Genomic DNA, 72089 nt, shown 5'->3' with positions numbered 1-72089 from the left:
GACTAAACTGATATAATTAGTGAAACTGCAAGTGAGCTGATGCTGCAGAAACCAGTACTTACTAGAACATCCTCTAAAAATAGCTCTGGTTTTAAGTCAGTTTGTGTCAAGCAAAGTAACAACAGAGGAACTCTCTGCAGTCTGTCCATCTATTACCAGGTGAGAAAAGAAAGGAAGACTACACAGACAAATAGCTAGCATATCTTTTTATAGCAAAGAAAAATTCATAGTACGTCTCCTTGTCTTTATATGTGAAGCATCTCTTTCAGTTTCACCAGCATAAGACAGATAACTGATTTCTGCCTAACTTACATCTGCCTAAGCATGAAACCAATTTAAAATACCTGTCAGCAAAGTGATGGTGTTGTATGAGTATCTCATACTGCCCCTGAATATACACATGCCACGCAGTGATTGGTCATGAAACACTGAGTTTGAGGTGTTGCATTATTGCTCAGTATTGCTTATTTCAAAGTAAAATGTAAGGGAAACAGGGCAGAAGGGTCTGTAAAATTCAAATCATAAATGGGAAGAGAAACTTGCAAAAGTCGTGCAAAAAAGATGTCAACAAAATCTAAGGTATAAGGAAAAGATATTTCAATTCTCACCTACTTAATACTGATGGTAGTCCTGTTGACAGTCCTTTTAGTGCCCAGTCCTTACCAGCTCTGCCTGGCAGGCAGGCAAATACTTAGCAGGAAAATGCTAGCCAAAACATAGCACAGGATCTAAAACCTTCCCACTGGGAGTACAAAGCTAATTTTACAGGTGGGATATGTTCCCTAGATCTGCGCTGGTTATGGACCTAGTCCATGTATATCTATATCTAATCTAAATATAAATCTCTACAAGTCAGTTAATTCTGGTCTTCACTAGCCTAAAATACTCTGAAGGATTTCTCATGCAGCCTCATGTTCTGTTCAGGTAGCTGGGATGTGGCACGGTGCTGATAAAATCTCTTGCAAGCATCCAGATTATGTGGATGGTTTGGAGATGCAAAAGAAGAGCAAATGATTCAGGTGAGTGTTTCAGCAATTGGGGAGCTGCTGCTGAGGAAAACAGGGGTTTTCTTCCTTCTTTCTCAACTCCTGAAAGAATATCCTGAGTAGATCAGATCCAGCTCTGAAAAGACAACACTGATTGTTAGTTGAGTAGTTAAGTGTAACTCAGCAGCAAAGGGTATTCCCCTTCGGTTTCCCTTGTTCGTTTTCCTTTAAACATCAACAGCACAACAAACTCTCCAGTCCCACAGAGTGTCTTCCCCTGAAAACTAGTAGGAAAAAAAAAAAAACCCTGGGGAAGAAGACTTTTGTCCAGTGCACAGCAGAGCAAGGCTTCGTTCTCATTAGGTGGTCCATGAACTGTCCCAGTGAGCAATAAGACGTGTGAATAGGACACTCTGAGGTGATGGACTGTGCTGAAGGTTGCTGGCTGAACTTTCTTTTCTAAGTGTTTATCCAAAGCAAAATGCGGGGGGTGGAGGGGGGTCAGGGGAAGAGACAAAACACAGCTCAACAACAAAATGACTGCTGCAGGGAAGGAAAAAGCTGCTTTTATTGAATGATGCTGGCACAAACAAAAACAATTTTCTTCCCCTTTTGACTTAATTTTTCTCTGCTTGCGTTTTGCATAATAAGGCTGTAGATCCATTGCTGTTTCAGGCCAAACTATGGGGCAGTTTCTGCTTTTCCTTCTCCTGTTCTTGTCTATCAAGAGGGTTATTCAAGCCAATTCAGATGGGCCTGGTTATGACATGGTGGACCCAGCCAGCACATCTTGGCTGCAGGAACTGATAGGCTTTGAATGTTGTTTGGCAGTGCTTGTTATAGATGGTGTCTAGGGTTGGTTCTTTGGCTCCGCAACACACGAATACAGATTTGTTCACTATCCCTGGCTTAGAAAAATCTCTTTAAGGCTGCTCTCCAAACAGAAGGTATCATTTTGAGAAATGTCTCTTTGCACTGTGCCTATGTCTGCCTTCCTTGCATGAATGGAGATGCATCCTGCTTTATTTCTCTTCAGATGGCATGGATGGGATGAGGGAAGGATTGCTGGGAGTACTTTGCATCTCCAAGCGCAATAGTGTTGAGATTCCTCCTGCTTTCCCCTTCAGTTCTGTGTGTCACAAAGTCTTGCTGAGCAGCAACGACCACCTGTCTGACTTCTGCCTCTCTCAGGCTGTGCTATTCAGAGAAGCAGGAGCATGTTCACCTGGCTTTCATGTCCTTTGTCTCACCATGAGGTTTTCTTCAACCAAATCTGAGGTTCTAGCTTGAGGAGTAGCTGTGATTCTTGGTGAAAAGGGCTATTGAAATGTGTCAGGAAGTCACAAATGGAGATGGGAGATCTCCTTTTCTACAGAGAAGATTCTTATATTTAGTAAACCCAAGTGGAAGTACCTGTTCCTATGCCAGAGTTGGGTGGGGCTGCTGAGAAACCAGAACCCAAATGGCTTGATTTCTTCCTCTTATGCTCTGCAGCAACAGAAATCTGGAAAAAAAGGGTAATCAGGTCAGGTGAAAACAGGCAGTGAGTCTACAGCTGTGCCCAGCCAGCTGCAAATCCTCAGATTCTGAAAATGAAACATGAGGAAGCTGACTTGTGGGTCTGTGATTGCAGTGTCCAGTGTGTCGTTCTTGGCAGCCATGCCAAAGGAGTCAGACCCTTGTCCACCTGGAGGAGCCCTATCTTTACAGCTTCAAAGTAAAGAAGTAAAGTATGTACAGTGACATATCCAAAAGCAGGGGAAAGCCTCGTTATCAGAGGCAATATGATTCAATCCTGTTCTCAGCATTGTGGTAATGTTGTCTGTCACTCACTGCACAAGGGTACCTCTCTCTTTATTCTCTAACCTTATTGCCTGGCATCTACAAAGCTATGGTTGTTTGCCAAATATAGGAGTTGGTGATAAACAAATTTGTTATGTAACTTTTCAATTGCCAGGAAATGTGATGGTTTTTGACTCCTGCTGTCTGACTCAAGTAATGGATTCAGGATATAGTGAAGGTGCCTACAGAAATGAGTGGCTTCCATTTATTTCGGGACACGGTTGACCTTGTAAATAAACTTACAAGGCCAAAATCTGCAGTTAGGGGTAAATAACTGTGACTCTCTGATCTGGCCTGTAACATGGCTAATGTTTATTTACCATTATAACTTAAATTGTTACAGCAAACTGCTTAATAATTGCTATGCATAATGCCCTCAGCTCTCTGGCTAGGACAGAGAGAAGCCACTATGCATTATTCACAAATGTCCTTTAGGACCTGAGAAACCTACCACCCTGACGCATTCATTAGCAACAGATAATGATTCTGGGCAGCATTACTAGTGGCCTTTTTTCTTCTGCATTCTGTGGCTCAATTTCTAGTTACAGACACCATGGACATAGAACTTCTGTTCAGCCCATGCTGAGACCAGCTTTACTGGAGAGCCTTGTCCAGCTTTTCAGATGTCCAGGTGTCTGTGTGTGACTGCCCTGTGGCAGGCGGGTGTCACTAAGTGAGAATGAAGAACTTTAAAGAATCTTTTTCTGACTGGCTGTGCTGTTCTTGTCAGACAGTCCCAGTGCTTCAATGTCTGGTGGTCGTTAAAGACTGTTCTTCATTTACTTTGCAATCCAAAGAAACATTATAGGAAGTTATTTGAGTTTGTGAAGCACAGGGAGAGCAAGAAGATGCTATCTAGATGCAAAATGATTTTATTTTTAAAAGCTCTTTTTGTTTAAATTATGCCTCATCTCAGGGGTAAAGTGCATAATAGTCCATAGACCAGTAGTGCAGACTTGATGCATTATGATATTTTTATGTACTGTTTGAAAAATTACAAATTGAAGGGTTTACTTGCTTTAAAAAACTTTCCACTTAAAAGGCATACAGCTGCATCTGATACCAGATGATTTTGTTATGAATAATAGAAAATGGTAAGTGAATAGTGTGATACGACTTCTCCATGATGTTTTGAAGTTACCCGATCCCAAAGCACTTATCAAAGCTATTATGAAGTATTTTGAATTAACAACTAAACTTACTGGTAATGCAGTGATTGTGTTAAGCACACACCCAGACGTTATGGGCCTGATCCTGGGCTGATTTGTCTATGTTGCTCTGAAGTAAGAGGGGGATCAGCTGAAGTGCAAGTGCATTAGAAGTACTCCAGTACTGGTATAAAATACACTGGCAAAACCCTGAGAAGGCACTTGTGGAGTGCAGCAGCATATGGTGTTGCAGGCCTGGGACAAAGTGAATTGGTCAAGCAGCAGAAGGGAAGTTACCATGCTGCCTGACCAAAGTCAACTGATGTTTTTGTGGGCTTATTCTGCAAGGTGCTGAATACTCTGGATTCCTGCCTGTTTTCCACAGGAGCCAAGGGCAGACAACATCCCTGCAGGGTCAGATAGTTCTTTATTGTGGGCCATTCAAATAATATTTGAAAGAATCTTTAGAAACAACTGCCTTAAAGTAAAGCTCTGGCTATTAATTGTAATTTATGTTAGGGAAGTTGAACAGAATCTTTGCTTTTCCAGAGTGTAATCAGTCATGTTTTGATAGATACAAACTAAATAGCTTGGGGAAAATCAGAGGGAAAAACAATGACTAATGATCCTGTGCTCAGGCTGTGGATGCTGGTATTCTAATTCATTCCCTGCCACTCCAAGGTTACTTTCTCTTTCCTTTAAAGACCACTAAATTGGGAAGCTTCTTTTCTGGGGTATAAGAAAATCTTACAACTTAGCAATGGCATGTTTCTCTTGTGATCTGAGTATGTCTTGGTGTGAGCTTGGGTAAAATGCAATCTAAACTAAACTGTCTTGAGTTCTGCAAAACTTGGATCTCTAGTACTGTGCTTGGCCAGGTCCCCAAGAATTTAAGGTTAGAGTCAGCCACAAGTTTAAGGCACATTAGCTCATGCCAGATGAGTATCTAGGCCTTTACCTGCAGTGTTACCAGCGCTTCCTTGGACTGATCATAGCAGAGCCAGGTTCAGCCATCTGTCCAACTCATTAATGCATATAGAAGCACAGAAAACCTATACCATGCTCAGAATACCTGTTTGAGCTATGAGAGATTAGGTAGGATTCAGTGGAACTGTATTGCTCTCTTGATGTAAACTTCACGTTGTGAAGATCAGCACCAGAGTCTTGCAAAGAGCTGGGTGCAAGGTCAAAAAACCTGGGGCTCATTTTGTAATGGGCTCGTGGGGCAGCCTGTGTAACAGCTCTCTGCTGTTGGGATGTTTCACCTTGGCCCACTGTGGGCTTTGGGCCAGACCCTGAATTTCACCTCCTCCGCTCACTGTGCTAGTGCAAACCTCCGACATAGAAGCTGTAGAAAATCCCATGCCAATGCAGTGCATGTTTTAACACCAGCGTAGCTTGCCTCAGCAGCTTTCTGGCCTGATCTCCTCTGAATCTCATTTTACACACGTGGCTGTGCATGATCAGTACTGACTTACGCCTCTGGCTGTGAAGGTCTGTCTCCTGTTCTTGGTGTTGATCACAATGACAGCTGTCATGTGCTAGCTGCTTATACCACTACACCTACGTGGTTACAAAAATCCTTAGATCTTGACAAGCTCTTAGAACATTCACTCTGCTCTGTGGGCAAATGTTTGTATGTGATGTGTACATGTATGTTTGCACATGCACGTTCTTTGCAAATCACCTATTGCAAGGAAGATGCGAGGCAACACAAACAACTTTGAGCGTCATCTGCTGAGGAGCCCTAAACAGCTTGCATTTGTTTTGGAGTGAAAATCCTCCAACTGCTCTCGTATCAATCCTGTAACATATCCCAAGATGCTGTGCTTCTGGAAACTAAGATTTGCAACTGAAACATATGAGCACAGGGCTAATGTGATTGCTGAGATAAAATGCCACATTCATAAAATCACCGAGTGCTGAATAACTGCTGAGTGGCCTGGGCCAGAGGCTGATGTCAGCTCCTCTGGCGTATTTCCACTCCTTCCAATGGATTATTCTGGCTTTGCTTTGGAGACTGGCTTCTGGCCAAAGAGTTTTGCCTTTGGTCAGATAAGACAGGTTGATTCTCTAGGACAGATGAGACCTTGCAGAATAGCTAGGGACTGCTGCAGCCTGCTGTTTTCTCCACCGAGTGGGAAGACAGTGTGGTGCTATGGCTATTGAGATCTAACCAGATACATCTATGGGGAGGAGGAGAGCACTGTCCCACTGAGGAACTGACACTTTATTTTCAGTTTAATGGAGACACCTGTTACTTCCCTGAGGTTTTTTTCTCAGGCAGTGTGTTGCATTAGTGTGACTTCCTAAGATGACAAGTATTTGTTTTTGCATAAAGGTCCGTGCATGCAACCATATGGGTAAGCAATATTTTTACAGCCTGTGCATCCTGAGAAGCTGAGCTTGCTCTGACTTTAGCTGAGGTCTTAGGACAGAATGTGATTTTCTTGCAAGATTTTGAGGTGTGCACACCATGACTGGTGGTGATGTTCCGGCCTATCAAGCTTAGGCTCTTTGGGAGGAGGAAAATGCTAGATCTTACAAGGCATAAAGTTCTTGCTGAGATCTTTTTGCTGCGTGGGTGTGACAGGAGACAAACTGAGGTGCAACGTTATAATTCTAAGCAAGTATGTGGTTGTTCCTTGTCATAGAGAGCTGGGTCACTCTGGCTGCACATCTAATGCCTCTCTGATTTCTCAGCATTAATGAGGACCAGAAGGGTTCCTCATCAATGATGCGGTTCCTGTTATCACATTGGAGAGGCAGGGTTGCTGTACAATACAGGAAAAAAGACTGGGGACACTTGAAAGAACAAATGCAATTTGGGGGAGCTGTGTGAAGCCTGATAATAAAGCTGCGATTGTCTCTCTTCTCCTTTTATTTAGAACTATCTTGTAGCTGGGCTCAAAGTTTAAATAATAGTATTAAAGAAAGAAAACAGAAATCAAATACCATACAAAGCAAAGTGCTTCAGTGCTTCCAATTTAACGGCTCGTGTGAGAACCTGAAAAGGATCATACTTGATAATGAGTCATTTCATCTCAGTGACTGTTGATGAAGAGCTGCTGTTTGTCATTTCTGCTCTTAAGGGAATCTTCAAAGCCAGAGCAGTCACCAGCAGGGGACAGCTCCCGGGAAGGATGGGCCAGATTCCTCCAAGGTCAGTGCAAGAGCTACCTGTTGACTCCCAGGGACTTCACATCAGACCTGGGGCATCTGATGTTCCACAGTCTACTGCTGTGATGTGTGTCCTGAAGAGTAAAGGGACCTGTGGCCAGCCAGCCCTATTTGGTCCCCTGGAATTGTCTGACCAGACCTGTCATAAGGCACTCTGGCACTGCCTCGTGGAGCTCTTGCCTTCCAGGCTTCTTTCACTGATTGCACTGGACCTGCAGAGTGTCACCTCTCAAGGTGACAAGTTCAGAAACAGCAGTGACAGTAGCAGATCTTTTCAATGCTAATGGGTTCCTGCCATTTTTCCTGTCCTTCTGCCGTTCTGGGTTGCTGGGAGAAGGCTGTGCCATGCAGCTGTCCTGAAATAGAGGAGAATGGAGAAGGTGAAAATAGGAAGGAGCTGGGAAAGAATTCCCAGATTGCTTTGGTCAGTGTAAATTCTTGTGTTGGCAGAATGAAACCACGCTTCAAATGAGACCTTATCAGTGAACTTTGTGTGGGGGTCAGATTTTGAGGATATCTACTTGAAGGGAGGTTTAAGAAGTATTTTCCTGTCCACAGTGTGAAAAAAACCATCATGTAATAGAATCACAAAGCTGGGCAGGAAGATGTTTGTACTTTCCAGCCAAATTTATGCAGAAAAGCCCAAATAAACGATGCCCTGTGATATTTGTGCAGCCAAAGATGGTATTTGTCCACCCAAAGCCACTTGTTATGTAGTCAGAGGACAGCAAATGTGTCTAAAACTGGCTCTTTAAAGGTAAGTTTTTAATTTTGGAGGCTCTTTGAAAATCTGGCCTCTATTTTCTGCCCAGACTGGCTTCTAAATCTCCAATGGGCAACCATACATTACAATTCATTCCTTCTGAGCTCTGTTTTGGAGAACTGAACAAGTTGAATCTCTACCTTTTAATGCATATTACTTACTGGGTAGGGTTTTCACAGCCAAGCTTCTTGAAAATAGTAAATCTGAAAGGAAAATCCATTTTTAAATCATTAAAAGCATTAAAAATGACCTTTACCTGCTTCAGATGTAATCCGTTAATAATGTGCCTTGTACTGGACAGATAATGGGGATCTTCTGCCCAGGGATTAAGGGATTGTGCAAACTCAGAGCTGCTGATTTACTGAGAAAATATGTACTTTTTTAAAAATCACAAGTGGAGCCATATAGGTACTAACATCTATACCAGGACACACTTTCATCTTGTGCCTATCCCAGACTTTAAAATTTGCACAAGTGTCTGTTAGAGTAAGTCTGCTGAGAGCTTGGCATCTCTGAGCAAGGGATGATGATACAACAGCTTTTTGGTGGTTATGGGTATTTGCATCAGAATAGTATCTGGGGCCCTGAAATGTGTAATAGTGTCTTTGTGTTCTTGGGACATATTTAAGGTGGCTTAAATTCAGGTTGCTGGTTTAACTTATCTTGCTCTCCTATCTTCTAAAGGAAGAAAATCCAACAAGAAATAAAGCATATAAGCGTTTCTAGTTGTAACTCATGGTGTTTGCAGTGTGCAAAGCTTGGACAGCCTTTATGTTCTGGTGTGATTCTCTTTAGAAATTCTTTGCTGTTTAACTTCACACGGGACATGAGTGGGTCACCTTGTAGCTCCTGTCCAAAGTAGGAACAAAGAAGCTGTGGTTAGTGGTCTGGATCTCTCAGGCGCCAGTCAGAGCAGTTTCCCTGCAGTCTTGCATTGACCTGCGTCAGCTGGGAACGTTGCCCAGAGTTCCCTGGGGACACCGGGATGGCTGTGCTCTGAGAATTTTAATTAGGATTTCAGAGTTAAAACATGCATCTCACATTGGGTATGCTTCTGGTGTGATCCTGGAAGTACTCTGAAGGGCTGTAATAGCACAGAAAGGATGCATTTCCCAGCTTTAAGTGAATGGGGAGAAGGCGGGGGATGTTAGCATTGTCACCTTCATCAATCTCAGCTTGCTCAAGTCACTATTGCAAATAGAAGTTAAATGTTGAGAACGTATCAAGCAGTACTGACAAAACCTTGCACAACACGTCTTACAGCTGAGGAGGCTTCATGGCGGCTAGGATGTGTCAGGTTGATTTATCACACAGCTTCTGGAGAAAATAAACAATTCTGGTGGTGGAACAGAGCTTTCCTCATTGAAGAGCCATCAGATTTGCCAGGACAGTAATGGGCCTGGGAGATAGCCCTAGGGGGGTGGGTAGAGCCAGGACCGAGAGCTGCCAGATGAAATTGCAGCAAACACTGCCTCTCATGGAGTGCTTGTTACTGCAGCAAACTCGGGAGAAAACTGATAGGCTTGTTTCCCTCTGTTATGGCTGCCTTCCCTCTCCTAGAAATCAAAAGAAAATAAAGACCAGCTACTCTGAATATAAGCCTCATCTGGAGGGCTTACATAGCATGTGAGGGTTGCCCAAGCCTTGGGACTGACCCCTCAGTGCAGTTTTCTGCTGAGACAGACCTTTCACAGGTGCAGGCTGGACCAGACCCATCTTATGGGAGCACCTGCATCTTGTGTCTGTGACTTTGCTTGGGACAACTGGGGCCATGAGTCCAAATGACATCTGCCCATCATGTATCTGCCCCATGAGAAACACATTTTGAATCCCTTGGAAATCCTCAGCCTTTCTGTTAAGCAGGTGACAGCATGGTTTTTTCCACCTCTGGTACAACTTGAGTCTAGCCTTGTGCTCTGAGCTATCGATCTAGCAACCTGTGACCTTCTGTGCTCCACCAGCTCTGCCTACATGCCCAGATCACTTATGAGGCTGATACAGTGCTACCTGCAGTCAGCGGTAAGGTAGGATTGTGGCTGCAGGCACTGTACAAGTGCATCACAAAAGGCAACTGTGGGCAGGGACTTGGTCCCAGGCTGCATAACCTCCAGCACTGCAGGTTCTGGGGTCTCCAAGCACTATTCCCTTTCTAATAGCGATAACAATAAAAGTGAGTCCAGCTCTTCCGTTGAGTCTTGCTAGGGAATCATTGTAATAATATTCATTAGACTCTTGAGATTAATTTCTCCCCATTTATTTCCTATTTTGTAACAAGACTTGTTCCACAGACAAGTCTTGTCATAATCCCTTCTCAAGGTGAAAAGAATTGCAAAGGCAGCTCTATAAAAGGTGGAGGCGGTAACAAACTCTGCAGCCATACTCTTCACAGAGGAAGCTTTGTGTAATCAATTAACACAGGGTTAACTCTCAAGCAAGGCTGTATAATTATGTCTGCCTTTTCTCTTGATACTCACCTGGATTAATTATGTCTGAGTGTGGCTGAATGGATTCCTCCTAATGCCAGGCACCTCATCACCGCCGGGAAAGACACCAAACTGAGACAAGGAGGACCTTCACCCAGAGTGTGACGAGTGGAGCATGGGACAGCGGGATGATTGGCTTCTAGAATTAGTGAATATGGAACAGGCTTCCTGGAGACTGGAGGAGAGTGTCCTGGAGGAGGATGCCAAATCCTTTTAGGCTGAGGGGAAGAATATAATCCTCTATACCAGCAGTTTCTACATGATATAAATACTGTATCATGTTGGTGTGTGTCACATTTTGAATGTGTTATTTTTACTGTGATCAAAGGAGTCTGGACTAACAGGGAAGATATCTGGTCTCTTGTATTTCTGTCTGACTCTTGTATGATGTTAGGTGAATTGTTTTGTCTTTTCTCCTTTTGCCTTTCATTTCTACATGGACTGAGATCTTCCAAGTGAGGGCTAGTTTTTGCTGTGCACTTAGGTAGTGCCTAATGTAGTATCTGTGGTGAACGTTTCCAGATGCAGTGCGCTCATCTTGATGCCTCTTTGGCCGCCTTAATTGTGTCCACCACTGACTGTCTTGTTTCTACTTGATGATGACTGTCTGTGGTGGTTTCTGGGACCTGGCTAAGACATAATTTCATCCAAGCTGTACTAATTCAGCTAAGGATTAGGCCTGTGTTTTCTTCCCTTGGAAACTAAGTATTTAGGTTATCAGCTACTTAGAGATTGACAATGATCTGTAGCCACCAATAATAGACAGTACTGTGCTATAGAGCTGTGCTTCCAGAGCCTACACTGTTATCCTCATGGGAAAACTGGGTTAGAGTGGTGAAAATAGTTCACCCAGATCTCTGGTGAGCTGGCAGCAGAGCAGAAGTTAAATCCAAGAGTTTTGGTGGGGGCTTAGGAACTTTCTGTTGCACTCAAGTCACCAGGATCTTTGGATGCATGCAGACTGTGGTGGGGTGGGAGAGAAAAGAGTATTTATTCACCCAGAGCAGCCTGCTGCTTTTTCTGGTTTCCAAACATCCATGCCACTGGGTACATATGAAACCCATGGTGCATTTATTGTCAGTAGGGATTTCCTGAGCAGCTTAAGTACTTAAGTCTCATTAAAATCTAGCAGGAATTGGGCCTTGCCAATCTCATTTGTGTCTTTGCAAAAACAAATCTTACATTCTTTCTATTTAAGGAGTTTTTACTCCTACGCTTCCTCTGGATGGCCTGTGCTGAGCAGGCTGCAGCACCTAGGACTCCATGTACTATTTGCCTCCGCAGTTTCAAAGCTGCTCACAAGGTACAGCTGGGCTAATAAGTGATGCTTTAGCCCATTATCTAGGAAGTATGGTGCATGGGCTGAGTCAGTTAAGTGATTATCCTGGGAATGTATGGGGCAATAAATGTCTCCCTTGCTCATAACCCAGCAGCTAATGCAAAGAGATACTGCTGGGCTGCTCTGTTTCTGCTGGGCTCTACTGCATTTAGATTGCAATTAGGTTGTATATTAAAAAAAAAAAAAAAAAGCACAGTTCAGCTGTGCTGTAATTCACTGAAGGTGAAATTCACCCCTGTTCAGCAGCACAGACCAAGACCTGTGTATTGTTAAATTTTCCCCCTATTTTTTTTTTTTCATGGTCTTTGCAGCACTGACACTCTTAGTCCACTTGGCCTCCAGTTGTCTCAAGGCAAGCACCTCAGAAACACCAGGTTTTGACTTGAGAGGCTGCATTTCAGCCAGACCTCTTGTGTTTGAAGGCAATGGAGTTTTCTGTTGTTATTTATACTACTGGAAGCATCTGGAAGAGCGGGATGCCTTGAGTAGTTGCTGCGCAGATAGAGGGTATGCCTGTACTGCATGGTTACCCTTTGTATCGAAATGTCCTGAACTGCAGTCTAGACTTGATATGAAGTTGACAAGTTCCTTGAACCCCAAGTGCTTGAGCTGAATTTAAATTCAGGTCTTATATGCAGTGTGACTGGACTAGTCCCTAGATTTAAAGTTTGTCCCAGCTAGACAGCACCCTTTAAAATGCAGGTCATCCTGCCTCCAACAGTGACCTCTCCTCTTTTAACTACTGAATTTTGAACATGTACACACTAGAGTCACATGTACAAGACTTTCTTCAAAGGCCTGAGGATGGGAAGCTGAATTTTTGTTCTGCTCTTTTGAAGGCTGACTTTCTCATAAAATAATGTTACGCCAGGAACTAGAAGCAAAAAAATGAATGTGTATCATCAGACTTGGGATAGTCTATTAGATGTAGGAAATACCTTATCTGATTTTTATCTATAGCAGTGATTGCACTGCTGTGTGCTGTGTCCTTAGAATCACACACATCTGAGAGCTTTGCTTTACTTGACTTTGTGTGAGCAATGTACACTTGCAGGTTATGGCAAAAGGAGAAAAAAACCCAACACCCCAACAAACAAAAACCCCCTCTTGCAGTCTTTAAACCTTTTTTTTTTTTTTTTTTTTTTTTTTTGAGTGCTGTCCTGGGTGGACAGTATGAGTATATACCAAACTCAAGTCTGATGCAAGCAGCTGTGTTAAGCATCCCTGGGTGTTGGCCTTTTGCATGGCCGCAGGTAGTCTGCCCTTGCTTTGGCACATCAGTTCCCTCGTCAGACCTGCCAAGCTCCCAGATGGATTCTTGCCCTGAAATCAAAAGGGAAATTTTAATTAATATCTGATCGTTTGGAATTCATAACTTTGAAATGATTGAACAATTATAAGTGAGTCTGTGAAACCCACGAGCCATTAATGAGGCTGCCATAAAGTCATAACTGATCAGCTCTGATGTCTTTTCTTGTAGCACACACAAGGGTCATCATCAGTAGCCCCAGTGCAGCCCAGTCAGGCACACTGCTTACGTGCTTGCAAACATAATTGGCTTAGGAAACCTAGCCCCTTCATCTGTGAGGTGGCTGTTCATTAAAGAAAGGGAGGAAAAGGCAATGAGAAAGCTTATTGTCATCTGTAAATAGCCAGTTCCTTCCAAAATTCGCGTTCCCGCCTGCTGATTGATAGAGAAGTTCATAAATGCTTTAAACGCATATAGCTAATGACAGCTGAATGCTTTGATCTTTTTCTTCTGGAAGAGGTTACTACCCTGTTTGGCAGTAACCATGGTTTTATTGGGGATGTGTTAGTGTGCACTTCTCTCTCCCTTCATCTTTCATCTAGGCAGGCTGATCCTATGGCTGGGAACTGGCCTAGGTATTTTTGCTTGATAACTGTTTGTTAGTACCTCCTCCAACACTGCTAGCTGTCTTCCTGGCATGCTTGGGAGAGCACCAGCGAGAGGAAAAAGGTCACAGAGAAAAGATGGGATGTAATAGAGAAGTAGAGTAAGTGAAGGAGAACGGAAGATTTTGCTCTCTTGCACAAGGAAGAACATGTGTGAGCTGAGAAAGTAAAGAAGAGAGCTTGAAACAGAAGAAAAGCATTGCATGAGAGTGAAAAGGAAGGAGAGAGGAAGACATGGAGCAAGAAAGATAAAGGGAGTAAGAGGGTGTATTAGTGAAAGATGGAAGAGAATGGAGGTTTTCCATGGTCAGTTCTGTGCTGCTTCTGACTTTCAGCTGGAAACAAAGGCTCTCCCTCCTAGGTGTCTTATCTCTCACTTCAGTTCATCCCCAGGGTGGCACTGCCTTTCCTGTAAGGGGGTGGGAGACTGGCCTTTCATATGGAGAATGGGTTGCCATGAGGAAATCTGGGTACATCAGATGGGCTTATTCTCAAGTTGGGTGTTGCTGAAGAGCCCTTGTAGCTCACCTAGTCCCTTCTGCAAGGGGTCTTCCTGAGACATTGCATCTTTCCTAGGGCCACTACATTCGTGGACTGTTCTGTGGCTACAAGCCATGGGAGGCTAGTAGCCTCCTCTTCCAGAGCCTCCAGTCAGCATCCTCTGTCTCTATAGTCTGCACTGCACCAAAATGGTTATTGCAGGGTCACTCTGCAGGACCCTGGCACTTCCTCAGCCTTTCACTCCCTCTGATAAAAACTGACGCTCTGGGAGTAGAGATCAAGCAGCTAAACCAGAGAACTTTAAACAGAAACATTAAATAAAGTGTAATAGGCTCGTCCTACCCCCCTCCAGAATAGCCATTTTGGAGCAGGCTGGGGGAGCAGAAGGGCAGTCAAGGGGCGTTGGGAATGAGCTGATAGGAATTAATAAAGATTGTGATTACTTTCTGTGCTCTTTCAACCTGCTCTGAGCGTACGGGCTCTCTAGCGCAAGTCAGAGGTTTTCCACCATTGAGGTCAGTGGGACTTACTCTCTTCTTTCTGGTGTAAAGCAACAATGATTGCTTTTCAAATGAGCAAGGCTAATTTTCCTCCTACTCGGTCATTGTAATTCCCTAGTATCACCGCTTGGGCTGAGTTTCTTCTCGCTGGGGAAGGAGTTAAGATGAACTAAAATGAATTAAGGCTTCTAATTCTGAAGAGGAGGGTTTGTGTCATGGTCTAACACAGTTGAATTAATCTACTTTAAAATTAATTTGGTTTAATTTTCCTTAGGGCCCCCATGTGGGTATACCCTTAAATACCTAGAATAAATAACAGGTAACTCGGTTGTAAATCACCAGAAGTAATTGTGTACCTACTTACCTATTGTAAATCAGCAGTAGCTCCAGTGGGGCTGATTCTCTTCGTGTATACCTGGAATAAATGAAGAGTAACTTGCTGTAAGTCAATAAAGCTAATTTTCTTTCTACTTTCCTGGGATGAAACAAGAGTAAGTCCAGGGGTAAGGAGCTCAGCTGAGAGAAATTCAAACCAAGAAGGTACATACTTTTGCTTGTGAGGATAATTAACTACTAGAACAACTGACCAAGGACTGTAATGGACTCTGTGTGAATGCAGACTTCTTGTATCTAGTTCAGCTAATTTTCTAAGAGACTGTTCTAGTTCAAGCAAGCATTAGTATGGAGGAAGGTCTCTGGTCTGTGATAGGCAGAGTATCATGCTAAATGAGTGTATTTACTCCTTGCATACAAACCTCTTGGTTTATTAACCCTGAAAGACCCTGGAAAGTCAGAAGGACTACTCTATTTTGAAAGTTCTAGACAAGGCTCACTGTGGTGGCTGAGAAGGAGATAGTAAGTGGGCCATGAAAGGCTGAGATAGGTAGGATTATTGCATCTCCCTTGGTTCCTGTGATTGCTGCAGCCATGGTCTTGCTCAGAGGGAGAAGTTAGTGTGGCAAATTAAGGAATTAATTCATGCCTACCACCCTTGCGTTTAACACTTCATGCAAGTAACTTCAATGTGTTGCAGCTGGATCTGAGCTACTTTCAAAATTGTCCTTTCCAGGTGCTGCTAAAACTGGCATGAAACCAACACTGCTTGGTGAAGCTTGCAAAGCCTACACAGGGAAAACAACTGGGCATTTGGGTTATTAGCTGGGGCTGTTGGGGCCACCAGTGTTTAGTAAGCAAGCTTACAGACACCTATGCAATCTGTAGTGACTGTGTTTTGCTAACTCCCAGATGAAGCAGCTGCAGTGGTGTGCTCATAAAGTAGGGCCAGCTAAAAAGTCAAGTTTACACAAAAAAAAATTAGCATGGGGGAAATACTGAAAGGTTTTGTTAGTAAAAGGTCAGTGTACTCCAGCCATTGAGCGTTACTTAGTTGCTGGTTGATACAGTAAACTTGTTCTTTGCTTTCTGCTGTTTGTCCATCTCTATGAGCCCCAAGTAGGATTTATGACTTATGACTATGAAAAATAACTAATTATAGTAATGGTGGTATATCATATGATATTTTTTCCCCCTTCTGACAATACAGCCTCTGGCAAATTTTCCACTCAAGTCTAAAAATTCTGCATTGCTTTCTGAAGCAGAACTCTGTCCTACTGATGCAGTTTGCACTGATGTGAAATATGACACAAAGAGCAAACCGGCAGAGAACATAATTAGCAAAGCAAGTAGAAACCCCATTTGATGTTGTGGCATTCCATGCCCTATTTACATAGGAATTAATACCTTCACTGTCATGCTTGGGACATCCCATTTCACTCTGGTAAGGATATGTCTTGACTAGAAAATTTATTTCAAATCACATGCTCATCCTTCCACTAGCTCCTTGATGTGTCTGTGGGGTTCTGTTGTCTCTCTCCCCTTGGGTCTTGCTGCTCCTGTGCAGGAATAGTCTCCAGCCCCCAAATTATTATTTTCATAATAATTCGGTTCAGCCTTGCGTTAGTTGCCTAGATTCATGGCTGTGACTCAGAATTGAACTCCAAACTCTCTAGGGATTTTTCTTATTTGTGTGGATAAACCCCGTGCTGCTCTCATTTGCAAGACTACAATGCCAGCTGCTATCCAGTCTGTACCTTTCAGGAGAGTGTTTTGAATCCTTTCTCTTTATAGCACAGTGATGGGAGGGCCCAAAGTTAAACTGAAGAGCAAGAAAGGGCTGGTTGCTTTATTATCAAATACTATTGATCAGAGCTTGGCTGGCCTCTGCTTGCACCATGTTCATCATCTGGCCTTAAAGCTGTTAAACTGGAACAAAGAAGTGGAATAAGGGGAAAGAGCTGGTTTCATAAGGGCGTGTTGAGTGTTTGGTTTTTTTTTTTAAGGATCTTTCACCTCCATGATGAGTCATGGTGGAAGACGGGTAGAGGCGGGGTAAGAATGGCTTTGTGTGTGTGAATATCTCCCTTAGATGTGTGCCTTATCTGTAAAGTGTATTTGTGGATAACGAAGATCTAGAGATGTAATGTATGTGTGTTTTGTGTGTACATTGCCATAATGCACAACTGTATGTGTGCATGCAAAGAAAACAACTTTGTGTGGAATGGAAGAAAAGCTGTATGAATGTATGTATGAGCAGAGGCTGTGTGCCTGCATAAGTACGGGAAAATTCTATTCATGCTTTTATGCAAAATGGAAGAATATAGACTGTGCTTTTTGTTGTTCACTTATACAAGCCCCAAGGAAAGCTCACCCAAGCCCAGCAAGCACAATCACAAAGGTGTGACTGGGGGTGGACTCAGGGGTCTAGATTAATCTCCTTTGGAGTGTCATTGACTGTGTCACAAGAGATGCTTTTAGTTCTTTAGTTAAATTTTCTTGCAATTTCTCTTCCTGTAAGGCTAGACTTTCCCTTCTCCCATATATATTTGTCTGAATCTCTATATTTTTTTCGTACCTTTCTCCCCACTCTATTTGTGTCTGTCCTCTTGCTCCCCCAGGGTGCATTTCTGTGCCTAAGAGGGATTTTGCAGCATGCTCTATGTTAGACACTGCAAATGAACAAGTTAAAAGCACAACTAAACCTCCCATGGAAGAAGTGGCTGGAGAACTAAGGAAATGATACTCACCATGCTTATGATTGGCTGCAGCAATTTTCCTAAAATTACCTGCCGAGCCTGCTTCCTTAGCTGGGAGCCCTCCCTCCACCCCAGCTACCTTCCCTTCCTGGGGAGCAGAGGAGATTGTTTGACAGGTCTGATCCTCGGAGTTAAAAGTTTATTCCTCCATCTGCACGTTAATGAAAAGAGAAATGTAGCTCGGGGAGGAAGGCTTATGAAAAGAAAATCAAACTAAATCTATCAATTCCCTGTCCTGAATAAATGAATCTATTAGCGCCTATGTGGGGTTAGATGCCTGGCAGATAAGGGGTGTTCCACACACCATCAGAAAAAAAAAAACCTATCCAGCCCTTTACAAACCCGGCGATGAGTGCTGGGCTTGTGTGTCTCCTGTGTGCTGTTAGCTTTTCCATCTGAGTCACAATTTTCTAGTTATTGCCTGTAAAGAGAATGCTTCTTGCCTGTGTATGGGTTAGCAGAAAGTTAATAGGAAGAAATGCCAATAGATGGCGCTTAGGAATATATGGAGGTGCGTATAGGTTTGGTAGGAGTGATGGAGTCCGTTGTCTTTGTGCGCTGCAAATAGGTTCCTTTACGAGCTCCTTACGTCCGCTCTTAACAGAAAGCACAGGGTGATGTAAATGCATCTCCCTGTATCCCCGGCGGGCTGGCCTGCCTGCTGCTGTGAGCAGATGCAGCCTTGCCTCTTGTTCCCCAATTGGTCTCATTTTGATTTTAAACAAGACAAAATCTTTGGAGATGAGATAAGCGAGGCTGGTAAAGCCAGGTCGCCGAGGAGCTGGCCTGGGTATATTGTGGGTAAATCGCTATGCTACCTGCTGTGACAGGAGTAATTTATCTCAGGCTGAAAAAAGCTGCTTCTTCCCATCCTGAGCAGTGAGGGTCATTCATCACTTTTTGTTATTTTTATAACAGAAGAGAGAGTGCTGGTTCCCTCCCGCCATCCCCTCCAGCCAGTCCCTGGGGACAAATTAGCTGGTCTGAAAATGGATGAGCTCAGGGGCTATTTTCATTTGTATTTTTAATAGTGTAACAGAAACCCTCAGTTCTGCAGCACTCCCTCTAGCAGGGGTAGATGGAGGAAGGCTTCAAAACCTCTGCCAGGGAAGAGACGTGACCTTCATCTTCTACTGCTGACTTGGCAGGTGGCTGCACTTGAAAGCCCCTTAGTGTCTCTGAACCCACCACAACATACAGTGTGAGCCTGGGGGCTCCTGCAAAGTGTGTACGGTCTGAGGTGAGAAAGCTCTGGGGGATTCTCAGCCTAGAGACTTCACTGTTAGAAACAAGGGCTGTCTCTTCTACCGAGAGTTGGGTCCTGCACTGGATTCAAAGCTATCCATTCATGTGTCATAGGAAAGCACAGCTCTGTTTCATCATGATGCTGAGCTCTGCATAATTGTGTGTTATGTGTATGTATACACACAAATGTGTACATGTTTCATCTCTGTTGGTTTAGTTAGATGTATAGATGCATGTGATTATTTTTGAGAGAGATCTACTGAACATATGTCTGTTTATATCACACTGCAGCTGTGCTGGGAGAGCTACTTGCATTCCTGCTGTGTGATGAGGCTTTAGGGTTTTGCTCTTCACTTGTCTTTGTATTTGGATTGTTTGGGCACTGAAGAGCTGTATCCAGAAGACAGAGAAGATTGGATAGCAGAGACCTTCAGGATAATACAGATGCTACATGATCCCTTCATCACCGAAGGGACATTGCTTCAATTACTCTGCCAATCACCTGTCTTTCAGCCTGCCCATCAATTATTGTACAATTGAGGGATTCACTTCACAGAGTAGCCAGAAGTGGCAGATATCTATATCTTGAAAGGCCATTTTGCATAAGTCTGTGCACAAGGGAACAGAGCTGGGCGGTTGGATTGAGAGCCCCATTTCTATGGAAAATTTCAAGCAAGCAGGTGAGGCCTTTGATGTATTAAGTTACTGGGGCATTGCAGAATGGGAAGATTTTATTTGTGATGGTAGAAATTACTTTTGTGTCTCGCGCATCAGTCTAGTGAGTTTGTTCAGAGAAAGGGCAATGAGGAGAAAGGGATGGTGACTTCTCTTGCTCTCTCCTTTCCTCTGCCTTCCCCCCACTTCAGAGGAAGCTTTTAGAGCTGCATACCATGATGGAGATGTGGCAGCAGCCAGATGTTGTGTTGCTGGAATAAAAGGTGTTGCTGTCTGATGGTCCTGGTCCCTGCCTGGTGAGGACTGGAGGGTGTATGTTAGAGCAACCAGCCCTAGCACTGCCTTGCAAGGTAGATTTGGTTTCTGGTTTGTGCGGGTTTTTTTATCTCCTGTTGATTGTACAACATGAAGCAAATCATATAACCTTGCCTTGTCTGCGATAGAGTGGTGATTGTTTATTGTCATTTATAATGACTTGGGGACAAGCAAACACTATGTACAGCCAGTGAAGGCTTTTTTGAAAAACTCAAAAGGGGCTAGGTCTTCTGGGGAAGCAAACTGGCACTGTTGCCTTAGCTTCAGGGAGCACCATTGCTTTGTACTCACTGTGGCTATGGTTCAGGGCTTCTCCGATAGCCTCAGTAATAGTCATTTGTCTCCCAAAATACTCATTGGTTTCACTGAAGATTTGTGGGTTCTCTTCATTATTAGTATCATTAATTCTTATTTAGACAGAATTTATGATCCTGTCCAATGAAGTTTATCCAAAGTGGTATCTTGAAAATGCACTTAGAGGCTTGTGGGGAAGGACAGTTCAGTGGTTAGTGTGCTGTGCCCTGCTCCAGACTGCCCGTGTGACCTGGGCCAAAAACGTCCACGTTCAGATTCCTTTGGGGAAAGTACTTGTGAAAACTGGAGTCAGCTGACAGAAAACATAGCATGAGTGTGTGGGTGGGATTTAGGCAGCTTGAATATCACTCTAAGTGATACGAGACTTTCTAAGTATCAGTTTCCTATTATCTTTTCCTTCCTTAGAGGGTGTTGTGAGAAGAAATACCATACAGATAGTAGAGTGGTCAGATTTAATAGGGAAAGAATAATGTCACTGTCTTGGATTTTTTTTTTTTTTTGCCTTCTTTTAAGTATGGCTCTTTCTCTATAGAGGTAAGTCATGTTGCTCTTGTAGCAGTTCTTAGTTTGAGAGGACCTCTCCCTGCTGAGTCCAGCTGGGGCAAGAGGCTGCGGGCAGTAGGGTTGAGGGCAGGCACCCGCATGTGCTCATGCTTCATCCTTCCTTTGCCAACACTTGACACTTCTACCTTCTTGCAAAGCTGGGGGCTGCTAGAGGCGAGGAACTGGATGTAGCTCTTGTCTTTGCTGGGACCACAACCCTGGAGGATGAGGGAGGATTCAAAACCCAGTGCTGTCTGCAGTTGTGTGGAGTTACTTATATTGCTGGGAACCTTCCTGCCAGTTTTTTTTTTAAATTCACTCTTCCACTTAGACTCTTCGTTATCACTGCCACTTGCTGGGACCGACAGCTGCTAACAAACACCAAGGGATTCCAGACAGCTTTGCAGACTATCTTTGAGTGCCTCGGGCAAAGCCTGAAACGCATACAACATGAAAATAACCTATTCTGTTCACTCACAGACTCATACCCTTCTTCCTCCCTGGGGTGTGGAGTGATAGGTGAAGCTCAGATCAAGCAGGTGGAGGTGGTCTTATGTTGCAAGGTACTGGGATTCAATATGGGGCTGTATTTTTATTCCTGCTGTGGTTATTTGTTAGGGAATCTTGTAGGTCCTGATTTGGGAAAGTGACCTAGTGCACAAAGCATGGTTCAGTCTGCACCCTCGTATTTTTGGCTTGGCCTCTAAAGGAAGCAAAGCTGATATGATCCTGCTCTATTATGTGTGTCTCTTTCACTTGTGAGCCATCATGTATGATAAAGAGAATTGGGTATTAAAAGTCCTGGGGGATACATAAGCCTCACACTGTTGGGCGGCTCAGTCAGAGGAGGGGAGTCCTTGAATGATGGTATTTCTTTGTGGCACAGCTTTTTGTTTAGCTGTGTACAGCCTTGAACCCAAGGTACCCATTTCTTCTTGGGCCTCCCAGGGGTGTGCAGGAAGATGGGTCATCTCTGTCTCTCTTCCTGCTGCATCCTTAGCCTGTGAGCAGGGATCCCCAGGTTTTGATGGTGCCATATGTGCCTGGAGCTCACTAACATTCTTGATATGGGTTTATGGCTCCGAGATTGTTAAAATGTGCTGGTCAGGTTTATCCTTCCTAATCCTGCGTTACTCAAATGGGCTGCTCTGTCTTTCATGTTAAACAAACAGACAAACAAAAAGCCTTAGGAAGCAAAGTCCTGATTTGCTGATTAGACCCAGCCCTGTTGGAATCTCATCCTAAAATCCATCTGAGTACATCTGGTAGGCTCCCCTGGAGAACTGCATTATTTTGAGATGTGAAGGGCTGACTTGAAAAACATTTGCATTCAAGTACAGATCAGAATGACCTGCAAAAAACTGGCACAGGTCAGCTGAGGTGTGACTTTGCTCTGTTAAGTGTTAAGAGGTTGTAAAAGAGACTGTCAAGAGTATTACTGGAGGGAAGAAGAAAGAGCATATATGCTAGAATATATTTTCTGCTTTCTGTTTATTAGCAGTTAAAACACGGATGGATTCCTGACACTTTTTAGTGTTTAGCCAGGAATAAAAAGTGGTATGACCTGAAGAAAGGAAGGGGAAAAAAAAAAGGGGGTTTCTTCCTTCCACACACAATCTGGAGAATGTGGAAAAGATGTCAACATTTAGATAGATGTTCCTTTCTCACTGGCCTTGTTCTGCAAGTGTGTCTGCATTGGCAGAGAGGTGCAACATAAAACTTGAGCACAAACGCCTGAACTCTTTCATACTTTGCTATCTACTCTTGTTATAAATTGAAAGTGCGTCTCACTTTCTCTTAATTTAACTGAAGAGCTCCTAGTGCCTTTTCTAAGCCCTAGGTTACAAGACCTTCCAATATTGTGAATAGGAGTCGTCTTTTGACCTTGCAATGAGGTTCTTCCTTCTGGAACAGGAGCTGGAGAGTTTCAGATGAGTTCTTCCATGTGCCTGCTCCTTTTCTGCCTCTGGGGCTTTTGGAGTAAGATGAGGCAAAGGCTATTTCTTGGTCCTCTGCCCTAGCTCAGTTAACATCTGGTGCGTTTGTTGTCTTCTATTTCCAAGCCTGGTTAAAGCTCTTCCATTCCAGGCTGTCATTTCATGATTAGTTTGCCTCTTACTCCTAGCAACTAGGTGCGCTGCACGTACATTTTTAGTTGTGTAAACAAGGTCTCCTTTTTTCTTTCAGTCTTCTCTCTCTTCAGTGAAGGATATGTCCCAATATTAGGTCCTGTAAGAGATTAATAAGAGCTATTACATCCATGGGGGATTGTTCACTTACTGCTGCTGTGTCCTGTCCGGTCTAAAATGATCCCTTTCCTGTTTCTCATCAGGCACCACCTAATGCATATGCATTCCTGCTAGGAGGTTTTGCCTTGATGCTCAGCTTAATATATTCTGTGCACAGTTTTGTCCCATTATTCCTAGTTAAACTCTCTTGGATCACCCAGAACATGAGGAATGTGCAGCAGCTTCCCACAGCACAGCATAATTAGCTACTTCAAAAACTACCTGCAAAGAGTGATGCCCTCATTATGCCGAGCAGAGGAGAATTTGGTGGGGTGAGATGTCTCCAGAAAGAAGATGCATTTCGCTTCTGAGAAAGAACAAGAGGCAGCCATTGCCCTCCTGCGGTTAGCTTTATCACTGATTGCCTTGGGAGCTTGAAGGCACATGGCAGTGTCCCATGATGAAAGCAAACACCTTTGAACATCCATTAGTTTATGGTGATTAAAATAAAGCCTTGTGGTTCATAGGCTGCACTGTTCCCAGGAAGTAACTGCAAATGTTGTTTGAAAAAGCTTTCCTTGCTGTTCCGCAGAAGGGCCAGTGTTTTGCTAGAATTCCTCCAAAACATGTGCGGGCACCAGTTTAATCAGCCTTGGTGCTACAGTGGTGCAAGTAACCCATCATGCTGGCTGGCTAGAATCCTTATCCCTTGCCCTGGTTAAAACGAATCTGGTTCATCAATTGTTCCTTCACTGACTCCCTGATGAAACAGAGCACCAAAAGAAGCCAGGTTTGGATGGAGAGCTGGCCCTCAATTTTTCTGACTTTATTCCTGGAATCTAGAGCTGGCCAAGAAGTTCCTGGTGCGTGCCTGTCTAATAACAATAACACTCAGTGCTCCTGCAGCATTTTTCATCTAGGATCTCCGAGTGCTTTGCAAACAAAAAATAAATAAGCTTACTGTCAACCCTCTAGGGTAGGTATTATGATACTTAACAGATGTGTAAACAGAGGCACAGAGAGCTCAAGTTTTTCATGTTCAAAGTGCTTTGCAAATACTACCTAATTAATCCTCACACTGGCCTTGTGAGGTATGTGTTGGTCGCCTTCAAGGGCAGAGCAAAGTCACCGGTAGGTCTAAGGAGTCCTGCGTGCCAGTTGTTTAGTGCAGTAGCTCAAGACAAGGGGATACTCATTGCACCCAGCTTCAGCCAGCCTGTGTAGCTGAGCAGTAAGTCAGCTGGTGTCTCTGGGCTCCCTTTAAAGTCAAGGGAGGGAGAGTTCAGAACTAAGCTGGGCTTCTGTTGAACTTAATTAGTTTCATTTTCTAAAGCCTGTTCATAGCCCTATCAGGCTCTTTGAAGCTTCTTAAAAGCCCAGACTTGGGGTCTGGAATAGTTTTCAACACAACTCGGAGTCAGGAAATAATCCTGGCAGTTCTGATTCCTGAGCAATGGTATAGGCAGGAGCCAGGGCAAGCATAGGCCATCAATAATCTCAGGTTTAATACCAAGAGGGGAGGGCTCCTTGTATTGACGTTGAGGGTGGTGGCCTGGTTCTCTCTGCTCATGATTCTTCTCTAAGAGTCACTTTCTCTAAAGACAATCTCTATGCATTGCACCTATGTAGGACGGGTAAATGTGAACGCTTCACAGCTATTTTCTTGATCATGGCAGCTCTTGGATGTTTTTATGCTAGTCTAGTATTTGAATAAGTGCTTCATATTAAATGTTAGTCATAGGTGGTCTTTTCTGTTGTGTGATCTGAGGAAAACAGCTCAGTCTCTTTGATCTAAATGGGATGTTGTTGATTCTTGGGGCTTAGATTTTTACTGCTGTTCAGGTATTATTTGTTGCAGCAGGGGATATTAGCCAGCATTACCAGCCCTGCAAGTGTCTTGGGGATAAGAGGATCCCTGGCACTGAAAAGTTCACAGAAAAATGGAGTATTTTTCTGCCCATCAGCTCTTGTGAGCTTTGGAAATCATGCTACAGGCAGCTGTGAACACGGGTTCTGACTATTCAGTATCCAGCAATTACAGTCAGTGAGTTGCTACTTACTCATCTGGGGATTCAGGGCTTGGATTCTATAACTTGTTATGATGCCTATTTTGGGCCAACTTGAATCACTTGCTGGCAACTCCAGTCATTAAGTAGTAAGTTTCATAACTTTAATATATGTATTTCCACAGTACGTTATAGTTTGTAAGGTTTGCAAAAGACTATCTGGATTAAACCATACTCTGAGAACAAAGGGCTACATATATGTACAATATGAGCGTGTGTGCATATCTGTGTGCAAACACATATACAGGCTTACATGTGAAATGTGGTTAGGAAATATTACAGCATGACTTCCTGAGGTGACAAACCAGCATCTCTCTGCTGAAGTCAGCAGAGCTATGCAGATTTACATTACTGGTTGGTCTGATCCCATGAGTTTTTAAAACACAGATCCTGGACAGCACTGAAACATTTTATTAGCCTTTAACAAGACAGAGTTATATCAAGTTTGTTCAGCATTAATTATACTTTCTGCAGTGTTCTACCTACACCATCAATTATTAATTAATCTCACTCTATATTTTTAGCTGTTACCTGTCCCTAATCACCTTGCTGCTATAACTTTCTGGTCTTATGCCAACATGTGTTGCCAGACCAGTTGAAGACATTAGTATGAATGTAATTACCTCTTTATTGCTTGTGTAATTTTGAATCCCCTATGTAGATTACATTAGACGTACTTCTTGGAGAAGGAAAGGTAAATACATTTTTCCTTTGCAAGTAGTTCTACTTTTTTCATGCCAACAGCTGTCCTTCTCACTCCAAGACAGGAGAGTGACCCTTGTGTCACACTGTCATGAACCCTCTTATGCTGTGAACTAGCTCTAAACCAGCCATCATGTAGTCATGTTAGTGCAAGGCGAGGCTTTATTGAATAAGCTCTTCTGCAAGCAGGGTATACAAGCTCACCAGCACTGCTGTGTGTCATCTGGGTCAGCGCTGCTCATGTCCAAAGGCAGGTACCCACAGCTGCAGCTCTTGTGAGCTCTAGAGAGAACCTTTTGCCATTTCTGGCCTTTGAGATTTATCTCTTCAGCCTTTGGCACTGATTAATCAGTGTTTTCATCAGGAAATTACTGCATGTGACGGCTCTCTTTTGCCTGCCATTTTCTGAAGCTGTCACTTTGTCATGTAATGCAGACATGACAATGTCAAAATGAGAGGACGAGCGGGACAGAAGCTCCCTAGAAGCAGCTCCCTGGTCCCTGTATTAAGAGATTCAAGTTTATCCTGTTTCTATACTAAGTTCCTTTTGCCTCTTTTATCACAATTATCACATTGAGATGTTGCCACAAGCCCTCTCTCGAAGCTGCCCAGGAAAAAAAAATATAGCTCCTTAATTGTGCATGTTAAATCTTCCCACCCAACTGTGCTGCTTGCAGCTGTGGCTGCGTTTGTGTGCTCAGGCATGTCCAGGACTGCAGGTTTCCAAGCACAAGATAAAACCCTGCCAGCCAGCAGACTTTTCAGCCAAGCCTGCCTTTCTTCTGCTTTCCAATGGCTGCTTCCCTACTGCTCAGCTACTTGTTGTTTGCGTAGATGAACAAATGTCTACACAGCTGGTTGCAGTGGTCATTGCTAGGAAGGAGACAGTTACAGAAGAGGTTGAGGCTGAAGTTGGTTCCTTTCTGCAGCTGAGCACAGCTGCGTTTGTCAGATGGTGTTTGTGTCCCTGCTTTGCAGCAGTTGGTGTGCTTGGGGTTGCAGAGCCAGCTCTTCAGCCTGATCTAGTTTCGCGAAGGTCAGGGACTGGGCTGTGATATCAAGTCCGTCTTTATTCTCTCCTGAGAAACATGAAGGGCTGTGGTTGAAGCTAATCAACTGGTTGCTGTTTTGTGTCAGTAAGCGTGTGTGGAGGGGAAAAGGGTGTGTTTCTTGGGGTATAGCTGCAAAAGGAGAATATTTTTCTTGGAAAGGGGGAGTGGGAAGGAGTGCTGAGGTAATTCAGAGCAGTATTATTAGAAAAGCAGTCATACAGCCATAGCCTAGGCTTGCGTTTTAACTTTGGAGTAATTATGTTCCTCAGAGCTGGGCAAATATTTGGGGAACTCTTTTCTTCTTGGATGCTCATCCTCCGTTGACCGAGCCAAGACATTTGTAAGAGCAAAACTGCATATCAGTTAAAAAGTTGAGTACCTTGACACAAGTCCTTGAACTGCAGGTCTGGCAGCATCCACTCCAATAAATTAAATGTTACCAGTGTTTTGGATGAGTAGTCATGCAGCAGAAAGGAGGAAGAGCAAAGCCGTTAATTGAGCATAACAGGAAATACTTTGGAGCAGATTACAAAAGGAACTATACAGCCATGCAAGACAGGGCTATCCCAGGCTTTAGTTCTGAATATGCAAGAGCAAACATCTGCTGCCTTTTTTCTGCAGAAGAGAGCTGGCAGTGCAGTGCGGGAAGGGCAGAGTAAAGACTCTGCTGGTGTACGGAGCTGTATGGTGTGTACCATCAGCCAGCCCATGGGCTGTCAGGGTTTGCAGTCAACACAGAAAAGCAAAAAGCTGTTATGTGCTGGGTGTGCAGGTGGAATGCAGGGAAATCTCTGAAGCATTGCCTCCTGAAACTAGCTGTTGGTTAGCAATGCATCTACAGCTATGGACACAGTCTAGCTGATAGCAGTTAAGTTTGGCTGAGTTGGCAGATTAGAGACTTTGGAGTCATGTCCAGCCTCTTCCATAGCAGCTGTGGAAGAGAAAAGCTTTGCACAGAGGGAGCTCAGAGCACTCTTTGCCTAGCCAAGCAATTGGGTGGTGCCAGGGCATCAATATCACAGCCTGCTGGGCAGCAGCTGCTTTATCCACTTTGGAGTAAAAGGCCTTTCCTTGTTGTCTGGAGAGGGCTCACTGGCAGGTGCTCCATTGCTGCAGGTGGGGAAAATGATGACTGCTAAGCTGTGGAGCAGGGTTGGAGGTTTTTGTGCTCACCACAGGGGCGGAATAAGGCTGAGAAAGGAATTTGTTGTCCAGAAGGCTAAAATTTCAACTTGTTTGGCAGAAATGGGACTAGTTTCCTGCAAAAAGATCATTCCCTCTGAGTGGAAGAGGACAATTTCTGAGGTGGGTGACTGCAAGCATGAGAGCTGCAGGTAAGCAAAGGATTCCATAACTACTTCACAAATCAAAATCTATCCAGAGCAAATGCAAGGTGTCAAAACAGTTAGTCGGGGGAAAACCTGGGAACATCCAATCTAACAATTAGCTGCAATTAGCATGGCCCATCAAATCTGCTGCCAGGATGATCCAGACGGGTTTGCCACGGGTCAGGCTGGCAGTTCTGACTACCCAGTCCTCGCTGCTTGCAGTCAGGTGCTGGCAGGAAAGCTGGGAATAGAAAGGCAAAATAAAATGCATAAAAAGTGCAAAGTATAGGGAGTTAGATCTCAGCTGGCACAAATCGGTATAGCATTTTTTGACGTAAGTAGAATTATACCTTCCACTGAATAAAATCTGGCCTGCTATTTTTGCAGTGTTTTTGATTGCTAATTTGACTTTGGAGTTTAAGTGGTGCTGATATATTCATTTCATTATGGTAGCTGGATTCTAGACTGTGAATAGAGCTTAGCAGTAACTTTTCTACAAAGTGATGCTGTTCTGTTTTCCCTCAGAATTTGCCAATTTGTCAAATTTGTTTGCGGAGACAGTGTGATTTTGATTCTGGAGGAATCAAGGCAGCTATTGAATGCAGTCTGTTTGGCAGTTTTATCCTACCTAGATCTGCTTTAGAGCTGGAGTGCCTGCCCAGCAACTCGGCTCGCTAAAAGCCTGGAAGCGTGTGAGTTCTGGCTCCCAGCTCTGGTGTCCCATATGGTGCTCCTCAGGATGGCCGTGCCCGCTCCATTTCACGCAGAAGTAAAAACATTTTCTCTGCTAAATGCAATAGTCGTTCTCTATCCAGCCTTAATGTGAATTCCTTCGTGCTGTATAGGGCTCTTACTGCTGATTATTGTACAGCTCCAGCACAGCAGTGTTCAGTGCAGCTCAAGTATTTATGTGCTCAAGAGATGTGTTAGACAGCAATGTTGAACTAAGTGACCAGATCTGAGAAGCCTGTGAGAATGCAGGGATGCTCAATGCTGGTTTGAATTCTTCCAAACTTACGTCTCCATGTGCCACATAACAAAATTTTTCTTCCAAAATCTTTTGAGTTTTTCCTTCTTGCAAGTGTGAAGAGCCTGGAGCTGGGGACTTTCCAGAGAAAGGACATTCCCACCCATCTTCAATGCTTGTCATGTTTACCATGGAACCTCAAGATCCCTAAAGTCCCAGCAGCTGCTCTGCTGTCTCTGTATTTTTTTTTCTCCTGTCAGGAGTTCAATTGGAAGGCCATGAAGCACTCCTGTACAAGTGAAATGGTACAGAAGGCTTGAAGAATAAAGGAGAATAAGGACAGACTCTGAGCAGGGGAAAGTGAATATCAGAGCTTTAAATTGGCAAAGCCTGGCCACTCCCTGCTTGGTTCCTCATGCTAACAATTGCACTCTTATTTCAGAAGGATCCAAGGGAAACAAGTTAAAAGCAACCAGAGAAAAATACCTTTAACTTTTACTGAAGCACTAGCGGGCAGTATGGATCCGTTATCCTCTAAAGACATCCACACAAACTGATATAATTGGGACAGATACATTCTGTGCCTCTGATGCTTTCACTGGGCTTAACGGCTGAGTTTGATGGTAAAACCGTGTGACAATGCATATGTTAAAAACTATTAAGAAGTTAGTAAAGATGTACTGCCAGCCAGCACACAAAATGAAGAAGGAAGAGCATGGAAGTAATTGTAGCGTGTGGCCTTGTGAAGTGATGGTGATACGTAGCAGTGTTGATGACTGCGGGCTGGAAAATGACAGTTGGACCTCTTGGGCTTACTCTCCCTTTTGGCTAAAGTGGTTGTTAATAGTAAAGTGAGCTTGAAAGTAACCTTGTTGACAGGGCTATGAGGCTCCACTCAAAACTTGTAAGGAAAATGGGAAAACTGCATTAGAGGCTCCATGTATTAAGAGGACAAGACAACCTTAAGTCCTTGAGAACAGAGCAGAAAAGACTGAGATATGCAGATTTTCAAACTCAGCTCTAAATAACCTTTTCATCTCTTTAGTCAAGTTTGCTTCTGCTCTGACCCTGACAGTTGTACATCTCAGAGCTGATTCTGAAGAGATGGGAACAATGAGGATAATTGCCCTGTAATTCAGAGAGCCTTGGTAGGAATGGAGGTATATCAGCACATGAGAGAGAGGAATGACTCCCTTTATTACAGTGAGAAGCAGAAGCTCTATTTGTTACTGAAGTTGAGTGACAGCTCTGCTTGAACTTCCTCATGCCTTTGCCAAAACTTAGATATATGAACCCAAAAATGTTTCTTCAGTTAAAAATCATATCCTAATAAGTAATAAGAAAGTGGGTATTCAGATGGTTTGGTTTCAGCACTGGAGTTACCTAACTTCTGAGTGCTAATTTTTTGAACCTCTTCCTTTCTTACAGTTTTGGGTGATTCTTTTTTTTTTTTTTTTTTTCCTTTTGCTACAGCTTAGTAACCTAGCATGTATCCACTGCTTGTAACAGTCAGCAGCACTTTTGACAGCAGTGGGGCCCGTGGGATAAACCACCCCGTTGTCAATAAACTCTGATTCTTTCCTCATTATATAACAATGCAAATGTAATAATTTCTTCTCTGCTCCAGTTGTTACTCAATTCCTGATTAATTCAGAAATGGGCCAGTAGTGAATACACAATTGCAACTGCTAGCACAGTTTAATATGAAGTTTGGGTTATTGTCAGATTGCTATTAATAACACTTGTGATTAGGCACTGACTTTTCCCTGAGCTGTTTAAATGTCACTGCTGGAATCAGAGTGGTGAAAGGAATCTAATCTCTTTTCCCCAACCCTCAACCTCTGTATCACAGGAACTTTGAAATGTGCAGTTTTTCCTATTGTTCTTCAGTCTATTGTAGAGTGCTGCAGTGACTAATTCTGCATAAATCATTGCCATGACAACACCTGTAATATATACTGTCAAATAGTGCCAAAGTGCTGAGATTCCTTCAACTCGGCCAAAAGGCTAAAGAGTTACAAATGTGGGTGAAGCAAGTGCACAAACCTGTTTGTAGCAATGAAGGAGTGGCGAGCAGTGGGACTGGGGTTTTGGAAAAGTCTCCCTCCCTGCCTTTCTCCCTCTGTCCTTGGCAGCTGGTCAAGCCAGCTATCAAGGATTAATCTGCATAGGGGTGAGTACCCTGATCAGGTACTCAAAGGTCTGGCTCTGCAGCTGCCTTCTTTAATAGCCCTTGGTGTCTTCCTCCATCTCTGGTTGCTTATTGACTTCTTGTTGGAGCAAGCGCGGCTCTATGGCACTGTGCCTCTGCTCTGTGCCTGGCACAGCAGGGTCTCGATCTCTCGTGAGCTTGTTACATCCTCTGTAATGCAGATATCAGGGTGACAGCCCAGCGTGGTCAATTTATGGCAGCTGAGGACTGGGCTCTTTTCTTTTTGCTGGACTGCATTAATGATAAAGTATTGATTCTTGTGTACTGGGAAACAGGCAAAGTTGGGTATTGTGTTTAATTAAGGACTTTAAAACAAGGACTTGTAAGGTGATCAATATTTATTATGACAGGGTAATCTTGTTTTGACTCTTAAACTTGGTGGGTTTGATATACGTCATCAACAGGGCTGTAAATGTGTAGTAGTGAGATGTGCTTTTCACTGGGTAACATCTTTTATGATAACCCAAAGCCTAGCTGCAGTTTAATGGCAAAATATATCAACCCATTTTTCTCCTGTTCGTGTTAGCTCTTCTTTTTTCATTCTAAAAAGAAGGTCTGTGAAGGAAAAATTGAGCAGCGAGGTTACTGATTGCTATCTACAGTCTTGCTGCAAAGGAAAATTTACTAACATGGGGTAACATAAGAACAACTCACATTTAACAAACTTAATCAGAAGTACTTTACAGGTAGGACTGGATGAAAAATGAGGTGTGACTTTTAATGCCAATATAGAATCCATCTGTTTCGGTTCATCTAGTTTTTTCTTACGCCTTATTCATCCCTATTGCTTGTGAAGTCTCCTGTGATATGTGAAGATCTCAGTTTCACCTCAGATTAAAGGCAAGACTTCTCTTTGGACAGTGTTTCCTACTAATGTGTAAAGGGAAGAAGGAATGGTACCATGTATAGAACAGTTGGTGCCTGCAGTGACAGCACACTAGGTTTTCTTTTGAAGTGTCCTCCTATGGAGTGACTTTATTTATCCAGAGTCCTAGCTCTTGACCTGATTTTCTACTCCACAGTATCTTCTGTGGTCACTGACATCTAAGCGTGTGAAAACATTGCTGTTCTAGTTTCTCTGGGTATAATGAACACTGTGCAGAGTAGTGGAGAATGGAGGTTCAGAATTGGACCTTCAGTTAATGCAAACCAGTAAAGCTCCAGAGATTGTAGGTCATTTTGGATGGTTCCTTGTCCAACCTATTCTTAAAAATCTCACACTGTGGAAAATATAGGACCTCCCTATATAAAGGTAAAACGGTAAATAAGATATGGGCACCCTTGAAGAGAAAAGGGTTCATACTATATTCCCCAAGAGAGAAGTGGGTAGACTTTGTTCCCTGAATAATTCTCAGCCTCTGGGCCGCCCCTTGGTGACTTGTTTCTGTGCTTGAGTATCCTGAGAGTTGCAAAGTTTTACCTCCAGTCTAACTGTGAATCTCCCAACTGGAGATTGTGATACTCTAGGCAGGTTCACCCTGTGGCAGCATTCAGGAGATGCACTCAAATGTAAACTGAACTTTCTCTTCAGATTCAACATCTGTATTCTGGATTTTTGTTTTGATTCATCCACTAAGAAGGACTGAGGGAAAAGAATACATTTTTCATATGATGCATTGGCTTAGCTACAGTCAGTAATCCTCGGGGAAGGAGAACAAGTGCAAACCTACATGCTTAGCTGCAGACAGACCTCCTGATGCCTAACAAGCAATGACTAAAAATGTTTCCTTCCTCCCCTCTTTAGCTCCAAGAGAATTAATCCCAAATGAAAACCTTTGTTTTGCCTAGCGAGAGCCAGCAGGCTGAACTCTCGCCTAGAACATGTGTTTCTGCAGTGTCACCAGCAGACCTGGGTAATTTGTGTAACAAAGAGTTTACTCACCGAGAAATGCAGTTTCTGAGTGGGAGGAGGCAAAGCTGTTTGTGAATTTGGGTCAGATACAGCAAACCGCTTCTGCCAAAAAAAGAAAAAACAAATCTCTCCCTTTATTGCTTTTCGAGATAATCAAAATATTTAATTTTATATTTCCCAAGCAGTAGCAAAGTAAAAATACAATTCAGAATTAACATTTTCTTTTCACTTGGGAGTATCCCACACTGAAAAATACAGATGAGCAGCGACATTTGCCCCCTCTAAAATATCTTATTTAACAAACCCCATTGTTTTTCACAGGAAGATACCTGCATGGTTCTGGTACAGATGGGCACGCATGTTCTTCCCTCCTCAGAGTGGGCTAGCTGGTTGCAACGGTGTCTTCTATGTATCATTTGCTTGTTAACAGAAAAAAAGCCAGCAGATGGTGCTCGAGAATACACACCCTGGCTTTTGGAGGTACGGCCGGCTGTAACTCAGGTGTGCACACCCCGATGGGGTGCTGGGACTGGGGGTACAGACAGCCCCTGGCCCGGCTGGAGCAAGGGGCCTCACACGGCCGAGGTGTAACTGGGCAAGGACATGGGGGGGGGGGGGGGGGGAATAGGAGGCAAATTGGGCATCTCCAGGCCTGTTGCTGCCTGTTTTGCACGTCGGTGCTTTCCCCTCTCTGGCTGAAGGAGTGGTGAAGGCGTAATGCTGCTGCTCTGCCTTTCCGTGTGGCGTCTTGGCTCCCCAGCTCTGGTTTCAGCTCCTCCAGTTGCAGCCACTGGTGCCTGCACACTCGGTAGGTTTGGGCTGTTAGCAGAGACCTGCGAGGTTGAACTGAGGGGATACCATACCAGACTGGTCTTAATGCTTCTTTTTAGGTTTTATTTTTTCTTTTCTGGGTTGTAAATCACTGAGGAAACAAAGAAATGATGGAAGAAGATGTCCGTAGCCCTTGTTTTCATCCACTGGGGCTGAGAAGGATGTTTTTGTTTGTAGCAAAAGTAGAAGTGCCCATAGACTCTCCTCACTCCCTAATCCCCGGGGACTAAGGGCAAAAACTCTTAACTGCTCTGCAAGTCAATGGAGTTTTGTGCTGAAATTGCTGGGGCTGGCTGTGCCTGGTGCTGCTGTGGTTTCAGAAGAGTCGCTCCAGATTTACGACAGCAGATTAGAGAGCAGAGACTCCCCTTCTCCCCTGTGCTACGGCTTGGTAAAGGCAGCCTAGCACCTGGTGACATTTCCCATCCTGACAGCTCGTCTCTGGAAGAGCTGTGTTGCCAGACTGAGAGACTGAGAAGTCTCTTTTTTTTTTTTTTTCTCCTATTTCCAGCACAAGAGGGGAGATGTAAGCCTGCTCCATCCGCTCTCTTAATGTGTGAATTAAGCACAGAGGGAAAGGAAAGACGTACAAACATCTGTCCTGTTCCTCCGCCTTTGCTGCGGAGATGCTCAGGCTGTGAGACAGTGTATTGATGCTGTCGCATTCTGTGTGCGTTTGGGACACATGAGGTTGAAATTACTGTGGCTGCAAATAAAGCCTCTGATGTTGTATTTAAGGATGAAGCAACTACTCGCTTCCTTTTCTTCCCATGCTCACTCACTTTCCAAACTGTCAACGTTCACAGTTTCCAAAGGCTGGGTTTGAAAAGGCAAAGATTAAAAAAAAAAAAAAAAAATGCCCTGCTGGTATGGCAGGCTGCCCAAGCACCCTTGATGGTGCTGGCTAGTGGCAGTGTGGTGTGATAATGTCTGACTTGTGTGATAAATTCACACTGCTGCCCGAGAGGTACAAGGAAAAAGAAGGTGTGTGTCTGTTTTTGCACCTCTGAACCATATACATATGTGCATACACACATATCTGTATAAAACCCCCACATATAAGGTCTGTGGGTTTGAGTATCAAGCTGTGATCAGTGGGTGTACCAGGGCTTGGAGGCTTTGCACATGCTTGTGAATGTTTACACACAAAGGAAATTGTGATGGTACGAATCTGTGTGAGCACTTACCCTACTACAGGCAATGCTCCAGAAGAAAAGGGAAGAGTCTTATCCTTTCTGAGACACGTTGTGGCACAAAAAGACCTGAGGGAGGGCTCTCAGAAGCTATTTCTGGTATTTTGTGCTTTGATTTGCTGCCTTTGTGAAGATCAATAATGTAACTGTGATAGTCTACCAGGCAGCAAGAGTTTTGTTTAGTCCTGCCATTTTGGTTCATGCCTTTCTAAACCATATCCTCCAAGGGGAAATATTAACTTGTCTAGACCAAGGTACAGTATATTGGCTAGTTCATCTCACAGGAAGGTTTGTACTTTCTATAGGCAGTGTTCAGAGATGGACATAGCGTGTGTGGATTTAGGGAGGCTGTTAAAATTCATCTACTTGGTTTCATGCAGTCAATGCCTTTAGCAATGAGCCGAAGAGCCACAGGTTTGGAAATACCTGCTCCTACCAATTTCATCTCCTCTAGACAGCATGATTACCCATAGTGCATTTCCCATGAGTGCACTGAAATACATTTAAAGTTGCCTTCTGACACTCCGGATTGCGTACCTTACAGCTATTGCAGGCTGATATTCTACAAGCTGGAAGCTGCTTGTACCTCTTTGCTCACCTGAAGTGCTTTCTCCCTTTTCTCTTTATTTATCAAATTTGTGTCTCCCTCCATCCCTCCCCAGACCACGAGCTTGGTGTGGTCTCCTTCCTCTTGCTAAAGCACAGTTCTTTCCAGTGATAGAGCCTCTGTGGAGATACAAAATTACCATATGATTTTACAGTTCAATGGCAGTGGGGTAGGAAAGGAGAAGAAACTTATCATTCAAAAAAGGGGCATATGATTAATGTGCTTTGTTTCAGGATTTTTTTCACAACAAAAACAATCAACATCAAACTTTTATCAATGTGTATCCATTGTAGGGAAAACCAGTTTTTCCACTGAAACAGAGGAGTACAACACTTCCAGTCGGGAAGTCAGGAGGGGCAACTTTTATGTCTCAGCTCAGGAAGGAGCAAGGCTGAAGTCAGCTGGGAATGTATTGCCTTCTGCCAGGCGAGCCCTGCTTCGAAAGTAAAGGCTGTTGGCAAACGTAAGAGGAGTAACTGGCTGATGGGTCCCTGGATGCTCCCTGCTTCCCATATTGTGCACCCTCCTCTCCTCCTCCCCAAACAGTGGTTTCCCTGGACCATTTCACCAGGTTTTGGAACTGATCACTTGTTAAATCTTGATGCCTCAGATACAGCAGAGCAGTGCCCACCAAATGGAGATGAGGGCCTCAGCCACGTAACTAGCAGCCTTTCTGTCTCTGCTAGTATATTCTGCTGCAGCAAAGCCTCTTGTTGTTACTTTTATAGGAAGCTTTCAGTGGCCTAATTTGCTATTCATATGCATCTGTTCCACTGGAGTCTGTCATTAAGTTCTTGGTAGGTTTAAGTTTTCTCTCTTTTATTTGCTGCATGGCCAGTCATCACAGAGACAACTAAATGAATACTGATGCAAAACAAATAGTAGGTTACAGGGTTACCTGATAATTGTTTTCTTGCTAAAATACATATGATGCATCTTTCAGTTAAGGGAAATAATAAATAGAGCATGTGGGTAGATCCCTCCAGCTCCATCAGAGTGCAAAGCTTGGAGACAAGCACAGTTAATGGTCCTCCACAGTCCTGCCTGTCATGAAGGGTGCAATGGGTTGTGCTTCTAAAGAACAGACTGGCTTTGCTTTGCCACGTATAGCCCCAGCTTTTGCGGTTATTGTTACAACCTGAAGTACTATACTCATCTTCTAGAAATGTGATGGCTATTAGCCAGGGCTGCAAGCAAAGCTGTAAATGTTTTGCTGGGACTGCAGCATATGGGTAGAAAGGGGCATTTTAAGGCTCTTCCTCAAGTAAGATGGAAATTAAAAAGATATTTTTGTCACATGGCCAGACCCTGAGTAAGCGTAATTTGGCTCTGATGACTTCAGAGGAACAGTGCCAGTTTATACAGCTGAAGACCCATCTACGATATTAAGAAAAAACAAACCTCATTTATTCTGTGTCCTTGTTGGCATCACAATCCAACTATTAAAAAAACGAAAACATAACAGATCAGTCCTACAATTATGAAGCCAGCATACATCAAGACAGTTAAAATGAACAAAAGGGATTCTTTGCTTTCTTTTTCTTTTTGGCCTTGAGTTCTGTTCCCATGTTTCCTTTGTAAACACAAGGGTGAGAGAGCCTGTCTACTGCAGGAGTCCAAAAGTAGGTGGAGAACAAAGGCTTTCTGAAAAAAGCATCACATTGTGAGACTGAGTACTGTTTTCACAGGGAACAAGGCAGAAACAGAACTTCTCTGGAACCCCCTTCTCCCACTTCTCCCCCAGTCTGTCACGTCCTGATCACAAATTTGCGCTCCTCTAGTTTTGTTGACATAGAATAGCTTACACCAAGCAGTGGTATGTTCACAAGGTCACTCACAAGTATTTTGACTTGCAGTGTTAAGAGAATTTCTGCCTGTGGGTTATTTAAAATGACTTACTGGCAATGACAGTTCGCTTGCTGTGTTGTCTGGGCGTGCTGGGACAATCATAGGGTGGTTCAGAAGTGCACTGCTTTGTTCTTTCAGGGTGCATCATGAGGATGTAATGTGATGGCATGGCAGAGTCATGTAGAACAGTGTGTGGTTTAATGTGACTGGTGGGATTATATTTTCACAGGCTGCTTCTTTCTCTGAGTATTTTGTTCCTGCAGGACCTTCCATCTTGCTGATAATTGCCTCTGGGCTCCAACCCTTGGGCAGTTGTGAGATGGAAGGAATAATTCTCCCCCCTTTCACAAAGGGCTTTTTGTCTTGGAATTAATTGTTATTTGTCAAGTGCTTTAATATTGTCAGATAAAACCTGCTAGAACATTCTTCTCTAATTTTTTTCTCACCCACTTCAACACGAGGAGAGTGAGTGAGTCAAACGCTTGTCAGACTCCAAGTGAGAATACAGGGCTCAGCTGGACAGGCGTTTAACCGAACACCGATAGAAAACCCATATACATGCACACAAAATTTGCTTTTACCCCCTGTCTGCTCAGTAACAGTTAATTTACAACTCACTCCTAAATGGTGAATTTTAATAACATTTTCTTTCAAAAGTGTTACATATAAATTTGCTGTAGCCAGTGTAAAAGTGTCTGAAGGCACAGAAATCATTATTGCTGGGCTGACTGCTAAAGACTGATACATTTAGAGAGAAAAATATATATTCTTTCCAAAGTGGAAACTCAGATTGTAAATTAAATTTGTCAATAAATATGGAAATGGTTTCCATTTTCCTCTTCTACCCAGTGCTGCTGAGATTGGTTGTTCTGGTACCAAGTCGCTAGTGTGGCAAGAGAAATTACCGGCCCCTGCCCTGTCTGCGGCTGACAGGCTCCCGGTGTTGAGAGATCTATTGTCACAGCTTTAGGTCAGTGAGTTAATTGTACATTCATCAGTGATAGCAACAATACAAATTCTTTAGGAACAGAGTCTGGAAGAAGGTAATCGGATTTAAGGAACTCAAAAAGACATTATGGACAACTTATCTTCCTAGAAACATGCAAATAGCAGGCTAAGCAACACACAAACATTGGGCTTTGGTCCATGCAAGTACTTCTATGAAAAATGAGCCTCAGGTGAAATTTCATATTTCAAATTTCTGGTGCCTAGTGAGAAAGTTCCCATTTTAGCCCTAATGGTCTCTGAGCTCCACTCTAGTGCTTCTGTTCCGAAGGTACCCCGTGTGTAAATAGTGTTACCCTACCTTTGTGTTGTAAAGGTACAATTTGAGGTGGATGCGATGAAGAAAGAATTTTCATGGTTTTGGATTTTCCTGTCTGCATATGGACATGTAAAGTGTTCGTCTATCCCCTGGAGAGACAGTTCCTTGCTTAGTCTAAATCAGTACAGTGATGCTGGGGTCCGTGGATCCATCCTGTGTTTTTTCAGCTTGTGGTTTTGGCCTTAAATGTCTCTTGGATGAAAAGCTTGCATGTTGGTGTTTACAAAGCAGTCTGTCCAGATGCTGCCTGCTGGTATTGGAAGTTGGATTTAAGAGAGAGCAACTTCTAGAGAGAGAAAGACAGGAAGAAGGTACACTCTGAAGACATAAAACTGAGTAATAAGATAGGCCTTAGACCCTCAGGTCCTCCCAGGGGGACCAAACAAACTCAAAACTATCAAAAATGTAATGAAAGCCCATCACTTTGATAAATGGAAAAAATCACCCCAGCATCAGAATAGAAATATAATTTCATTTTATCACCCTGCGGTCATTAGCCTGGAGAGCAGAGATCTGAGCTTGGGATGCCATTTGCCCTGCTTGGGAACTCACTGCAACCCTATCAATCCTGATAGGGGTGGTTTAATTTTTTGGTTTTAGTGGAGTTTGGGGGGTGGTTGTTTCTCGATTCATTAAAATGCTCCTTTGTCTACCTGGCATAGTTGTCCTCTGATTTAATGCACGTCTGCGTTTTTTAAGGTGAGTGGTGGGTCTGTTTGACGTGATTTGCGTGATGTTTGCATGGTCTTTCTGTAAGTGAGAGGGCTTCAGGAGGTGGTTGTGCTCTTCTCTTCCCTCTGCAGGTCCCCTCGCATCTCCTTTTGGGGGCTCTGGCTCGTGCTGCCTTACCCGCAGACGAGTGAGGCAGGACCAGTGCAGGATGGAGCCTGCGGCACGGAGGGGTGATGACTGGTGGCGGCGGTGGCTCTGTGACATGGATGCTGTGTTGAGAAGGCGCAGAGGACGGCCAGGGCTCATTTGCTACAAGCTGTCCATCTGTCAGCAGCAGGCTGGCAGTTGACATGGCGACAGACACTTACACTTGTTTTGGTGTTGCTGCGTTCCTTTGCAGTGTTTCTGAGAGGTCGAGGAGCAGTGCTGAGACACTTTAGCGTCGTTACTGCCTTTGGTTTTGTGGGTCTCAGCTCGTGCTGTTTTCCTCTCCAGACATCTCAGTGTCCCCCAGCTGTTCAGCACTTCTGCAGTCTTTATCAAGCTACTTCTATAGCTGACCCCAATTACTTGCTTTTGAATCCTCTGTCCATCCCAAAAACCTTCTGTACCTCCTGCCAGCAGCCCATCTCTCTGCCTCACAGATCCAGCCCTTTTCTCTTTCCCACTTGTCTACAATTCATTATCTGTCTTCCCTTGGGCCAAGGAACTTAGTTTTATTCAGGGCCGGAGCCAAACCCATTTCAAGTCTCTGCAAGTTGCCTCCTGACATCAGTGCGGCTGAATCAAATCTGATGTAACCGCACGGGTTGGTGACGAATGTCCAGCCTTTGCAGTGCTTAGCTAGGTGAATGCTCTGAGCCAGAAAGAAGCTACATCAAGAAAGAGAGCAGGTTCCTTGGGAAAACAAAATGGATTCCTTTTCCCCGCTGTGCTGCTGCTACCAGCCAGGATCCCAGGGTGTAAGCTGGCCTCCCTCTAACTACTTGAAAAGTTCTGGGTTTTTTCCCTTTCTTTGTGCTTTCAAACACATAGTTAATTGTAAAGAGCTGTGTGCCAAAGTCCAGGCTTTGGCTGAGAGTTAAACACCAAGAGTTAAACCCAAGCCGTCGAGTTATAGAAGGCTGTGCTTTATCAGAGAAGTGTCAGGCTTCCCCTCGCTGTGACTGCTATCAGTAATTAGCACACCCTACAGAGCCTGCTGCTGAACAGTCCACATGCTAAATGCTGCTTTGTCATCAAAGTACAGTAGCTTGTAACTAATTACATCCCAGCTTTATCTGGACCAGTTCTTCCTTTTAAATACACTTAATAACTCTGCCTTTGAAAGTTCTAGGCATAAAAATAACCACTTCAAATAATCTCCTGAAGACACATGCCACATTAGGTATAGAGCTGAAGTAGGCACCTTGGATTATCTGAGCAAAACAAGAGCCCTGGGCCCCTGCTGGGACATGGATGGAGAGCTGTAGTTCTGGTGTGCTGCTTGTGTGTTGGAGAGGAAGGCTGGAGAGCCAAAGATCATGTTTTACAAGAGTCCTGTGCATACATTGTCATTAAAGATGTGAGGAAGGAAAAGAGGTTTTTTGGCACAGTCCAGCAATTTGACTCGGCAGCGACTGACCTGAATGGAAAGACTAACAATGTAAGGCTAAAATTCAGCAGTAGTCCTGAGTCGCCCTCCATGACCTGAAGACCATCCGTTTCTCTTCCCAAATCATGTTTAAACATTTCCAGTTGCACTGGATTCACAACTGTCTTCTGTCAGCCTTTCCCTGACCCTGTCAAAAGAAAGACCAAAGAAAACATTATATTTTCCTGATCTTGGAAGTTCCTGTGGGATGGGAAACACCTTTGCAGAAGGAAGGGCTGCTTAGCGTGGTGTGGAAACTGGGTTGAAGTCGGTGGTGAGACTAGGATTTGTGGGCTTGGTGCCTGTAGGAGCAAGTCTGCACTGGCTTGTTTAAAGACTATGTGCTCATCATTGAAGCCAGTGCTGTGAAGTCTGGGTACTATAATTAGGCACTAAAATATCCCATAGGGCAGGATCAATTTTTGTTACAGCTGAGTATTTCTGGTGTGTATTTTTTATTATTACTTAATTTCCTGTTGTATGGCAAGACCATAAACTCCAGAGATGCTTGGGATAGATGGGAATGTGCCAGTCTCTAGCAGCAGTTTCTGTGGTTTTGAGTTAGGGAAAAGGCAGAAAATTCAAAAGCAATCCATGTAAGTATTTTGACAGGAGGGAGGAACAGAGCAGAAACAGAGGCCTGCGGCTCCTCTTCCGAAAGCGAGCCAAACAAAAGAAGCAGCTAGTGCAGTGAAAATGTCATGACTGCAAAGCGCCAAGGAGGAAATCAACTCTAAGAGGTAGCAGAAGGGCAATAGATTATGGTACTTTTAAATTAAAGGTGTTAGGGGGATTCCTGGAGGGAAGAGGCTGGAAGTTAGAAAGGAATTCATTATGGAGAGACTGACTGCACTGGTGAATCACCTGTATCGTCTGGGTCCATTAAATCCGTGTCTTACAATGCCCTCAAAATGCAGACGGGATCATTTGGTGTCAGTGACAGCCTGTTTATCTAATCTCAAATGACCTTTAGCAAAGGAAGCTCTGGAGGCAAGATGAATATTCACAACTCCAGCATTTCCCCTGCCACCACCCCTCTAATTGCAGTGTGGTCCTGACTGGTGTTCAGGCTGATTTATGTGATTGAGTGGCAGGTGGGTTTAGTGGCATTATTGGCTGCCAAATTGACAGTGGTGTTTTCTTCATTTGAAACAAAAATGCAAAGGAGGGGAGAGCTGTGGGCACGATGTGGAGAGACAGTGTGCATAGGCTTCGGAGGACTTTGATCTCGAGGGGCCTGTTTGGTAAATTCAGGATCAGCTCCAGAACTGAAGCAAGTCTCCTCATCTGTGGTGTGAACTGGGAGCAGCTTTAATAGAGCTATCATGGATTTATGTCTGGCCTAACCCTAGAAGAGTCACTCTGCACTTCCATTTTAACTCAGCTCTGCCAGTCTGGACTATCTCCAAGAAACTTCCTTGGCTTTGCTGTATAATATTTTTTTCAGCCATTTCAAGTGCAAGTTAATGGATATCAATATAGAAAACAAAATGAGTAATTTCAATGCTTGTGAAAAATCAGAAAGCCAACACAAGGAAGGACTGAGCATGCATTCCCCTATGCAGCTGGGCTGACGCTCCTCTCTCCTTGCTGCAACCCCTGCTCTGCCAGGTTTGTGCCAGGGCCACCAGCCCTGGAAAGTCCAGTCCCAAGGATACTTTGCTATGCTCCTTCAAGCCTATTCATCTGTAGCCATTCTGCCAACTCCTTCTTGGCTGTGACGGTGACAAAGCCATTGCTACAGCCTCATGCTGAATGAGCAAGAGGGAGGTGACCATGCCTCATGTGAATTCTTACCTACATCAAACCCTAAATTCTGCAAAGAGTGATTTTAAGTGGCTCCAGACCCAAGCTGTTACCAGATCTGCTCCTCCCGCAATAACCCTATACCTTGCAGATTTGTCTGCTCTATTACAAGAGCAGGAGAAGGCAGTAAAATGTGTCAGCTTTTAGCTCTAGAAAGAGTTGATGATTTGCACAGTTTGCAACTTGCCACAAAAAGAGAGTTTGTTTTGTCAACACTCACATATGGTGGCTCACTTGGCTATACTGGGACATAATTAATTATTTGGGTCTGCTGTCTATCTGTCAGCACTGTAAAGAAAAGTTTTGGTAGGCATTGTTTGTTTAATCTATAGTGTCTTTTGTTTGCTTCAAATGGTGGATTTCTTTTTTTTTTTTCCTTTTTCTTATCTTACCCCTTTCTAAAGCTTTAATTCCTATAATCCAAATGGTCTCTTTTCTCTCATTGCTGCTGATCAGTTATCCACCAGAGATCAAATTATCTCAGATGGAAGGGCAGCTGTCGATGCCCTGCGGCAGCAGAGCTGGTGACTGCAGCAGTCAGCTGGGGCTGGGAGGCAAAGCACGTCGGTGCGGTCGCTCGAGGCCTGGGCTCATCCCGGCTTTTCGTCAGCGCTTAACGGAGATGGTGCACACGTAGGGAGTGAGCTGGACTTGGGTGTCACCTGAGTTGGTGAATAAAGACTTCCCAGATGCGATTCAGCACTGAGTCACTGTCTGTCTGTCTCTCCGCTGACTACAGTCTGGCTGAGGGTGACTAAACTCCTCACCTGGATGCCTACGGGCAGGAACAGGCACTTGGGCCCCGGGTACCTCCCCTCCAGGGAGAGGGCTGCATCCCGCTGGGATATGCGGTCCCCGCTCTGAGGGTTTAAAGGACAGAAGTAAGGGGTACGGCTAGATGAAGCTGTCTCATGAGCTGCCATGCAGATGGCAGAGCTCGGGAGAGCTGCCCGCCGTCATCCATCCCTCGAGGTGGTACCCGCTGCCGTCATCCAGCCCTCGAGGTGGTACCCGCTGCCGTCATCCAGCCCTCGAGGTGGTACCCGCTGCCGTCATCCAGCCCTCGAGGTGGTACCCGCTGCCGTCCTGGGTCAGCGTGTCCCAGCGGCACGGCTGTCCTTCCGCACAGCGATGGAGGAAAGCTGCAGTGCAGGGGCTGGAGCGCCTGCAGGCTCTTCCCAGACCTTCTCCCCTCTTGCCTGCAGACCATGGGAAAACCATCCCCACACCACGGCACGCCTTCCTCCAAAAGGAACATCTTTACACGCTGGGGTTCTGGGGCCGCGGTGGTGTTTGCAAAGCACTTTAGAAGCTGTGGAAGTGCCAAGTATCCTTATGGCTGCTATTAGAAACGCTGCCATTTCCACAGACAGGTAACATTCAGGTCAGGAGAGCTTTGGCTGTATTTTCCAGGTAGCAGCTGCTATAAAGGAAACAGATGTTTTGTTACAATTTCGAAGGACCCCTAATAGTTTTGTTAGATCTTGGGGAACAGAGGGCTGAGGTCAGCAGCGAGGTGCCATAGCCAGTGCTGCAGGACTGATTTTATCATGAGAAAAATGACTGTTTATTAGTGCAGGGGAGAGTTGGGAAAAATATTTCTGAGGGGGAGGGGAAGTATTTGTGAGTGTTGGCTTGCTATGAAAGCTGTGCACGGACTTGGCTGGGTCTGTAGCTCCCTGTTATCAACTGCCTATGAAGCCTAAGAGCAACAAATGTTTGTTTCCAGAAGTTTCTTAGAAGGAGGTCCGCTTGTACTTGGCAGAGCTGGGATGGTGGGACCATGGCTCCCTTTGGGTTGCTGGGGATTGTGGTTTGGAGTATGTCACGGTGTGCCAGGCTCATCAAATCCAGTCCCTGCCTGCTGCAGGCGCTGGGCTGTGTAAGTGCTAACAGGAAAAAAAGAGCGTTGGGGGATTTTCACCTTTTCCGTCAAGAGTAGGTCCTCTCCTTTGCTTTTGGGGCTAACTCAAGGACAGGTCACCCCTCAGTTACACCTAAGGTCCTGCAGTAAGCTGACAGTTTTAAAATTGTAATAAAACAACCCCATGCAAAGTGTGTTTTCCAAACCTTTAGTCTGGCTTCGGAGTCAGGCTCTCTACATGATTCCCAAATGTTCTGCTTCCAAAACCTTAATGTCAAGTCTTGGAAGTTTAACTAATCATCTGCATACAGATTTTGCTTACTCAGGTCTTTATTTTCTCCTTTGATTCAGTTTGCGATACAGTCTTCTATGCAGGATATTAATTTCATTTTTAACCAGCTGCTTTTATCCTTGAGACTTGAATGCCAGGCACCTTGGGGCAAACTGGGTGGCCACAGGCTGGGAATAGTCAGTGAGTGAGTTCAAAGGCAGTAAAAACATTTCATCTGTTCAAAGACAGCTATAGTCCCGACTACTGATTTTTTTAGTGGTTCTCATAAAAACTAATAATAATTAATAAAAGTTAAAAAATAACTCTTTTATAAACAGCATTTGAAGGGTTTTGGTTCAAGTTGCTGGGGAGGTAAATGCCTCTGCACACCCTCCCTAGCAGTACATACTGGAAAAGGTTATGGATGTGGTATTTCTGTACTGACTCAGAGCAGCGGTCAGGGTGTTTTCTGTCTCTGTGGGCCAATTGTTATCATTGCTTCAGAGGTAAAAAGTGGGACTTTTCAGGGAGGAGTGTGCTCATCTAATTCAGTGTTCTTCCTGATCCTGACTGGGATACCTGCAGCAGGTATGGGAGTCAGGGATAGTGGAGTAACTCACTCAAGGAGGTCTTGCTTTAAGCCTTTGTAATTGGAGCATCTTTTCAACACTGAAATACAAAGTTTGCTATCCTGTCCCAAACTTTTATTGTTACTAATTATAACTCTGGCTATTCTTGTTCTCTGTACAAATATTCAAACCCATTTAAATCTATGCTCAGAAAGGTTGTACTCTGTACTGGAAGGCAGGGCTTTTCATTACAGAGCAGTCTGCTGCCCACGGTGGCTAATGTTTTCTGGGATGCCAGGACACAACTAGTGTGGCAATACAAGGATTTAAGCAGAGAGTTTCATAGCTGTTTAAAGGGCTTTGGGTTTTTTTTATTCTTTATTCAGGTATCTAGCATTGAACATCTGAATTACCATATAGCTTTGCAAGTCTACGTTCTTGGTAGGCTTTCTGTTCCACAAAGTTTAACAAGTTGTGCGTGGCGTCCTATGGCATGGAGAACCTCAGTTCTAATTTTTTTTTTTTTTTTTTTTTTTTTTTTTTGAAAAGGCTGCTTCTTTTCTTGGTTTTGAATCTGGATGGGGACTGAACAGTGGGGGAAAAGCACCATCTGCTCCCTTCATGTTTTCAGGCCGCACAAACCAAGGAGCAGCCCATGAGATCTCAGTGGTCTCTGGTTCAGCAGCATCCCAACACTCCTCTCTGTGCTGCACCCACCATCACAGCCCAGAGCTGCGGCTCTCTGTGGGACTGATGCAGCAATGAGCAAGTGCCCTCCAGTGAGAAAAGCAGCATATTTTTAGAGTAGCAGACAGCATTCACCAGCTGTAGTCACAGCCAGACTGATCTTTAAGATAAATGTTATTTAAATCACTATATTTCAGCTGCTGTGGGAGCTGTACACCTCAGCTTAGCATGCTAAATATACCTTATTAATTGCCTTGCTCTTTATATACACCGGAGGCTGGTGCATCGTTAAATACACCAAGAACATCTATTCCTTGAGGTTTTGTTTCTTATTGAAGTATTCTAGTTCTTAATGGCTCCTCTGGCTGGCATCAGGTTGGACCTGGAATACTGCAACTTGTCCTGTTTTTCCCTTCCTCACCAAAGCACAACAGTACAGTTGTGCTTTAATCTATATTTAAGTACATCATGCTTGTACAAAGCAGCATCATTAGACTGGAGGAGTAAATACCTTCCGAGAGTATTTAGTTCTGCTATTTTTCTGTATTGCTGCATTATCGAAAGGCTACAGCTGAGATTGCTCTTTGCATTGTGCAAAGGGAGAGACAGCCTCCCTAAGTGCAGTTTGCAATCTAAGTAGGCAATTAGACAAGCGTCAGGGTATAGCCCAAATGCAGGTCAGAAACCAAGACCTTTTCATTCAAGACAGTTCACAGCATGACTCACTTCAGAAAGCACAAGGAATAGAACCCGAGTCCAATTTCTTGCTTATTGCCTTCACTGTAAGTCTGGAGTAGCTGTGCTGGAGCTGCTGCTTTCAGACCAGCATGTAGTTGGCCCAAGAAGAGAATTTGAGAGTGGTGATAAGCCACTCCAGAAACCCACACCGCATTGGGTTCTGAATGGAGTGCGTCTTTGAATACCTTCATGCATTCTTTCTGGGCCTGCGTGCATCTGCAGGAGAGGACTCGAAGGGGCTTTCATTGCGGGGGGGGGGGGCGGGAGCTTCCTTAGCATTCTTTTAAAAATGCCTACCTGTATCTATAGTGCTGCAGACAAGTAAAAGCTGGAGGCGCTTTTCTTTCTGATGGGGGCAAACCTATCCTGGAAGATAACCTTGACTCCACTCTGTATCACCAACTAGAAGCATTCTGGGGGATGGGCTTGCTTCACTTGGAGTAGGGAAAAAAACCTTCTCAGCTCCAAGTAGCATGTTTTTTATTGAGAGCCTCTTCCTTTTTTACAGCCCTATTTGTTTTTGCTGTAAAAGGTGGTGAAGCACCTTGCACAGCAGTATTAGTTACACACACCAGGTTCAGCCAAGCCCTCTGTTCCCTTCCAGTGCCACAGCACATGGGGACACGTGCGCTGGGGTTGTGAAGAGTGCTCTGCCGTGGGATGGGGCCGGTGGGCTCCGAGGGCCCCTCACAAACGCATTCCTAGGACAGGCTGCGATCAGCCTCTAGAGCATCTTGCCTTTGCAGAACCTTAGCCTCTTGGTAGCTGTCTTTAAACAACCGATTCCTTTAGGCAGTTTCTAGTCTGCTTGCTTCCCTGACTGTATTTGTAAAGGAAAATACAACAGCAATCACCAGGCAACACATTATTGTATTATTCATGCCCTGCAGTTGAGAGTGATTGAGGTGGGGAAAAGGAGGAGAAAAACCCTGCAAAATTCATTACAGTGTCGGCACCACAGAACCTCGTGGGATTTGGGATATTGTGGCTTTAATCGGAGCTAATGGGTACCTGTTGCATAAGAGATGTCTTTGAGTGGATGTGCTGAATGGCTGCGGTTCCCTGCCTGGAGCGTTGGGTGGATCAGAACGCGATGTGCCTGGTGCAGGTCTCTGAAGGAGGCAGCCGGAGTCACCGGGGAAGCCCTGGGAGTGAGCTACAGCAGTGACCTACGTTGTGACACACCGTTTCTGCTCTCATGGCCTTGGTATTACTTTACACTTGTGCTGTCTTGTCTGTTGAGGCTATAGATTGTGGGACAGAGGCTTTCCTATCCATTGCCTCTGGCAGTGCCTGACACATTTCGTCTCTGATGTCAGCGGTTGCTGCAATACTTAGGTGGAAATACAAAGGAATTATTGTAACCTGTTTTAGCACGGACAGATTGTAAACACAAACACAACTTCTCAATTCAAGGCAATGATCTAATTGTTGAATGCTATTTGGTACATTACTTCATTTTTCAAAGCAGACAACTTTTGTATTTCCCTGGTCTTTAGATAGGGAAGGAGATGCCTATCTATCCCAGGTATTTATAGACTCCATTATCTTAGTACCTGATATCTTATGTGTTTATACTTGCACTGCCTATTGGTTATTAGGCATAGTTGTTTTTCTACTTTGTAGGGTGAGGGGACAGGGGAAAGTAAATGTAGACTGCTTAATAGCTTCTGCAATGTGGAACTTAAGGTGGAGCAACACTTCTGCGTTTTCTAGAGTCCCTAGTTTCTGGGTCATCCTCCTTCTTTACAGAAATCACTAAAGCTTCAGTCCTGCCACTGAACCTTCAGGTGCAAGTCCTGTGGCCACAAAGAACAAAAATGGTTTTACTGGGGCTTTCTTCCAGAAGTTCTGCCCTTTAACAGAAGGGCTGCTGTATGGCTTCCATATTATTTTCCCATTTGCTATTCTGTCTGCTTCATGGCTGTGTCCAGCCGTGCTGTTGAATGCCACAGATTTCAGCGTGACTCTCCACAGATGCAGAAGGTGGCCATGGGTGGATCAGTTTTCTGAACAGGGGTGTTCAGTTTCCCCTTTAGTCGTGGCTGACGGCTGTGCAGGGCAGTGCAGAAGCCGGCCTTGTAACCATCAGCAGAATGCTGGTTACCGCTGCCGTCTTTAAAGCATGATTGTCAGAGAGTGAACTCTGCCTGATAGAGCCCATAAAGTAGGATAGTAAGTAAAGGATAAGTAAGACTGAGCTGATACAGTCTAATTAACTTCCGTTCCAGGCTGCATTGTTTTCTGTGCTCAAGCATGTTTTCTTCCAGATTTAAATTGATTATGAATATCAGCACAATGACAAAATGCTGCTTTTGAAATCAGACTTTTCACAGTAAATGGTTATTTGTTTTTCTGCGCAAAAATATTGGCTTATCCGGGGTGATACAATTCTCTCTCTCCTCTTCCACCTTCACTACTGCCTGATTTGTGCATGTAGTTTAATTAAAATCATACAGTATTTCCACAACTTGGTACGTCTCTGCTGCTAGCCTTGTATTTGATTTATATACAGCATTCCAGTGAAACTGCCTGGAAAAATTAAATAGACATGAATCAACTTGCCGCAGGCTTTTGAAATCAAACATTTCACAGCTAACTCCCTGCGGACATCTCCTTTCAGCCTGATGCAGGATAAATGTTACTGTAAGCTACTAAGCACAGGGCTATGTTAAAATGCAGTCATTAAGTTTGGGTTTTATAATTGTAGTTGTTTGCCAAATCATAGCTTAGGAGCTAGGGAGCACTTTGATTTGTTACTTATGATTATATGATTATTAAAAAAAAGAAAACCAAAACTACTTGGGCTATTAGACTTCAATTTTTTTCTCTCAGCCTTTGGAATGAATCTAAACCAGTGGCAAACGTCAGATGTTTATAAAAACAGTTTCAGCATAACTGTGTTTGATGAAGGTATTGTAAATGCTTTTTCTGTCTGTGTTTTATCTGGAGGTGTAACCTGTTAGCTCTTGGATAGATATGTATTCTTAGCTGAGCTGCAGCTCTTTTTGGAGGCTTAGTACATCATAAACAAAGTTAACTCCTTATCAGAATCTCAGCTTTAGTCTTTTATCAGTGTGACTTAAAATAGACCACAACAAGGCATCATGCAGGAGAAAACCTGAAACGCTAGTGCTGTTATTCCGTATTCACATATATGCCTTTCTTAGGACAAAGAATGAGTATCCAAAAGTGAAAGCCAGTTCTCTGCCTTTCTGCATGGAGACTCCAAACAAGGAGACCAGAAACCACAGCTGGACCTGCGCATCCTCCGTCCGCAGTGCTGTGCTGTGTCTGCCAGCAGACGGCTCGGTCGGTCCCAGCAGCAGCTATGAGCCTTGTGTTGAATTTCCAAAAGGGCGAGCAGAAAGGGAAGAAACCTCCTTTGTGCCACCTGGATTGTCTGCTGGGAGCCCACCGATTCCCATGCGCAACCGTGCATTGAACTGCGTATTTCGCTCAGCGCTGAACTACTCTGGTCTTAGTCACAGTGGAGCTTCTAAGATGTCTCTCATCCTTCCTGCCTCATGCTAGATGGAAGTTAATCAAGAATTGCCAGCGTTATGGAAGACGAAAAGAGCCCACTGTGGGATTTGGGCTCAGCTGTGTCCTTTCAATAATTTATAATAAGTCTTGGGCTCTAATAACCTAATCACAAGGATTTGGGGAAGGAGGCAATGAATTTGTTTGTTTCCTCCCAGCCACAAGTGATAGTAAAGTGAAGAAAGAAAAATTAATCCCCTTTTCTGATTTGTCTTATAAAAGATATGCAAATAGCATTAGGGGCTGATCAAAATGCCAGTGATTACTGGATTGCTAGGAGTGAATACTAAAGCAATCCCTCTGGAAAGCAATGCTGTTGTGGCTTATAAGTGCCAGTTGTGAAGATGTCTTCTGCTATTAGCAAAATGCTGTAGGTTGGAATTATCTTTAAGGTCATCCACGGAAGAACATTGGTCCCATCAGGAGAATTTGACTGAGGGATGCAGGGTTTGGCCTTGGTTAGGACAGTTTGGGCTGAGTGGGATGCTAAACGCAGTGGGTAAGAGGTGAGCTGAGCTCCTTCAGAGAAGTGCAGAATGATGCTTGGAGGTGCGGGGATGCAATATCTGACCCAAAGACGTTAACTTGGCTTCATAGATACTGTGTTGTGAGTTAAGCTGTAGGGATCATTTCTCTGTGCCGTCTGCTGTCAAGTGTGAGAGCGTGATGTGTGTCTCCGTGGCGTTTTGCAGACAGAAGGCAGCAGTCTGAGCTGGCCGGGTGCAAGGCAGCCACGCATGGGAGGCAGTGCTTAGGGAGCCCAAACTCTGGGCTCTGGTGGAAGGGAGGAACTGAACTTCGAAACAGGCTTTTCTGGCTATGAGACCTCCATCCTGTGCTGCAGACCAGGCTGCATGGGACTGCCTTGCAGCTGCTGCCAAGAAGCCATGCATAGCTCCGCAGCAGAGCTGCAACTGCTGCAGAGCTCAGCTCACGCACGGTAACTTGTTAAACCGCCGTACCTTGTTTGTGCATGAGAAACCTAAGGAAAAGGTAAAACGGCAGAGGAGTAGGAAGCCCTGGAAGAGATAAGCAGGAGATGTGTAAAGGAGGAGTACACTAATAATGTGTTTGGTGGATCGTAAACTGGAGGAGCAGGTGGCGAGTGAGTTTGTGAAGAGTGCGTTGAACCGGGCTCCTCGCCGCGCTGTGTGCGGAGCTGGCGTGGTTTGGGAGGCGGGTGTCAGCCACCCCAGCCTTCCTGACCTCCGGAAATCCTGCTGCGTGGGAGAGAACCTGTCATCTCGTGTTTGCAAGTGCTTTTCAATTTAATACATTTTAATCAGAAAATTAATCAGGAAACACCAGTTCAGCAAGATAATTGAACAATGAAGAGACACGATAATTACTGTTTAGTCTAATTAACTTTGTTAAGTCTTTATTGGGAACAGAGACTTCCTGAGTGAAACTTATTAAATGGTTCTCCCTGGAAAACAGAATCCCCATCAAAAAGCCTTTGTTCCTCCTGCTGTTCATTAGGAATTGGGTGCATGACTTTAAATCACAATTAGGGAAGCCAGCAGGTGGGTTTTGGGAAAACTGTAAGTTACCGTTCAGTCCTGATCTACATCTTCAATTCATTTACATCTCTTTAATCAATTGCTCTCCTCCTTGCTTCTTCTCAGGTAGGCAGGGTTTGATTGCCAACAAAACCTACAAGGCTGTGCAGCCCTATGGAGCTGCATCCACATGTATTCACATTTGGCTTTGTTCCCATCTCTCATCTTCAGGCGTGTGGAAAATAGATAAGCAATTGGGGATTATCAGCAAAGAAAGGCTGAGGGGCTTTCGTTTGCTGTGGTAAATATATATATATATATAAAAGCACCAAAATCTTTGGTAGGGCTCTGACAGGACAGAGCTGCTGGGAAGCCTCCAGCACTTGCTGGGTACATCAAGGGGGTACGTGGTCCCGCGGGTCAGGATCATGGGGTCTGGGGAAGGCCAGGTCTGAGACAGAGAGGTGTCAGGGTAATCGGGTATTGTCAGGGCCATGATGTTACTACTGAATATTTGTATAGGGCCAGAAAATTTAACCTCAGTGAAAAGCCTTCAGGAGCAAAACCTGCCTTCGTGTCTGTTTTGTGCTCCTTGGCTCTGACCTCTGTCCTTGCAGGCTCTCGGAGGAATCAAATAAATAAGCTGTGTTCATTGAAGAATATTAATGGACATAAGGGGCAGCGTACACCTGGGCACAAATTAGCATGAAAGGGTTGGTCTGTCTGGTCTGTTTTTGCTTTGCTTTGCTTTCCTGGTAAGGGCATAGCATTAAGTATTTATAATTTCAGAATGGAGGATTAAAAATAAATATTGAAATGAACTTGATTGGCTTTTGATCTGCTGAGAAAGCCCTTTGGCTGGCCACAGTTCGGTAAGCAACTGACCTACCGGTAGCTTGTGCATTATTCATATTAGGTTAGGTCAGGAAGATGAGAGACACTCCGGATATCAACCCTCCAGGAGAAGCATGAAGGAATGTGATTTAATAATCTGTGGCTTGTGGGGTTATCTTCTTGAGGCAGCAAGCTATCAACCAGGGGGAACTTGGGAGCTTAGATCTTTTCCTTAGTTTCAGTCATGCCAAACCTGAGACATCCTTTCATAGCCAAGGGATTTACATCCATGTAGCTGGGCAGAATCTAGCTTCCCTGGGGACAGGAGTGCCTAAAACAAGCTGCAATCCCTTGGCTATTTAGGGCGAGGCTATTTTGTTTTCTGTCAATAATAATTGTAAACCACAAAAATACTTTTACAGTAGAGCAGGTTTGCCTTTTCCAAAATCCAGGTATTTTAATGAGCAATTTTAATGAGAAAAACTCTCTGAAAGAGTGTTTTGCTACTTCTCTGTTCCTCACAAGCTCAATGAGCATGAGAGTATCTCAGACTGTACCCAATGCACTCTGCCTCACTTCAGACCTTAATGTTTTCATTACAACTAGGGTACAGGATTGCTCCCCACAAATCCTGTTATCTCCTACAGTTAATTTGTGCAACTAATAGCCTGAGTGTTTTGAATTTCTTGTCGGTAAATGGCATTGTAATTGAATTTCTAATTTATTTGGTCCAGTTTATAATTAAAACAAGTACTCTCTCACTTATCGTTGCATGTTGCTCTTGGGTTTTTTCACCCATGTCCTGCTTTTGAGGCTGCAAAGCGGTCTGCGTTGTATTCAACCCTGAAGCGCAAGGGAGCCAACTTCATTACTTGTTTTTTCTGGGTCACCCAGTGGCGGTCGTTGTTTTGTTGCGCTGAAGCATCACGTATTTTCACGACTCAAGACGTGGATCTGTTGGGAGAAAGTGTTCTTGAAGAGTGCAGCCTAACAGCCTTACCTACTTGTTTATTTTCTTCCTTCTTCTCTCTTTCAGTTAGTTATTGTGTAAACACTGCTGGTTACTGTAGGATTGCTCTACAGATGTGGCAGCAGCATTTGCCTTTCACCAGGGAGAGGCAACGAATCGTTTTTCTAGAGGGGCAACTCTTGAGAAACCTTCTGATTTAATTTTTCTCTCCCATCGTCTCCTGTGGCATCATATAGAAAATAAAATTGCTAGAGCTTTAAAACACTTCCCTGGCTGAACAAGAGAGTTAATTATTATTTAAGAGGGACAATTGGGCAAGGCTAAAAGCTGTGAAATAGAAAAGAGGAAAAAAATAAAAAGTTGAAACTGCAAGGAAGGGTGGAAGGAAAGAGATGATACTTTTCTACAGTGTGGTATTTATACGGAGCAATATTTGCAGTTTCAAGGTGGAAGAAAAGTAGAATAATCCTTCTTCATTTCCTTTTCCTGCAGCCCTTCCAGGACAAGTAAATTACTATTTTCTCCTTCGGAAGGAGAGACACAAACTGGTGAACCCACTAGTTTTGTTTCAGCCCAGTTTGGTGGCCATGCAAATCATTTGACTAACTATGCCTTGAAGATATATACTGTTAACCTTTGTGAAACCAACTGCGGAGTTCCGCAAATCACATCTTAAAATGTTCTTTGCTGTGCTGCCCTAAAAAGTAAAATCCCTGTGGTAGCAACTATCTTTTGTCTTGCGCCTGTACGGCAAACAGCGCAGCATGTGGGATTCAAGAGCATAATGGAAAGGGCAGGGGATTCCCTAGGCACCAACACAAAGCAAGTAATTAAGAATATCATAAAGCCTTAATAGGGGCTTCAGCCTATTCTTCAGGGTAGTTTTGCCCCTGTAGGCAGTCATCATTTGGCTGTGCTTAGAAAACCCCAGAGACAAAGATAGTAGTGCCGTGTTGGGTCTGCTCCCCAGATCTTGTTCCACACCTTCCTTTCCTTACTCGACACTGATGCAGAACTGAAGTTGGATATGGGTACACAGGCTTCACTCTTTATGGGTACACTTGCCCTCGCTAGCAAAGAGCACGGGAATATTTTTACTAACAAAGGCTATTCCTTCCTGAACTCCCAAAGCCTTTGTGTTTATGCTGTGACATAAGAGATTTACCTCACCTCACTGTTCAGAGCCACAAATACTTTTACTGCTCAATAGGTAGCAAGTCACAGTCTGCTGAAAAACTTGTACCATGCTGCTCAGTTTTATCCTGTACCCTGCAGAACAGCTTTTTCACAGCTACTTGTGCAGCCTATTTCTTTTGCCATAAAACTTCTAGTGCTCTGCCTATGGCGCTCACCTACATGTCTAATTTCACTTCACCGTAACAGGCAGGCTACAGAATCTTAAGTAAATGCTTGTTGGTCATTAAAGCCATATTTACAGAGACTTTAACAGCTCTGTAATAGGCATAGAACTTGCTCTGCAAAATTGTTACCACATAAATATACCAGAATAAGCAGCTGGTAGTTAAAAGCTTTGTAATATATGAAAAGCTGTAATTTGCTGATTAACAATGGTTGATTGCAGTTGTATTGCAATATGTATTTCCTAGCATCACCAGAAACCTGACCCATCTCCAAAAGGGCCAAATGAAAGGAAAACACAGTTAGAGGTGCACGACAATGACCAGTAGCTGGAGGAGTTTTGACCCCTGACGTTGGATTGGTTTCGGTGGAGATGGGTCTTGCAGCGCTGCAAGCCAGCTGTGGCAGAAGCTGGTGCAGGTCAGTGTGCGTCTCTTGTCAGCGTGGCTTTGCACCAGCTAAAGATCTCCTGCTTCATTGCTGAAGCTCAAATTCATGGAAAGCCAACAAAAGCCACACTTTCTTTTCTATTCTCACTAATTTTCCCCTGCTAATTTGTTGGAGTTCCTCAGCAAGTCACTTCACCTCCATCTGTCTCTTCCTTCTGGGCTTTGCCTTTCAAGGTTGCTGGCATTTCAGGATGCTGTTTGCTCAGGAGCTGGTGTATGTGAAACTAGATTTTTTCTGAAGCTTCCATGTACCTCTGCAGTATAGATTAACATACTAATACCACTGAACTCTTTCTAACTGATAGGATTTCAGTAGGATGTAGGTTTACCTTTTGCATGAACATCCTTTTCACCCAAAGGTGTCTTCAGAGTCTTTTAGTCTTTATTTTAAATTATATTATGTGCCTGTTTGAAAAAAGAGAAGGGGAAAAAAAAAGAGGAGTCAGGAACATAAATTAAGCCTTCAAATGCATGTGCAGTTCTCTGTGACACAAACTTGCTCTTGGGGTTTATGATGCTAATAAAATACTATTCACTGCTAACAGCTCTTTCCTTCCTAGCCTCACAAACTGAGACAAATAAGTGCATCTATTGAAGGAGTTCACATTTTATGTGTCTTTGCATCAATATGGCCCTGCTTTATTGACATTTTTAGGTAGAAACTGGCTAGTCATGCCTGGACTATATTAACTATTATTTATTATTTGGACTGAGGACCTAAGCTCCCCTTGTTCTAGGTGGTTGTACATACAAATCAAAACTATTTGTATCCCAAAGAGCCTCTAAATATTATGAGAGACAAGAACTAAGTAAGATAAAAAGACCAAGAAGCAGTGAGCCAGTTTGTGTAATACGTGATGGGGAACAGCACGCACAGCCATTGTGAGCGCTGGCCTCAGACTGTGATGAGGAAACGTTAGGCAAGGGTTTGCAGCAGGTCCCCGCGTGTAGAGGAGGTGGCACAGAGGTTTCTGCAGGAGAGCCTTACCTGCAGGCATTAATGAGAAAACCACAGTAAATGGTCCACTGTATCCCAAACTAACCACTCAAGCAAAGAGCTTGTATTTCTGCTGGGGACCCGGACTCTCCCTTGTATGCTCTTAGATTTAAACTGTCAGGTACTTACAAAGACAGTTATTTTAAGCAATCAGCAATAATAATTTTTGTCGTCTTTAAAATAAATCATGTTAGGAACTGCTTGAGCAGGGCAGCATAAGCAATTAGAGTCAGAATCCTGGACACATGCCCTCGCTGACTCCGGCATGGCTTATGAATTACAGAGCTACTATTCCTGATGAAACATTTGTTCTTGCAAAATCTGGAGTGGCCTGGTTGGGTGACCACTAACGGTGACTTAATCATGGTACTTTGGTACCTCGCTGAGGGCATGCAGGCAAGATCAAAGTGAGTCCCAGACAACTTGTCCAGGAGAAAGAGGAGAAAGTCAAGAGTCAAGCCCCATGTCTTAGAAGATACGGTTTTAAAGACTAGTGACGTTAGTCTAGATTTTGCATTAGAATCTGTGATCTCTATAATCCAAGTTCTCCCAACTTCTTGGACAGCTTCACATGACTTTGTCATACATGTAATAATGCTTTCCTCTGGTTTCTTGCCCACCTTCTTGCGTACCTGGAATAATCACAGAGATTCATGTATGGAGTCATTTGGGGAAACCACAGTGGAAACTCGATGCGGAAATCAGCCCTCAAGATGGAATTAACCTTTAGGAAGATCTTGTAAGTAAGTGGTTTGTACCCTTCAAGGTATTCTGTGAATCATTGACAATACGACTAGGCTAATTTAAGCATTTGTCATATAGGTAAGGAAGAGTCAAATTTGGTTCTCAGTCATACAAGTGCTGGGAGAGGGGAGGGTAAACCTGTGGAAGGTCTGCCTTCCCATCTTGTTGACTTCCCTGGATTTCACCTTGGTACTGCTCCGATGGGGACAGCCCCAGTTCCACTGTGAGTGGGGGAGTGGGTCTGTCCCAGCAGGGATGCTTGAGTTGGCCTGTAGTATGTAATTTCCTTATGCCTAGGAAATCTCTGCACTTAATTTGCTCTCTTTTTAGGACCTAGACTTGTTTCTAAAAATAGAGTTTTATTCTTCATGTTCACTTCCTAAAGGACAGTGACAGGAGAGAAGGAGAGAGAGAGAAAATGCCATAAACTGGGACATTTTGTTACCACATTCACTGCACATCTGGGAGCTCTTTCGGTGTGTAATTGCTGCATAATGCTGTTCACAAGCTATAGCCTCATACACATCCCCTTGGAAGCTGCTGTTGTAATGCTATGGCCCCTGCTTTGGAAACTGAGCGTGACCTATTGGTCAGGTATATGGCTTGCAGAGTGGAAAACTCTTGGTTCCTTCTCTTTGCGCTGTGATATGTTGTCCAGGCCACTGCTGTGGTAGTTTTTGAGGCTCTGTAAAAGCCTCATTGCTCCAAAATCCACTGCAGAGTGGAAGGAAGTGCACTGTTTAAGTCCTAAAGATAATTCTGTGGTGAGACTGAATGTGTAGCTCTCTGCAAGGCTGTGACGCTGAGAATCAGGGGGGAAGCTCCTCTGTATAACTGTATTTTCTCTGTTGCAAACATCAGTTTATAATGAAGCAGAGAATTTTTTCCATTGTTTATGTTATTTAAGGAAGGAAATCTGACTGCAGAAATGCATTATCCAGCAACCTGGATGTGATTAAGAAACAGCCACTGTGCTATGTGTTCCCTTTCTTCTCTTTTAGCAAAAGAAAAAAAAAACAATTCAAAACATTTTGTTGAATTTCCTAACTTTCTAAAATGCAGTTTAAACAGAACTTTTAGGGGAAAAGCCTGGTTAAGATGCTTCCCTACCTTTCCTTGGGATTGCATACATCTTAACTAGTTTTGGGGATCCTCATCCAAAAGGTGGGGAAGACATGCCAATTCTGGGGATAAGTGCATGCAGCATTTGCTCCCCTTGCCAGTGGCAGGGAGACTCAGCATATTTTGGACATACAGTGTCTGATAATGGATGAATGCAAGCTTAAAGCAAAGATGATTGGGTAAACTTCTACCATGTTAACTTGGAAGTGGTGTCTGTCCATGCCACATGGTGAAGATGATAAATTGCAGTGAATTTGTGATCTGGAGCCATCAAATTTCCTCCCTGTCTGTCTTAACCTTGGGACAAATTAAATCAAATTCTGCTGTGAAGCCTAAAGACATAAAATTTGTTAGCTGTAACAGTATATTCTGCCAAGCAGTCAGAACTCCCTAGTATTAATTACTTTATTCAGTAAGTTAAACAAGTGATGTGATACCTGGATTCAGGGGGAAGCCACCCAGGAGCATATAAAGGATGCGAAGGCAATCCTGTAGGTGAACATCAAAACACTAGTTGCTAATTTGCTGTGGAGAGCAATAATCTGTTCTAAAGCTGCCTCCGTTCCTGAGCAACATCATGCCAAGCATGAACATCATTAATAGGACTTCTTGAACAATGCATCAAAATAATAACCACTTGTGTGCTGAGTGGGGTGACTGCTGGAGGTCCTTTCCATTAGCTCTCCTCTTCTGGGGCAATCAGCACTAGCTGAAGGTGGTGCTCCCTCATCCCAGCCTATAGACTGCTTATCTTTGCTCCCCAGCTGTGATTAGTTTCCCACAGCTCTGCAAACAGGAAGAAATGTGTGAATGTCCCCTCATCTGCTGCAGGTGGGTCCAAAGCACCCTAAGGCATAGGTTAAGGTAATCCTTCCTGCTGTTGGCAGTGGACTGGAGATCCCTGATCTGATTCCTTTCACAGGCAAAGCTGTGAAGATTGTTTTTCCCTACAAAAAAGTATCTTTCAGAGACCCAGGTCTAGGCTGGGAGGCACCAGCTGATGGAGATTCTGCCACTCCCAGATTGTTCCAATGACTCATTACCCCATTTAAAAGAATGCATGCATTATTTCGAATTCAAATTTGGCTGCCTTTAATTTCCACTAAGAGATTCTCTCTATGCTCATCTCTGCTAGATTAAAGAGCCCTCAGTATCTGATAGTTTCTTCCTGTGAAAGTGCTTGTGCACTGTAATCAAATTGTCTTTTGAATTTCTTCCTGATAAGTTAAAGAGATTAATCTTTTCACAGTCTTCATTCTGAGGCATTTGTTTCCACGAGTATGAGTCACTCATATGCCTTCTCAGTGCCCCATCTCCAGATTTGTGTCTTGCAACAGTACACAGATATTGCAAATAGGTGTAGTACTGTTAAACTGAGCTCAGAAATAGCCCACGGCCCAGGGTGTTGGTTCAGGTACCATGCTGATTCTCCATGCTGGCTCAGGCAGGTCAGGAACACACCTGGGACATCACACCAGTGCAAAAATAGTCAGAGAGCCCAACTGCCTGCACCTGGCTAGTGGGGGGAAAACCTGTAAGAAGTAATTGTAGTCTTTGAAAGCAAATTTCATTTGTGGCAACACCTCTCTAATGCAAAGCTGTTATGAATGAATGTGGGGGAAACCAGCCAGAGTGCGCCTCATAAGTCTTGATTTGAAATGCTTTTTCACTGTTCCTATGTCTCGGGGGTTTTTTTCTTCCCCTATTTCTTTCCTTTCTCGTGGAAGATGGAGAACAGCTACTGTGAAAAAGGTGCTAAATAGGCACCTGATTTATTATCTTCATTACTTTACTGAAGCAGACATGTTTGGTATTATCCTCTAGGCAGTCAGGGCACGTTTGTATTCAGTCCAGTGCTATGAGATCAGTCCTGCACCAGGAGCTGGGTGTTTCTGTGTCCAGGGTGCTCTTCAGCCTATTTGCTGGGATGACCATTTTGTCTAGCTTATTAAACCCAAAGCAAAGCTTTCAAAGAACTTTAAGAACTTTTTTTTCTGAAGACCATATTAAAAGGGCTAGGAATTGTGGCTATTTTTAGAAAAGATCAAGTATTAAAATGCAAAAAAGGAAAGAGAGGGGGAGGTGGACAGGAAAGTTGCTTTGCAATACAATGCTCAGCTTATTAGCTCTCTCTGCTTTGAGCAGCATTGCACACTTGCTCTGGTATGAAACTTAATTTATACTGTAAAAAAGCAGGGGGAAGCTCAATCCTGCCAGATGCTGAGTGCTTTCTTGTGAAGCGCTGAGTTGGCAGAAGTCAGAGCAGCTCAGCACCTCTTGAAGCACTCCTCCTCCTCCTCTTGCTTTATTGTCAGTTAGTCTGCAGAGCTGGCCATAAAACAGCACAGGAGATTTCCAATAAAATGAAAGTCATGTCCAAGTGTTAAGATACGGATACTTCACTGTACAGAGTCATTCCAGAGGGTGAAATGCTAATTTGTCATCAGTCCTATGGGGAATGGAAAAAAGATGTTATGGTAGAGGAATACAGAGCTCCTACACCCAGAAGGATGGAAATGAGAAATAGTGGAGGGAATAGGGTTAGCCCAAGAGATACACCCGTGAAACATCCCTTCGTGGCTGCCCCAGCTCTGCTCTCGCTCACTGCTGTCCCATGAACATAGACTCTGGTGGGTTGTGTCAGCATCGGTCTGGGAGTGAACAGGCTTTTGCAGGAGCATTTAGACCTTAAAGTCATCACTCAACATTACTGCCATGCATTCTGGCCCAAAACTTCCTGGCCTTATTTATAATACAGGGCAGCAGACAGCATCTCCTTGGAGGTTTTAAAGCTGAAAGTAAGCTGTAAGTACATAATGTTGCAGCGTACATAAGGCGATGCAAAAGTGAGGGGGGTGGTCACTGCCAGCTCCCTCTGTACCTGCCTGGTAAGAGGTAATCTTCTTCCAAAGGGTTATTCCTGTCTCAAATGGTCCTGGGGATATACAGCAAGTGGTAGATGACTGTCTGGCTCTCCTGGCAATGGTACACGATAGATAAAAAACAGTGCTGGGCAAAAGCTGCCTCCTACTCTGAATATGATCCAGGACTTGTATAACATGGCCTTGATCTTTGCTGTAAGCTCAAATCCTAATCAATAGTAATAATTAACAGTAACAAATGCAGAAGCAGAGATCAGAGCCTTACAGTTACGTGACTTTGGTTTGTGGGTGCTTTACTAGCACGAGGCCATGCGATACTAGTGCAATTATTTGCATGAGGACTGCAAAACTGTGGCTGCCATGACCCACACAAGCTCTCTGCTCGTTCCGAGAGCCGTTGGCTCAACCTCTTGCTGAGCGGGACTGCCTGGAAAGGCTGGAGCATCAGTGAATGCAATCACGACTGAGGTGGAGGCTGAATCAGGATAATAATTTCCTTTTTAAATCAGAAACTTAAGCAGCAAGTTGAGTTTTACAGAGTCCCGCAGTCCTTCAGAAGGCATCTTGTGCCTGTAAACTAGCACCCCCATCTCTCCAGTACACCATAAAATCCTTCAGTAACGATCATCATGACAACTATAAACCTGTTGTTTCCATTCTCTGTGATTTATTGAGCTGGTGGAAAAGGTGGGGCTGCTGTTTTATTGGGATGATCAAATGTTTGCAGAGGGAAAATACAATCTGCATTCCTCCAAGGCTACTTTTATACATTGAATCATGAATACGTTTCCTTTCCCATTAGCAATTTAACATTGTAGGACACAGAAACACTTCTCCAAAGTGATTTTTATTTATTTATTTATTTTTAAGTAGTATGAAGTCCCGGCTCTATGGGAGTGAATGCAAGACCTCTTGCAGCCATGGGAAAGCTAGCACTGGAGCCTTCCCCAAATGGGGTATCCCTGGGTTTTATTTTTCTCAGACAATTTTGAAAGTTTGAGTTTTCACTCCTAATTGGGATGAAGCCACATTGCAGAATGCTAGAAGCCTCCGCAAAGCAGCGTTTTCATTCTCTGGACAGCTCTGATAGAGATAATCGCCTGTCCAGCCCACCTGAGATGTTGACCACGTGCCTGTGATAATGGTGAACAGGGGGAGTTGAGCTTCCTTGGTGTGTGCAGGACAACTGAGGAAAGAGGACTTTGGTCCAGAGAGAAGAGGGGATGAAGGAAAACAAGTCCTTTGTGTCTCTCGTGCTGGATCAGACAGGCACATGCAGAGCAGAGATAAATGATGCATGGGGCTAGCATGGATTTTAGCCTTGCATTATCTGGCCATTTCTCTGTGTTAAATACTTTTCATTGTTTTCTGCTGAGTTAAAGGTCTACACAGGTACTCTAGAGATACTGTATTTAATAGTTGCAAATGTGTAATCGAATACAATTAATAATAATAATTGAAGTAACCAGCACGCTGTTATAATTGACCTAAATGTTTCTTACTAATTAGAACAAGTACAGTTCAGAAATCGTTCACAGGCTGGAAGTGCTTCATATTGGGAAAAACAAGCTGGCCTCAATCAGTGGCACGCATCAGTGTTAACATAGCAATGTCCAAGAGAAGATATTGTTTTATCATTATATTTCTTTGCATTTTCTGGGAATATTAGAGCTGGAAAGACATAAGGAAAATGTTTTGTGGTCATAGCAAGGGGTTAACTGTGCTCTCTTCTCAGTTCTGGGAAAGAGGTGAGCTGAGAAAAGGGGTGGCAGAAAGTGGTCAGTGCTGGGTTTGAGCCAGTCCTGAGAGAGGGGTTGAGCTGGGAACCTGCTGTGTCCTGTGTGCTGCGTAGAGGGGCATCCCTTTCAAAACCTTTCAGATGCTGACAGCTCTTTCATCACTGCAAGATGTTGACTGCCCCGTACGTTGTGTGTACACCTGCCTGCTAGATCTGCCTACTTAACCGTTCTCAAATGTTGTAGGCTTATCTTTTTTATTTGAATGTTTGCCTCTTGGATCACAAGCTATATGACCTTTCTTCAACACAGATGTCACCTGGTCACGCTGCCAGCAAAGACAATGTGTCTAGATCCATTTGATTAAATGATCTAGGATCTTTCCCCTAAGGACACTCATAAAACTTCTTCCATCTTACATCTTGTGTTGTCATTTATACTGCTGCAAAATGAATATGAAACACTTCCGTTAAATGAGAAATTTAAGTTAAGTTAAGTTAAATGAGAATTTCTTCTTGAGAGTTTATTTCTGATTTATGCACTGATACAAATTGTTGGGGAATGTGCAAAGCAGAATAAAACTAGGCCCAAAGCATTTGCGGCTGTGAATCCCCATGTTACAGAAACACCACTGCGACACCCCTGTCCCCCAATTCAGGACGTGTGAGCAAGTGGCTCACTGAAGGACTGTGAATTTTGTGATTGATGGCGGCTCGGATGGTGTTTGATGTTGAGCACTGTTCAGGTGCTTTGCTGGACCAGAGCCAGGGAGCTGATTTTTGCAGCCTTGCTCCTGTGCAGTGTCCTTAGCCGTGCTGGCTCAGCCCCATGGGACCCGGCCAGTTAATCACTGGAGAAAGTGCTACTTGGGCAAGCAGCACTTCGCAAAGGTGGCATCAGAAGTCACAGCTTCTGTGTGAAGCTTATCTCAACAATGTTTTCACGTACGTTAGGTCAGAAATAGATAGTGTGGGCCAGATCCTTAGCTGGCGTTAGTCAGGAGAGCTCCACAGCTGGAAATGGAACTGATGGGACACAGCCAGCTGAGGATGGCTGTCTTCTGAAAAGATTCACCATCGCAGCAGGACAGCAGGTCCCTCAGCCCCCTGCAGAGTGGCTCTCCCCAAAGTAATGCCACCCACAGCCATCCCTTACTTGGCATCTCTGTGCAGCACATGCCGTTTCCCCCAGAAAAAAATGTCAGCCCCTTTCCTTCAAGGCAGAGAGACTGGCTAAGGTAAGAGCAGCCCACGCTCATGCACAAATCCCTGGGAGGCAGAGCACTGTGGGTAGCATGACTCAAATTGCCAGGGAGGCAGAGAGGTTGACTTCGTAGGGAAAATCAAAAGAGAGCAGTTAAAGGCCTTGGCAGTTGGTTGCCCAAAGCGACCACAAACATGTGTCTCGCCCTGGTAGGTCTCATCAGCACAACTCAAATGTCATCTGATCCTGACAAGTGAGGGAGAGAAAAAGACGACTGCCCTTGCTGGAAAATAATGAGTGCTGCAAGGAGGGAGGGAGCAGAGGAGAAAAGTCCTAGGCGGGTTGTGTCTGATTTGTATTCTTCCTCTCCCACTGTTTGTCCAACAATATTAATTTTGGGGGTTATAAAAAGTGCTAGTTTTGCAGCAGCACTAGTACTCTTCTATGCCAGGCACTGTATAAATTCATGGGAGTAGAAAGCACTAGCCCCTAAAGTAGCTGCTGTGCAACTGGCAAAGGCTTGACGCAAGCCACTAAGCACTGATCCAGAAAGGTTTTGAAGAGATAAAAGTTCAGTTCCCAAATTTAACGTGTGCTCCTCTGTGTGATCTCTGGGCAGTTCTCTTAATCCATTTGTGCCTTAGTTCTCCAGGCTTAAAGCATATTAGAGGTGGTTTAGGTACAGCTGATCCTGCATTAGGGGAATGGGGCTGTATACAACACTCTGAGAACAGCCACATCAGAGGGGCAGGCAGTCTGTGTGGACTCACACCTGGCTAAAAAGCCAGTGAGATGCCCGAGACTCTTCTATCCTTGTGTGCAGCATTCAGCGCAATGAGACGCCGTCTCTCTGCTGGCACTGCCCCGTTGCAGGACCATTAGGCAGCACCCCTGTATCATCTCTCTCCGTCGTCCAGGTTTGCTCCTGCCTGTTGGATTAATCGGCAGGTCCAGCCCGCAGGCAGGTGTGCTGAGCTCGCTCTGTGCTTCCTTTCACCACAAAACCATGTTTTGTTTTTTTTTTCACTTCCAATACATTTCAGGCTGAGGCTGAAGTGCAAACGTGAAGGAACGTGCATACAGGACAGCAGGTCAAGGCATGGGGCACCCTCTCTCTTCCAGCCCAGGGCTTTGTTAAATCCCCTTCACATCTCTGCGCACAGCTGAATAATGGGTATCTGCCATAGAAATATGTACTGCTTTCTCACTGCATTAAGCATTGGCTTCAAGTGAATTTCTCTCACAAGCAGAACTAATAAAAGGACTAAAAACTGCCAGATGCCACTTGACAAATGGCTCAAAGGAGGACATCTTCTAAATGCTTTTAGCATTTGTGGTGATTGATCAGGGTGGGCTTAGAAGCAGCTGACCTGTTGAGTTTTTTAAGAGGAGGAATGATGGAAGGATGATAATGCTCCTTTCTTCTTGATCACTGTAATTTTTACTTTTCTGCAGATAATGTATCCACTGTCCAGAAATCACCACCTGTGTTTTGGAACTAGCCCAGGAATACAATTTAAATCCATGCATACTAACTATGCATCTATCTGTCAGTTCACTATTCATATAGTAGCATACTGGGAATCAGATAATACGTGCTGTGGTCGTTGCTGTAGACACATAGAGAGAGGCGGTCTTGCCCCAAAGTGCTTTATGGTCCAGAATGAAGGTCACACAATAGCTCAGATCAGAGCCTGGCATCAGTCACTACAGCCTGTTCCAGCAAGGGTCTATCTGCAGCCAGGCACTTACTCTTCATTTAAACCATGTCAGTCTCCACTGCAAAACCTCTGAAAGCCCACGCTCAAAGATGGATGGATTTTTGCTTAGCTGGAGCAAGTAGGAGAGGGAGCTGCGGAGCAGGGAGCCGTTCCTGCCTGGCACACGCAGCGTCCATCTCTGGGTAAGACAGACTGGCAAAGCTGGCAAGAGCTGCTCAGCAGCAGCCTGCCAGAGCACTGGATGAGTTGAGCCATAAAGCAGAGGAAAGGACTAAAGGACTGAGGGGACAGATCCTCCATTTGATCTTGGGCAAGTCACCTCCTTTTAAGAAAGTCGTGATTTATCTCTTTTAATAAAAATCAGGGAAATAATACTCTTCCTGTAAGTACTGAGTGCTTTGAAATCCTGGAGAGTTGCTAAATTTCCAGGTGATCTGTGCTAGCTTCTCTCAGCCAGACATGATGAGGCAGGGATAGAGACCTGGGATCTGGTCTGCTAACTGCTGTAGTCATCCCTTAGATTTTTCTCATCAAATACATTTTCAAGCCACAGTGACAGTTGTTTTCTCTTTATCTAAATAAAAAAAATATTTGATTAAAAGGAGACACACCATGACCACATCGGGAAGCCTGTTCTTTTCTTGCTGAGGATTTCAGACACTTTATCTCCCTGGGGATCACAGTAAACCAGGCATGTGCTAAGCGAGTCCAGACTGTCAGGTGGAAGAATCGATGGCTCTTCCTAGAGCTGTTTGTGCAGGTAAATGCTCTCTTGTTTAATTGATGTCCTATTTATTGTTGAAGTGTTGCCCTTTTCTTTTTTTCTTCTCTATTTCTTGCTTATCTGTCCAGGAAGCAAGATTTGGTTCAATGATCGGTCACAAGAGATTAGCAAACAAGCTGAGAACAGTTGCTCTGGAACATGTTTGAAATCAGGCAGCTCTTCCTGACCCCCGTCTTGTCTCCCTCCCTCCCAGCAGCTTTCCCTGAATGCATTAGGAAACTTGTGGAGACTTTCTGGAGATAGATTTTCCCAGAGAGTCAGCAGCACAACTGCCTGATTTATCAGTGCATAGTAGATAAAAGCAATTTCATGTTACACTCTGAAAGCCCTTGTTCATTTTATGAATAACTCCTGTAAGTAGCACTTCAGGAGCTTATCCAGCAAAGTAAAGGGGAAGGGACACACATGGGTTGTCCAGAAAAAAGGGAGACTAAATTCTGTCTGCAAGTTGGCTGCCTGGGGGTATTTTTGTAAACTCATCCAGGTGGGCTGGTGCTCAGGGAGAGTAGAGGAGGCACTGGCACCCTGTGCCTGGCACAAAGCCACTTTTGCAGCTTCTCTTGTTCTCTCTGTGACTCTTTAAAGCACAGAGATGTGGAAGCAGGGCGGCAGCAGCATGTTCTCCATTTCCAGCTGTTCTGCATCCTTGCAAAGCTCTGCAGGAGCCATTAAGGTGAGATATAACTGGAGTTCATTTAGACTTCTGCAGGCTTTGACCAGCTGAAGTACAATCTGCTTCCTTTCAAGCTCTGCGAGAGACTGGCCCTGAGATTTAGAGGCTTTGGATCCGTGTAGAGTGTCTGGAAGATGGGCAAGAGGAAGTTCGCCCATGCCATCGCCAGGGACAAATGCTAAGAGAACTAGCCATGTTTAAAGGCCCCAAAGGAAAACCACCGATGGTCCTGGAGAGGGAGGTGGGGACCCAGCTCCCAGGGGAGGCTGCCAGCAGGAAGGTGTTAATCATGGTGTGGTTTGTACTCACTGGAGAGGTATTTTAATGAGCCAAGGACCTGCCTGAGGGCAGCTGGTTTAAAAAAAAACAGTAATGGGAGGAACCTGTGGCATATGGGCTGCTTCCAAGCCCAGTACAGCACAGCCCCTTGGCTTAGTTTGATCCCCCTTTGCCTGCCGGATCAGTCCTGGCTGTGGGTGGCTGCTGGCCCACGTGGCCGGTGCAGAGGGTACGTTTGCCACCGCAGTGTCATTGTTGGTTTGGGGCCAGCCTGTCAAAGGGTGCTACAATGCCAGATCATTTCAAAGCAACATGTCAACATGTTCCAGATCAGCTTGTTACTGATTTGTCATTAATTTGTTATTAGTTAGAATTAATCATATTTAGTTTTAATATTTTAGCAAAATCATATGTATGTTGTATTTTATATATTTAACCACCAACCAGTGTCTGCTGTAAAATCCCCTGTATAGCCCCGTATCAAGGCCGGAGAAATTGACTAAAATCATCTAGTAGAAACATTTAAAACTTAAATAACAAGATAAAGAAATACCTGACAACGGGGTGGTGTAAGAGTTGTCAGTACGTTACCTGACAACGGCCTGTTTGGAACGCAGCGGCTGATCCCCAAAGATAGAATGTGCAGTACAAAGCTCCTGGAAGGTCCCTGGCTAGAGCCGTTAGAGATAACTGCATAGCTACTGTCAAAAAGGATGGATTGCACCTGTTGCCATAACATCGATGAAGAAATCATAAACTCTAGACGAACTTTGCTTCATTATAATACCAAAACACACCTCCTGGTCAAAAGCTACCCACCTCCAAGACTTACCACGCCTCGGAGAGACCTTCACTACGCCTGCGTAAAAGATATTCACATATGCTAATGATTTCCCAAAAATCTAATGAATATGTATAACTTTTCTTGGAAATCTAATGAATATGTATCGATAAGTCTTAATATAAGGTGTATTGTTTTGAAGACAGGGGTGCGTGGTTCGTGAGAGGACTCGCCCGCGCACCTGGCCGTCAATAAAGAAGTGTCTGCTTATCTACACTAAATTGGTGTTGATAAGTTCTTCATTCCGAGCTTTTCGGTAACAAGCTGATCCACATGCAGGTCCCAACTGAGATTAGCAACAATTAATATTTATGTGTCTTCATTAAGGGGGAAGGGCTCTGCTGTCTTCTGCCCTCTCCTGCAACCAGCTCTCCCCACTGGCAGAGACTTGCTCTCACAGAAGGATGCTCCCAGGAAGGCTGTGGCTGACCATGCGACGCTACCAGTGATTCTTGGTGGAACAGTTCCTGTCACCAGTTACTTGGCTACTGCCCAGAGTAGCTTACTTATGCATGCAGATTTCTACATTAAAATATGTGTGTTTAACTCAAGGATCTGTGCCCTGGTGAAGCAAAGTGTAGCTCTTCCAGCTCTCTCAATTTTTAATTTTTATGATAACCTCCCTCATTCCTTGCTGAGACATAAAGCCTGCACAGTCAGCTGGGATCTTTCCACCTATTTCTGTGGCTGTGGGGACTTGTCCTGACTTCCTATCTACTCTTGAGAAAATGTTGATGCATTTACTTGCAGTTCCTGTGAAGCAAATAATGCAAAGAGATCCCCTGGCCCTGTCTACTCACAGTAGTTGGTCACTGAAGCACAAGCAAAATTTCTCCTTTTAGATTTTTTTTTGCACAATTAGGCTTAAGAATATTCTAAATCAGTTGAACTAGACTGAAACAAATGTGTCTAGCTGAGCTTTGGTATCAGCTGAAAACTATCTAAGCTGCTGCAATTGCTCAGATCCTCCTGTGCTGGGAAGGTCCGGGTTCTTTAAGGGGAGCCCAGAGGGGCTGATGCTGTGGTACCTTGGGATGGGTGGGCAGCCCTGTCCTTGGGAAGAGCTGTGGAGCTGGGCAGGCTGGATGTGAGGTTCCTGTTCTGTGTGCTCTGAAAATGGTATGAAGGACTTAATATGGCTTGAGCAGGGTAAAAAAAAAAAAAAAAAAGGCACTTCAAATTTGTTGAAAAGGCAGAGAAATGCCTGGAAGTGAGATGGGGCTGTTGCTTGGTTTGGGAAGAAGAGGGCCCTGCCATGGATGCTGGGGTGGACTTTGTGTGCTTGTGGGTGTGAGGAGGCTGCCTGTGTAATGCTGATGGCTGCAAGCGGAGCTGGCTGTGTGGCTTGCTCAGGCTCTCCCCGGTTCTATTTATCCAGCTTTGCTTGGGGTGTTTTCTTGCACCTTTTTATACTGAGTTGAGAGCACATGGATGCTTCTTCAAGGGCTGATGAACAAGCAGATGAGTGAGTGTGCTGCTCTGAAAATAACCCCTGGGTGCTCTGAGACCTCCTGCTGCTCCAGCATGGCTGAGGTCCCTGCAGGGCAGGAGTGTGAAGGGAGCACTGGCTTCTGGCAAAGCCAACCAGAAAGTAAAAAGATTAATCCCCTTCCTTTCCTGTTTTAGAAAGAAAAGGAGGGGAGGAAAATAAAAAGTACTGAAAAGCCTTTAAACTAACGTGGGCCAAATAATCTGAGGGATGCATATTTTAATTCTTTTCCTCAGGTAGAATGGATGGACCCTCAGCTGGTGTTACCTGACATCTCTGCCACATGTCTCAAACCCAAGTTGTTTTTATTATAAGACCACGTCTCGCAAGTTAGACTCTTCGATGCCTTCTCAGTGGGGTAAGCTGCGATGAGGGGCTGGGGGCCATGACTCACAGACCACTGCTGCTTATGGAATGCTGTCAGCATTTCTTTAAGATGCCACAGGCTTTAATAAGCAAGGAATTAATTACACTTCCCATGACTGCTTGGCAGCTTCACCTTAATGCTTGAGCATGTTAGCACATCATTAGTCAGAGGGCAGTAAAATAATGTCATTGTCCTCCCTTTCTCCCCCAGCTGCAGCCTGTGCTCATTACATCGTTGTGCGTGGTGGCATTAGGTGTGATTGGCGTGCGTTCCTCCGGAGGAGATTGAGGCTGTGCTCTGGGGCGGAGGGGTGAGCTCTGCTCTGCAGGTCACCAGGCCTCTGCTCTAACAAGTGTAATTGAAGGGATTTACTCCATTATCCAATTTGATTACAGGCAAGCTGCTGGGTAAACAAGGAAAAGGGAAGACTTGGGTGAAACCACACAGCTCGAGTGGCTCTTTGGAGCTGATCTTAGCAGCCTTGTTTATGTAGATGTGCTTGCCAGAGCCTCTCGGGCACAGCCTTTGAAGGTCTCTTGCTCACTGGAAGTGACTCATCTAGCCAGCTCTGTTGCGGTGAACTGATCTGGCAAGTTTTGTTTCCTGTTGTGGGCAAATGAGGCAGTTCTTGGAGCATCAGGTTTCCAACTACTCTTCTAGTGAGCAAATGTCCTACATTTATGACTTCCCCTGAGAAACTTGAGATGACTTATCAGGCAGTTCTGACCAAAAATGGCACGTGAGGTGTTTGTTCCTTGAGGAGCTGAGTAATGCACTAATGAGTGCAAGACAGATCCTGCTGCTTCCCATCTGATGGGAATTAATCGTGCTTATGCTGGAACAGAACCAGGCTGAAGGCTGGCTGACTTCTCATGCATTGATTAGGGCTTAAGTTTCAAGAAAGTACAATTGAACTGAACTTTTTCAATAAAGTTTGAGCCAGGAATGATGTATCGGTCAACGAGAACTGCACCAAGATCTCTCCCTTGAACAAGAACTGAGCTAGGGCTAAGCTGCTACACCTGGAACAGTGTTGATGCTGCAGTGCCCCCACCGATGCAAAGTTGGAGACACATGCCATAGCATGGAGACTTAGTGAACCTGGCGTTCACAGCCTAATTTACCTCAAATCAATGCCAGAGTATTTATCTTTGATGAACCAAATTGTTTGGCTTAGTGCTGGGACTTGGCAGCACACACTGTTTGTGTCAGTAAAATGTCTTCCCAAGGCTGTCCTTCCTGCCTCCCCTCTGCACGCAGGGTTTGCCTTTCTGCTCCGGGTTTTGGGTGAGGACCTCGAGCTGTC

Source organism: Aquila chrysaetos, chromosome 16 (assembly GCF_900496995.4).
Source record: "Aquila chrysaetos chrysaetos chromosome 16, bAquChr1.4, whole genome shotgun sequence".
NCBI lineage: Eukaryota > Metazoa > Chordata > Aves > Accipitriformes > Accipitridae > Aquila > Aquila chrysaetos.
Note: the sequence above shows the minus strand (reverse complement) of the source record.